We start from the raw sequence: 67,907 nt of genomic DNA on the forward strand, positions 1-67,907 counted from the left end.
AAATTTAAATATCATATTAAAATATTACTTCACTGTATTTTATGGTGTATTAGGGAATATATTTCATTTCTGTCAATTTTTTTATAAAAATAAATTTTAAACTCTACTTTGTGTCCTTGTTATTCCTGTGTGTCTGAAGTCATGTCAGAAAGTCACTATGCTAAGAAATTCACATCCATAGAATGTGACATTAAAGAGTCAAGCACTACATATTATGGTTGGGTAGAATGTTATTTAAAAACTTGGTCATGAGGGAAATTAGTGAGAAATGGTATATGAGGAAAAAGTCATCGTCCTTACTAGAGACAGTAAGATCAATCACATGGGTTCAGACCAAACTCAGAGACTAAGATTCAGAATTAGTGAGAATTAGGATAGATGAAGTGTTGGAAATTGTGGAAGTTCTTGAATATCAGGGATCAGGATTTACTTTTCTGTAAAGGGCCTGAGAGTAAATATTTTAGGTTTTGCATGCTATATAATCTCTGTCACAGCTACTCGACTCTGCCATCGTAGGGTCAAAGCAGACACAGACAATTCAGAAATTAATGGGTGTATTTGTGTTCCAGAAAAACTATTTACAAAAGCAAGCTGGATTCAGGCTGTGAGCCAGTCATTCTCCAGCCCCTGCTCTAGAGGCTCCAAAACCCCCAAGGTCCAACTGGTTCATCAAAGAGCTCAGTCCACTTCCAATGTCAGAAGAGACAAAATTGAAAAGCCTCATTTTTCCTGTGGCATTTTTGCTCTATTTGCTGCCGCATCCTGGTCCTCCACAGTCCAGCGCAGGTTACCTCGAGGATGCTGAGGCTCTCTCCCTCACTTGGAGCCTGACACAGACTCCAGTAGTGCCCCACTTTGGTTAGAGCTCTATTATTTCACAATCTCATGCTGATTCATGGTTCCTCAAAGCACAACACCATACAAGGTGCTACAGCTGAGGAAATGGGAGATGAGTTTCAAATCTATCTTCCTAATTGATCAAAAGAAGGGGTTTATATAGTGGAGCAGGAATGTGGCTAAAGTGCAGGTAAACAAGAATTAGGGAGGGGTAGGTAAGAGGAGTTGGTCAATAGGTAGCAGGTGGTTGGTAAGGCAATGAGGATGAAAAACGGATCTGGTGTCTCCTTGTCCAGATGCAAAAATCTAGTAAGTTTCAGTTCCTTAATACTACTTGGGAGTCCTGATAGTCGATTTCCTGAAAAAGGAATGCAGGAAATTATCATCTCTATTGCTATCATCTTTATCTATCATCTATCTATCTATCTATCTGTCCATCCATTCGGATAAGACAAATATGTTTCTCAAGCTTTCAGACTCAGTGGTTCACAATGAGATACCATCTCATATCAGTCAGAATGGCTATTTAATAATAAACAATAATTACATATTGTTGTTTGAGATCTTTGCAGGAACATGGATGGAGATGGTGACTATTATCCTCAGCAAACTAACACAGGAATAGAAAATCAAATACCTCATGTTGTCACTTATAAGAGGGAGCTAAACGATGAGAACTTATGAACACAAAGAAGAAACAACAGATACTGGAATCTACTTGGAGATGAAGGGTGGGAAGAGGGAGAGGAGCAGAAAAGATAACTCTTAGGCACCGGGCTTGATTCCCAGATGATGAAATAATCTGGACAACAAGCCCATGTGACATGAATTTACCTAGGTAACAAACTTTCACATGTAACTTTGAACTTAAAACAAAAGTTTAAAAAAATATTAAAAAATTAAGACTAGGAGGTTCAATTTCTATGTTCATTGAACTGTAAATATCAATTATATGAAACAATTTGGCTAGTTTCACTTTCTTACATGAGGATCCTAGCTTTTTAAATTAAATCAAACGGATTCATTTGTCAAAATACCAGAGCAAACAACTTTCATGGCTTCCTTGGCCTTAAAAGTCTTCCTTAGGGATATTGGGTCCTATTCTATTTACATTTGCGTAGATCAACTCTTTTTAAAGTAAAGATCTCTCCAAGATGACTTCTCTCTTTTCCTGTAGAATGAACTTGCAATTTGTCTTCATAAAAATAAAATTTAGCCTTGTTCAAAAGAAACTCTTATTCAGGTGTGAGCTCATTTTCCTGGGAGGCAAGAAGTCCTTTCTGGAAGGGCTAGACATTCTAAATTGAATAGAAGCTCAAGTTTTTAAAATGCAAATTAAACCAACGCTTTGTATATTGATTCTTTTTAACTTGCCAGTGCCCTACTTATCTTTACTCCGGCATCACCTCACACCTGCTGGCTTCTCACACAACTTGCACAATTCACCAGTCAAAACCTGCCAGCTTCAGTTAACCCCAGTGAGCTGCGCCCATGGTCAAAACATATGTGCCTGCAAGTAGAGCAACTCCAGAATCACTACATAAGAGGGGTTGATAGGCATCCTTGTCATCACCTCTCCCTGCAAGTTGTGGGTGGCAGCAAATTATGCAGTGGTGAGTAACTGGTGTTACGGCTTAATTTGTAGTCTATAGTGATGCATTTCAGGATGAAGGCATAGTAAGATTGATTATAGCTTGAAATCAGATACTGATTGATAACACTTCATACTTTACTCCCACAAAAAAAATCTTACAACATCATTAGTATCATTCTACATTTTTTGCATTTTATAAAGTGTAAATTGCACAGAGATTTTTGTTTATAAGTGAAACAAACTCACAAACAAGTAACCTAGGCAAAAATAGTCGGGGGAGAAGGTGATTACTAACACATATACTGAACCTCAAAGGTTGAACAGAAAGTTGTGTTGGAGTTCTTCTTCTAAGTAATTGAAATCAGGGACTAAAAACTCTTGAGAATTTCTATATCTCATATCTTCTCTATTAATGCCAGTTTTATTCTCTTTTACAAGAGTAAGACTTTCTTCATTTGCTTAAGGAAACATGACCACAGGAAGCTTTGGTACTTACATCTGTATATCTTTGCCACCAGAAAGGGAAAGACACTCTTCCCTCCTGACTCTAGTCAGAACACTCCCGGGTGGGTATTCAGATAGGCTCCTACTGGTTTCATGATCATCTCTGGACAAATCTCCATGACCAGAGGATATAGGGTAGTGTAAATGATAGGCTTCACTTCAGTTGTGTGCTCACCCCATCATTAGTGTGGTGCCATCTAACAGAAAATGTCCGGATGTCCCAGGACGACATATTAGCTTATATTTGGAAGAGAAGACCTCCTTCAAAAGAAGGGAGCAAACGAAATTGACAGATATTTCCTACACGTGGAATCAAAGATAAAGTTTTATGAAAGAACATTTTATTGAATGATAAATTAATAACATACAATTCCAAGTAAAGGACAAGTCAATGAATCTGAGAATTCTAAAGATTAAGTGAGCATAGTCTCCCTATCTGCAGAGACAGGACTAGAGATTCTCTGTTGTTTGTGACTCCACATATATATGAAATCAAATCTGCAGCCAAGAGTGGTGGCACGTGACTGTAATCTCAGTGCTTTGGGAGGGTGAGGTGGGAGGATCACTTGAAGCTAAGAGTTTAAAACCACCCCGGGCAACATACTAAGATTCCAACTCTACAAAAAAAGAAAAAAAAAAAAACAGGAATGGTGGCGTGCACCTGAAGTCCCGTCTGCTTGGGAGGCTAAGGTGGGAGGATCATTTGAAGCCAAGAGTTTGAAACTGCAGTGAGACATAACCGCATTACTGCACTCCAGCCTGGGTGACAAAGAAAGACCTCGCTGAAAAAAAAAAAAAGAAAGAAAGAAAGTAAAGAAGGAAATCAAGTTTGTATTACTTTTACATATCAAAATGGAGTCCAGCATAGAGTAACTTTTCAACTATCAATGAACACATCTACATCAAAGGAGTAAGTATAGGGTTAAAAAATATTTACAGGGTAAATTTTTATGTATTTTATTTTATTTTATTATTTTTAGATGGAGTCTTACTCTGTCACCCAGGCTGGGGTACAGTGGCACGATCTCAGCTCACTGCAACCCCCACCTCCCAGGTTCAAGTGATTCTCCTGCCTCAGCCTCCCAAGTGGCTGGGCCTACAGTTGCATGCCACCATGCCCGGTTAATTTTCATATTTTTAGTAGAGACGGGGTTTCACTATGTTGGCCAGACTGGTCTCAAACTCTTCACCTCAAATGATCTGCCTGCCTTGGTCTCCCAAAGTGTGTGATTACAGGTGTGAGCCATCACGCCTGGCCAATTTTTATGTATTTTATATATTGCTGTGAAATTGAAATAAACTTTAATTCTATATGTTTTATTTTAAAGTTATGAAGTGTCTTAATTTTAGGAATGATCTTGCTTCAGCTCTTTTGATAAGAGCTTTGATAACAGATAGTATACGTGAAAGTTGTATGAGTGTTAGCCAAAGTTGTTTTTCACATCCAGGAAGGTGTTTTCTTTTATTTATTTATTCTAAAATCATTGGGAATTTGCCCTAATGTTTCCTACAATTGGTTCTGAAATGTAACGGTTATCATCACAGCAGTCAAATTAAGAGAGCGTGTAAAGAAAAGTTGTATTTTAATGTGACAAGTAAAAGTCCCAGTCCATAGAAGAGTTCAACAGGTAAGAACAGGACAGGCGGGAAGATGTATGCAAGAGCCGCATCGATGCACAGGTAGAGAAAAAGAGGACAACTAACATACAAATTATAGAACCATTTGGAGCTGTCATAGCCTGGGAGCAAACTCGGAAAACTTCAAAGGGGAAGCGAATCTTCAGTAGAATTTAGGATGCAATATTTATCAGAAGACATGGGGCTAGACGCTGGGGAGAGAAGACGGGACAACAAAGATCCACTTTACCGAAGCACATTTCTCAGCAGCTCCAAAGAGATGCTCAATATTCCCATGTTGTACTAATTATAATACATAATCTGCCGGGCGCGGTGGCTCAAGCCTGTAATCCCAGCACTTTGGGAGGCCGAGACGGGCGGATCACGAGGTCAGGAGATCGAGACCATCCTGGGTAACACAGTGAAACCCCGTCTCTACTGAAAAATACAAAACACTAGCCGGGTGAGGTGGCGGGCGCCTGTAGTCCCAGCTACTCGGGAGGCTGAGGCAGGAGAATAGCGTGAACCCGGGAGGCGGAGCTTGCTTGCAGTGAGCTGAGATCCGGCCACTGCACTCCAGCCTGGGCGACAGAGCGAGACTCCGTCTCAAAAAAAAAAAAAAAAAAAAAAAACATAATCTAACTATGCAACCAATGGATAATCACTAAAGGATTGAGAGAATGCACTTCTTGTTGGGGCCAGTAGTGTTCTCATAGTGCTGGGAGAGAGAAAGAGAGAGCAACAGGGTGCTTATTAGTTTACATAAATTATAAAATCAATAATTGTACATTCAGAATACTTATGTTGTTCCAGTGTTATACTCATCACTTAGAAGGAAGGGTAAAAAGAATGAAATTTATTTATTCAATAAAGATTCGCTGAACTCTTGATATGTACAAAATACTATGTTAAGGGTTCAAAAGGGAAGAAAGGTGAATTAGATATAACGTACACTTTCAAGAAGCAAAATAGTTTTGGGGGGAAAATAAGACAATCAAGGCAAAAGTTTTATAACGTGATCTACATAGCTGTCCAAAGAAAGCTCTAACGGATCACATAGGAGGAAAGGTTTGAGGAAATCTCATAAGGAGGCTACTTTGGTTTGAAATTTGAAAACTCATTAAAGGAAGAGTACAAAAAAGACTTTGATACAAGAGAATATGGTTTATAAAATGCCATGTAGCCTAGGATATCTGGAGTTAGTGATTGTATAAGGAGAAGGCGAGGTGAGATGGAAAGATTGGTGGAGGCCAGACCACAGAGGACTTTACATGCCAGGCTAAAGACTGAATGCAATTTTATAGGTAATGAAGAATCATAGAACATTTTTGAGCAAGAGAGTGGCATAATCAAAATTGCGTTTTAAGAGAACTTTCATGGTGCAAAGTTATAGACTTGATCAGAAAATGGAAGATTCATGGTTAGGGAAATTAGCCAGTAGGCTATGACACTGTCACTGAAATAATGAAGTGAACACAATGGTAAGAGTAGACATGGAAAAGAGGAAATGGAGAAAAGAGAAATGACGTGTTGTTCCTCCAATTCACTCCTACAATTGGAAGTACAAGATGAGAATATATCAAATCAAATAAAATGATTTATAGCCACGTGCTAGATTGTTCAGTCAAAATAAGTTCTACTGGTATTCAGCGAGATGCCTTTGAGAGCTAGAGTAGCAAGGACAAAATTCAGAATGTGAGATATGAATTCATTCCAGGAGAGTAGAACAGCATGTGAGGAGGCACAGGAACTGAACAAAGATGGTGCAAGTGCAGCTCAAACAAGCTCATCAGAGGAGAGGACACATCTCTGCAGAGGGGGACACACGACAAGTGTCTAGTGGGGCAGGACTTACCCAGAGGGGTGTTGTATGATGGAAGAGCCTGGAGGCCATAGCAGACTTTTGTAGGAAACCAGGCATTAATTGATGCTAATGGAAATATGGAAGAGAAAAATACGAAAGGGCAAAAGTTCATTGGAAATTCAAAAGAATTTGGAGACTAAATATAAGGGACACAGGCATGCATAAATCAAGGATGATGACTAGATTGTTAGATTGAGTGGTTTGGATCATCTTATACTTTAATTAGCTACTCCTTGTTACTTTCCAGGAAGATAGTAGAGAACCAGTTGCAGTGTGACACTGAAAAAAAAAGGAATAGCCGATTCATATGTATGTATTTCTCAACCCTTTCAGACATAAACTAGTGTATTAATACAGCACAATAGGATAAATGTTTTAAAAGGGAATTGAGGGCTGCTATGCAGAACTTGGTGGGAAAAACCATCACATTTTTATAGTAAGTGAACATGAAGAAAAATCAAGTTTTGGAGAAATACATTAAATTTAAAACTTCCAAATACTATTCGATTTTTAAATGAGAAACTTGAGCTTACTTTTACAGAGAATGGCTACGTACATTTTCTCATCAGAATTTTTGCTTTTGATCTCTTTAAATCCCCGATAGTAACCATTGAAGAGAAATTTTGCACAAGCAGGTGATAAAAGTCTGATACCGTTGCTTTGCAATCATTAAAAATATAACAACCCTTAAAATTACATGTGAAGAATTCAACAGCTCTGCCTTCATTGACAAAAGCAATGTTTAAATTTCTTATGATAAATTTAGATGTTTCTAAATCAAATTAAATATTTTTATCACATGTTGCAAAAGAGAAATGATGCTTTATTTGCAGAATGTATATTCATTTTTAGAGCTATTGCTATGTAGGTAGAATGGAAACCATATACAAGACATATCAGTACCCATGGACAGAATTTACAGAGAGAAGAGAAATAGCAATCACTTCCCTCAGTTGTGTCCATAAGGAGAACTGCTGGATCTCTCCACTCTCCAAGCACCTTTAACAGACCACACCTGGGGGTGTGCCCAGTGCTCCTTGGGCAGTAACATATGCCACAGCTGGCTGTCCAGTGGGTTTCCAGGTAGTGGGGCTCCTTCTTGGCTATATTTAGTACACTGGGGTGGAGCAGCAAATTCTGAAGTCATTCCTCTTTTCTCCTGGTTTATAGCCTTCGGAGCTTGCTGTCACACACTGTTCCACCTTGAACCTGGATTATTGCAACCAGGAGCAATCTGCATTGAGACTTGGCACAGACCCTCCTAAGGCCCTGAGGGGATCAATATCTTGTGGGAAAGCTGAAACCCATTCACAACACACTAGTATCACAATGCACAACACAACTGTGCAATAAACTTTTTATTTTGTTCCCTGTGTCACTGCTATAGGTTTTCTTGGGATAGCCACTGATTTCCAGGGCAGATATGTTCCTGTGGGATGAAACTCCACAGATTCATGTAAATCAGCTTCTACCATATCCTGATAAGGAATCACAGAGGACCATAGTGGACCAAAGTCATTGATAGTAAAACAAACAAAACAAACATAAAATTATGTTTTAAACATCTCTTGCCTGGGCCAGGCATGGTGGCTCACACCTGTAATACCAGCACTTTGGGAGGCCAAGGCAGGCAGATCACTTGAGGTCAGGAGTTCAAGACCAGCCTGGCAACATGGTGAAACCCCATCTCTATTAAAAATACAAAAATTAGCCTGGCATGGTGGCATGCACCCATAGTCCCAGCTACTCGGGAGGCTGAGGCAGGAGAATCACTTGAACCCGGGAGGTGGAGGTTGCAGTGAACTGAGATCGTGCCACTGCACTCCAGTCTGGGGAACAGAGTAAGACTCCATCTCAAAAAAAAAAAAAAAACTCCTTGCCAGAAGAATTGCTGAACTGCTGTTAGGTAAATTTGGTGTTAAATTAAAAAACAAAAAAGCCATGTCTTCTTATCAAAGGTATGTGACTTTTTTTGTTGTGGGCACAGAAAATGTTTTGATTGGTTGTGGGCACAGAAAATGGGCTAAATTAACAGGAAAGAAGAGAGGAAAGGATATATTTGGAAAGACAATGGGGATATAAAAAGAAACAAAAGAAAAGAAAAAAGCCAGACTTCTTAAGGGAAAGTTAACAAGGACAGTTCAGAGAATCAAAAGGCCAGCCTTAATTATCATTCTCTTTTCTTCTACCATGCATCAACACCAACAATTTTCTATCTCTGTATCACTTTCCTCAATATTCAGATTCCTGGGGAACAGGGTCCAGTTGTTCACATTTTGGTCACTATCCCATCTGGCCTAGGGCAGACTGAATATCTTCATTTACAGTCCCAGTTTGGACTGTAGAAGTGGGACAGTTTATCATGAAAATTCAAGAAACCACCACAAAAAGAAGGAATGATGGCTCCTGAACAAACACAACAACATATGTCCATTTCACTCATCTAACTCATTCATTTTTAGATGTGGAAATAGAGTCCCTGAGTTAAAATGCTCTTATCTACAGCCATGGAATTAGTCAAAGATGAGGCTGGAACTAAAACATCACTTTCCTGTCCTTCAGAAACGTCTCATTTCAGTGCTTTTCCTGCTTCACACATCTACATATTCAGTTATGTTAAGTCTCTTCCGTTTAGAAAAATGCAATAAAATCTTACATTGTCCCCTCAAAATGTGGTGGAGTGGGCTGATATCTGAGAAATACGTAACTAATTTAAATATATTTTTATGACCTTAAAGATAAATGTCATGCAAATACCCAAAGGGCAAATAGTTGCCAGGAAACAGAAAAGCAGTTTGCATTTGGCTATGGGCACACAAAACCAGTATATAGAAAAACGACTTCTTTCCTCTCTGAGAAGTCTGACACTTCTAATAATAATGTCAAATGCATTTTCAGGCATATTTTTTCCATGTTATTTGCGCTATGAAATACTGTCTCGTGAAATGTCAGAGTGCTGCTTTTTCAGTGGCTGCCATTTTTCATTTGAATGCACTGAAACAGGATTTCCATTGAAAATGTTCAAGTTCTGTGAGGCACATTAAATTGTTTTTAATTTCACTATTGTAATGTAGAGCTGCAACTAGCATACAAGAAGCAACATTCAATATTAAAGTTTTACACTTGACTTCAATGTGAATTTACATGGTAAAGATGGGATGAAACATATTTTTTAGTTTTGGAATGTTCTCTACTAGCCTCTGTGCTGTGAGTGGCTTGAATGTCAACTCCTCTCATGGACTTCCTTGACTACTATTCTTTTTATAATTATTATTATTTTATTATACTCTAAGTTCTGGGATACATGTGCAGAACGTGCAGGTTTGTTACATAGGTATACAAGTGCCATGGTGGTTTGCTGCACCCATCAACCCGTCACCTACATTAGCTATTTCTCCTAATGTTATTCGTCCCCTAGCCCCTCACCCCCGAGTGTGATGTTCCCCTTCCTATGTCCGCGTGTTCTCATTGTTCAACTCCCACTTACGAGTGAGAACATGCAGTGTTTGGTTTTCTGTTCTTGTGATAGTTTGCTGAGAATGTTGGTTTCCAGCTTCATCCATGTCCCTGCAAAGGACTTGAACTCATCCTTTTTTATGACTGCATAGTACTTCATGGTGCTTATGTGCCACATTTTCTTTATCCGGTGTATTAACGATGGACATTTGGGTTGGTTCCAAGTCTTTGCTATTATGAATAGTGCCACAACTACCATTCTTAAGAAGTTTCTCATAGTGATTACAACTGCACTTTAACTGTTTCTTTAGTAGTCTATATCACAAGATATAATTATATGTTTGTAAAGAGAGGCAGTATATATAGCCCTTAAGATCACATAGGCTGGAGCAACCTACTAAGTTCAACAATCTCAGCCCCATTAATTATATCTGTGGTCCTTCCATACAATCATAGTTTACACCTCTGAGTCTCAGTTTTTTAACTATAAAATGTGAGAGTAATGATACTAATTTCATAAGGATCTTGTGAGAATTACATGAGGTAAGATGCAAAGTATTGTTAATGGTGCCTATTCCAGAGTGAGCTTCATGGAGGTGTTTTCTCTTACTGCTACTAATTAATTGTCTGTATCTGTCTTCTCTTCACCTACATTAGCCTGTGAATTCTATGAAGGCAATAAGCATATATATTCTTTTCTCCAGTGGGTGTCTTGTGAGAAATATGCCTCTCACATAGACGGGGATCAATAAATACTTGTAGGCTGAATGGATGGACTGATGAATGGATGAGGTAGTTTTACATTTCACCAAGTGCTTTCACATATATTGTCACAATTAAGCTACTAGGCATTGTTGTCGGATAGTACCAGTACTCTTCTCATTTTACATCATAGAAAACCAAAGCTTGGAGATACCAAGTGACTTGCTTATGACCAGAGTTCAAACATTACAAATCCTTAGCTCAAATTCATGTCTTCTGACTCCAAATTTCATTCTGTTTTGGTTCAAACTTTTCTATTTATTTATTCTATCTCTGAGTTCTGTCTACTGACTTTTTTATAAAATAGGGAAATCATTTGCCCTGTTCACTTCATTGCATTGTTTTGAGCATCAAAAGTGAAAGTAGTTAATATATATCAAACTGTTACCCCAGTGTAAGACATTATTATTGTGTTTAGTATTTAAGGGAATCTTTAGTTTGATTGTTTTAGGAAACACTATACATTAGAAAAATAAAATTCAAAAGAAGAGAGACCAAAGGAAGGAGAATCTGACCTAATGAAAGATAAAGGATTTACAATAAGAATTGGCTTTGAATTCTGAAACATTTCCCAATCCTTGACAATGTGAGCAGGTCAATCTGGGCAGACCAACTAGGGAGGAAAAAAAAGGGTCCCTTTCTGATGTTTAGACAATTTGTTGAATTGTTGAGGTATGGTCAACATACATCTCTGATATTTTATCACATACCTTCAGGTTTTTTGCTATTGAAATTAAGCAGGTATAGGTTTAGTCTTATATTTCACCTCTTCTTAAATAAAAACACTGAGTTTCCAGGATGATAAGATCTGTCTTAAGTTACATATGTTCTAGTTTATTTTTTACCTCACCAAAGATTGTAAATTTTCTTGAGGTACCAAGAAGGTTGAAAAAAGAAAGGCCTCCAGTACCCAACCCCCACAACACAAAGTAACATTGGTAGTAATGAAAAGTGTAATTACTGATTAATGTAATAGTTAAACAGAATCAACAAGCACTTAATGAACATATACTATGTGAAAAACTATGCCATCTAGTTACATATGCATCACTTAATTTTATCGTTCCATTTATTTCTTCACTGTATACTGATAACCTACTCTTTGCCAGGCACACTTCTCGTTAGCAGAAAATATAATAATGAAAACGTACTGGACCTTAAGGAGTTTACTAGTGGGTGAGGCAGGCAAGATAAAAAAGGACACAGAAATACTTGGTATACTATCAAATGGTGATAAATTCTATGAAGGAAAATAAAATAGTATAAAAGAATAAAGAGTAACAGAGGTCTGAGATTATGAATCTACTTGGTGCATCAAAGACAACTTCCCTGAGGAGTTCAAATTTGAGCAGAGATATGAATTAAGCGAGGGGTAAGCCATGCGATTTTGGTGGAACAGAGTTCTTGGACAAAGGAACAGTAAGTGCAAAGCTCTGGAGGCAGTGAAAGGCTAGGCTGGAATGGCCAGACCATTGAGGTGCGAAGTGATGTGAATGAGGTCCTAGAACCAGGCAGGGTGGCCAGGAAGGGCTTTAAGGAAGAGATGGCAAGTTTAGACTTTCCACTGAAGTGGAAGCGAGCTCTTGGAGGGTTTGGGTAGGGGAATAACACAATTGGGTTTACTTTTCAAAGGACCTTTCTGGTTGCTGCATAGGGAATGGTTTGTAGGTTGTGGGAATGGCAAGGGCAAAAGCTGGTAGAACAGTTAGAAGGCTGTTATGTTATGCCAGTCTAGGCAAGAGATGGCGGTCACTGTGTGTGGTGGGAGGTGGGGGCAAGTAGTGAGTTTGGGAAGATGTAGTTCTCTTCTGATTACTTCCATTTTCTAAGTGAAATAAGAGTTAATGTCAGGAACTGAGAATGAGGAGATTTGAGAAGTGAGAAGTTGTGAATGGGATAATGGCTGGACAGAAAAAAATTACAGAATTGTGGGGGCAACTCTAGGACCTACCTGGAGTTTGTGGTCACGAGTTGGATGTGAGACAGGATCATGCAGTTACATGTTTTCCTCCAGTAACTTTCAGTTGCTCTGGTAAGGGCAAATAAGTTGGCTCAACTAAGCTGGCATATTATCAGGTGAGTATGGCAAATTGGGAGGCGGAAACAAGCAATTACAATGTAAGGCTTTGGAACCCAAGCCCGGCAGAGGAAAATGGGAGCAAGAGGTGGTGTTGGCAGTGAAATGTGTACATTATCAGATAGGGTGGTCCCATATTGATAAAGACCTATTGGAGGAGCAACTAAAAGAGGGAAATGGATAAATTAGTTGGAAATTGTCCATCACATGCTTGAAATGGAGACTTGGAGATACTGGAAATGGCCTGGGACATGTGATCACAAAAGTAACTTATCTTTATTAGTATAATACCATGTCTCATGTTTGCTGGGTGTTTCTCTCTTCTGTATCAACTTGATACTTCTGGTTACCAAAGTAATCACAAAATTGAGACTAGCCATGTATACTACCAACAAGGTGAAGGACTTCAGATTATTAATATTTGAAGACACACTTCTTTTTACAGTTATGATTGTGATACTGACACTGTTATGGGAGTGTGACAGTGAGATTAGAACATACAGTAGCCTCTGGGCTCAGTGAGGATGCCTATTACCTGCGCATTCACACATCTGCCTCTCTGGATACAAGGAACCCATATAATTCCCACGCAACCGGTAGTGTTTGTTAGTGGGTGCTTCGGTGTGGAAGGGAGCCAAGGAGTCTCCTAGGTAGAGAATCCCCTGTAGGAGCTGTCATTCCTGGTTAGTAACCAGCTTTCAGTGAGTGCCTACCTCGGCCTACTTTTAGTATGGGATCCAAGATCTCATTTCGTGCAGATAGGGGTTGGTTTTCTTGCTATGGGTCAATGCGCTGGGGCAGGGCTTCTGATCCTTAGCATTCTTGAATAGCATTCCTAGAGTGACCTGGGAGGCTTCCCAGAAGGGGACTAGGTAGCTGGGCTCCTCTACCTCCCTACTGCAGAAACCAGGAGTGCGTCTCCCTTTTCGGATTCTTGACGTCAAGCTCCGGCAGCCTTGTAGCCTCCCAAGGGCGGTAGAGAGCTGAGGGAGGGTGACAGGGAGGGGAAGCCATTGCAGCAACAGCTTGGAGGAGGGAGCTGGACATCGTCTCTCGCCAGAAAAACGGGGAGCAGGAGCCAGACTAGGGGAGGAAGAGGACTGGCAAGCTCAGAGAATCGCTGGGTTGCTGCAAAAAGGGGCGGGGAGAAGGCGGGGGCGCTGCATGCAGCGCGCTGGCTCCAGCGGTGGCCGCGGGGAATGTGACATCAGCGGCGCCGGACGCTTGGGGCTGGAGGAGGCAGCTCGCCTCAGCTGCGCTGTGCACACCTCGCCCGGGGGAGGACGCAGACCCGGGCAGGCGGCAGGGATGTCGGCGAAGGAGAGGCCAAAGGGCAAAGTGATCAAGGACAGCGTCACCCTCCTGCCCTGCTTTTATTTCGTGGAGGTGAGTTGGCCCAGCGCCTTGGCATAATGCAGATCCTCTGGGCATCTCCTGAGCGAATTCAGGTCCTGGACAGCGTTGGAGGCGCAGAGATCGTGCCAGGGCGCGCGCCGCTGTCCCCAAATGCCCGACCCTCCCCTCTTCCCCTCGATTTCACAGCAGCTCCCCGAATGTGCCTGTGAATACCTGTCAGCCCGAGGTGATTACCATTAGAGGTGTCGCTGCTGGGTGGCCTACGGGGAAGGGATACCTGTGTGAGTGAGTGCGGTTTTAGTTCCTTGGCCCTCCTGTAGTGCCTGTGTGCACAACGTCCGCTAGTGCCCCAGAGGGGCCATGATGCCCATATTTCGGGATTTGTGTCTTCAACCTGCCGAGTACGTGTCGAGAACTCTGTGTGCACACAGCTATGCCTAGGGCATATGAGGGTTGAAGGTGTTTACATAGTACAAATATTGTTGATTGCTTTTATTACCCCTGCCCCCCACCCCCCGCCCACAAATCCTTCTCCTATTATATTATTATGGTGCTCACATACGCTTCTGAAATTGGATCTGCATCTCTAAACATCAATCATCGATGTACTGGCCTCTTTCCACAGTAAAAAAATACATATTATATATGTGTGCATACATAACTATATATAATATTTTAAATCTATGACATCATCTGATTTTACATGATTTGTATCTGTGTATTTACTGTGCTGAGCAGTATTATAGATAAGCAATTAAATGCAGATGTATCCATCATGACCCTCTAACTTGCCAAAATGCAGTATTTGAGGGAGAAGCAATTCATAGGAGTTATGAAGACTGGCAGATACAGTGGTTCTATGTACTGTGCTCCACTGCATTAGGAAGACATTTTTAAGCAAGACGTTTACTAAATTACAGATACAAATGGGATGTATTGCATATGTTTAGGGAAATCAGGTGGTTTTAGGCATAAAACTGTATTCTGTGTAGTTAGAGTCTGGGTTGCATAGAGAATTATAAGACTGTTGCTGAATCATAAATAACCTTCTCTGGCCATCTTTTCAGCCAAATATGGAGGTTTAGCCCTTCCAAGTACAAACAGTAGATTCTATATTCAATGATGGCAAGGCTTATTTATGATGAGGAATAGTCACTGCCTTGAAACTTGGGAGAAAAGACATTGTCAGTCTGTTCTTACAGGTAACAATATATTTGGAAGTTTTGTGGAGGTGTCATAAATTTTTTAAATAATTTCAGTTTTAAGAAAGATGTATGTGACTTGCATAAGTTTCAGAGAAATGATGGGTGACCCTTCATTAGTGACCCACAGAGAATTATCCTTTCTCTTTTCACAAGAGATTTTTGAGACCACGATTTAGGTAATTTTTGTTGAAAGATAATGAAGAGCTTTCTCAAGAAAAATGTAGGTAGGAGACGATTCCATAATGAAAAGGGTGAAGGAATAGAAAGATGAGATACCTGCCTTCAAGTTCAATCCATCAGACCACTTGTCGCACTGCTAATCCATGTAGTTTTGTATTGTAGTGATTTCATTTGTGTCTGAATCAATGACATTTGTCTAGGAGAAATCAGTTTGTCTGAGTTCCATCTCCAGGAAGGAACACACCTGAGGTCAGCAAGAAGCTGACTACATGGGGGTTGTAGCTATATGGCTTCAAGGAAAATGCCCTCATGAAAGAGGATGCAAACCAGACAATTAAGGATGTGCCTTTACAGACTGTCCATGTGCACTTTTGAGGCATCTTTAACCGGAGTACATGTCCCTTAAGCAAGAATTTTAAAAGTACAAGTGCCTCATAATGCATTTGAATTGTGTGTTTACGAACAGACATCTGACAATTGTTACTTCTTTTCCATGAGTGGAAATAGCCCAGATTCGTTACTCTTACTTTTTGGCCCATTCAGATATCCTCTATGAATTCCTTAGCAGGGCAAGCTATAGAACAATTACTTGAAGACAATTCATGGAGTTTAAATGAGCATTGATGACACTGTGTCTTGGGGTTAACAGATTTCAAAAACAGATTCACACAATTGGATTGCAAATTATCTTCCTAAAAATGAAATGTATGATGAACCACTAAAGAGTCTCCAGAAAATGGGAGACTGCATTAGTATAACAATTATTTAAGGGTTTGACCAGATGCACTACCACGCTCTTTTGAAATGACTCATTTTGAAGGTGGTGACAATGCACTAAATTTACATCTCCTTTGTAGGATGAATAAACATAGCTTGAATCTGCATGTTAGTAAAATGCTCTAGAGTAATGACACTTTGCTTTCCAGCACAGTTTCCCAAGACCTTAGAAATTAAGACGGAAAAGCGAAACATGAGTGAATCTCTTTCCATCACATATCAGTCTAAAGCACATATTTTTAGCCTTCTCTGTTACTCAAACCATAATTTAAGTAACAAGAAGAGTCTAACAAAACAGATCTCAGGAGAAAACAGTTCCTGGTTCTCAAGTCAGTGACACCATAAGGAACTTACACTTTGCCTTTTTTCAAGGAGTTTAGGAGTTTGACATCACTAATTCATGATAGGCATGAGATGTGAAGAAACTTTAATTGGGAAAATGAGGGAAGGGAAACTTTCACTTGAGCCAGAAGGGGCTGAAATCAAGATGGACTGAGTTATGTCAGGAAAATGGCAGCATGCTCTAGGAAAAACCTGGGCCTTGCACACAGATTGACTTGGTTCAAACACCACCTTTGCCAGATACTACATGAATAATTCTGGCCAAGTTACTTCTCTCATCCTTAGTTTCTTCACATATAATAGAAATTACATAATATAAATATAAATACACCTGTATTCATACATAATAGAAATTATTATACCTAAGTCTTAGAATATCAAATATATCATGCGGTTAAAGGATCATGGCTGAGATATGGTAGGCAATCAAGATATGTTAGTTCTTTTCCTTTCTTATAACTGTTCTTGACCTGAAATAAATTATTTTACTTATAGTTTGGACTTAAAGGATCAAGTCCTGACAAGTCCAGCTTGAGAGTTCCCATTGTTGAGAAGAAGTCATCTTCTCTGCAGTTTCTAAAAATAGTTTGGGCTCCACAGCCTTCTTGAAATGGATCTGTATTAATTGATACAAATGGAGAGAGTGAAGTACTATTTAAATTTTGTACAATAATAATGACAACCATTTATAAAGTACTTTATAAAGTACTTAATATGTACTAACAATAAAGCTAAATGCTTTACATGAGAGTGTCAATTCAATCTTCAAAGTTTCTCTTTAAGAAAGAGGCCATTATTATCTGTGTTTTGAAGAGAAACTGAAACTCATAAAAGTTAAACAACTTGCCCATTTTTATAAAGCAAAGTTAGAGGCAGGGCTGGGTATTAACTCAAAGCTCATGCTCTTCACCACTGCAATAACAATCTCTCTCAACGTGTTGAAAGAACATCCATATAGGCAAAGTTACTTTCTGTGGTTTCTCACCGGTAAAAAAGGAAGATGTAGTAAGGCAAGGGCACACTGACAAAGGTGATACAGTTTTCTCTGACAACAAATCGGTTTCCTTAGCTCAATTCCTCCTCCACTGGGAGCCTTCAAGCACAAAGAGTTGGTGGACAGTGCATACTCCCCACATTGGCTCATCAGTTAGTGGCTAGTGCCCCTCAACAAGGACTCTGGATAGATGCAAGGAAGGAGTAAAGATGTTGGCAGCCCCATTTGCAGAGTGTCAAGGTATCTCTAATTATACCCCTCTGGGCATTAGGCTGAGGTGTTCATGTTCAGCCACTAAAAGCAAGTAATCTTGTCTTTGTTCACCTCCATACCTGATGTTAAAGCACACATTGGTTTAAGGGATAGAATTCTTTTTTCTTACATTTTTGGTTTATGCTGCTGTTTGCTAATGAAATGGCTTATGGTTGACAGTAATATTGGATGGCGATTTGAAAAACACGGTGATTTTTAGTTTTGCACATCATTTTATGAGCAAGTTTCATAACTCAGTTTTACACTGTACAGCCTGGGAAAACAAAGGTCAAGTTGTGGAAAGAACTCTCAGATAAGCATAGCCACACCTTATTAGGATAAAGAGAAAAGCAGGTTAAAAAGGAATGTTCCACTAAAGAAAAGGTTTATTATGCCCTTAAAGTTCCCAAGTACCCTGCAAGTGATGGCTGTATCACTTACAGTAGCAATTGCAGCCAGCAGTATACTTAGAGTTAGCAAAAGAGTTTTCAAACTTTTTTTTTATTATTGTACTTTAAGTCCTGGGGTACATGTGCAGAACGTTCAGTTTTGTCACATAGGTATACACGTGCCATGGTGGTTTGCTGCACCCAACAGCCTGTCACCTATAGTAGGTATTTCTCCTAATGCTATCCCTCCCCTAGCCCCCCAACCCCCACAGGACCTGGTGTGTGATGATCCCTTCCCTGTGTCCATGTGTTCTCACTGTTCAACTCCCACTTATAAGTGAGAACATGTGGTGTTTGGTTTTCTGTTCTTGTGTTAGTTTGCTGAGAATGATGGTTTCCAGCTTCATCCATGTCCCTGCAAGGGACATGAACTCATCCTTTTTTATGGCTGCATAGTATTCCATGGTGAATGTATGCCACATTTTCTTTATCCAGAATATCACTGATGGGCACTTGGATTGGTTCCAAGTCTTTGCTATTGTGAAAAGTGCCACAATAAACATATGTGTGCATGTGTCTTTATAGTAGAATGATTTATAATCCTTTGGGCATAGCCCAATATTGTATGTGATAAGGCTGGTTGTCTGGGACTAGTGCATTTCCTTTATGCAAAGGATTACAGTGGTCCATCTGGGGCTCAGGCTCACAATTTTGTTCTCATTAGTCATCCTGCTCAAAGATCAATTCATTATGTAATGTAAACAAATGACAAATTACCTTTTTAAACCTAAAAAGATATAAATTCTTAACATGACATAAATGGGAAAGAGATTCTTTTTCTTTAAACATTCTGCTATATGACGTAACATTTTTATAGCAAACCTGATGCTAACTTTATGAAGGCAGAAGACTTATGCTTCACCTATATGCAAATATATTTTGACAGGGCTACCGATACAGAAAAGAGTTTGAAATTGCCTGTTATTCATATGAGAAAACACACAAAGACACATATGTATGCACACACTTCTGTGCATAGGTATGTACAAATACACATGGAATAAGAATATCATCTCTCTCTCCACTCAGTATAAAATTACAGTATCTGAAGCATTCCAATTCAGAATATTTTAGTCTCAAAAAATTCAGATTACTCAGAAAGTTTTCATTCCTTTTGTTTTTTTCTTTTTGTGGCAGGGTCTTCCTCTGTCACCCAGACTGGAGTGCAGTGGCATAATCTCAGCTCACTGCAACCTCTGCCTCCCGGGTACAAACGATTCTCCCACTTCAGCCTCCTGAGTACCTGGGACTACAGGCATGCACCACCACATCCAGCCAGTATTTATAATTTTTGGTAGAGACAGGATTTCATCATGTTGCCCAAGCTGGTCTCGAAGTCCTGGGCTCCAGCAATCCTCCTGCCTCAGCCTCCCAAAGTGCTGGGATCACAGGCATGAGCCACCACACCGGGCCTACTCAGAAAGTTTTCATTACTTTGAATGTGTAGTTAGCAGTAGATATTGTTGCAAGATTTTGTTAATGGAGCTTAATTACTATAAGGTCAGTAACTAAACAGTTTGTTCAGGAGTAGAAGCCATTGCTGCTACTCTGCTGCCATCCTACCTGGGGAAGTTCAACAAGCCTTTGAGCAAAGACACACATTTTGAAACACATTTTGAAATTGTGGTGTCTTGACAAAATCTTAATACAATTTTTATTTTCTTCCCATTGGAAATTGTCCACAGGTTTTTAATTGTAGCAAACATTAATTCACAAGATTTCTGTTCTATCTCAAGTTCTATGTTAAAATTATATAACTCACTTGATTTTCTTGCTAAGAAATATTGCTAGCTTATTCCCTTTTACATAAACTTCAGCATCAGTAGGAAATATAAAATAACTTTTCTGCATTGCATATACCAAAATAGTAGCTGTAAATTTTTTTTTCTTTTCTTTAGATTGTATAGAAGTAGAGTCTGCTCAAAGAAATACTTCAAACCCTGCCAAATGAGATGAGTTGGCAAGTCTCTTCTCTTTCAAAGTCACAATGCATAAACTCTGATGCAAAATAAAATAAATAGAGACTACAGCCCTAAGTTTTAGAGATAGAGTTAAATGAGGACATTTCTACAAATCTAAATATTGAACATAGCACTTGCTATTAGGGAATTATTTTCTATTTCTAAACACCACGACTATCTTACTGTTTCTTCATGGCCAAGTTACTCAAAATGTGATTTGTTCTACTTTATTAGGAAAGAAAAAATACTTGGCTTCTGCCAATTTCAAGGAGATTTTAATAATAATGATAATAATCATAGTAATAAAAAAGAATAGTCCATTTCAAGTCTTCTTTATATGACAGACTCTCTAGATACATTATTTTTAGTCTGGAGAACTATCCTATTGAAAAGGCATTGCTATCTTTATTTTTTGAACCAGAAATTGTAGCTAAGAGAGCTACTGTTTTTACCAGGGTCGCATAGCAATGAAATGAGGGAGTCAGGATTTCAGAGCTTGTCCATCTTGCTCTTGCATTAGGACTACACCATATTATCTCACACATACTTCCAACAACAATGCTAAACCTAGTGAAGAAGTGCAATGGAGAGCCCTGCCTCTGCTGTGACTTGGCTAGCTTCATGGTATCTGGATGCATGTATTTGAAACATGTCTGGTTGTGGCTCTGTCAGAATTGTGGATCAGAGTTTTTCTCTACATTCAGCTACAAAACTTGGCTGTGTTAGTGCTTTTTCCTACTTAATAGTAACTGGTTTAATTTTTGACATGTCTGAAAGGCACAGTGTCCCCTAAAAAGAAGCTCCCTTTGGGCAAGCACAAATGGCACCCGTGAGTCTCTGATGAAGATTAATGAGGATCAATGGGTGGGGGTGAGAGGGAAGACTTGGAAATTAAATAGAGTTTAGAAGAGTAGAATATGTAGGTCTATTAAAATGATAGAAAGAAAAAAATTCAAAAAGATAATAGAAACAGAGAGAGGTCAAGCCAAGCAGGATTAGAAGAAAAAGCATTAGAAAATTGAAGGTAGGAGTGAAGTATGTGTGTGTGTGTGTGTGTGTGCGCGTGTGTGTGTGAGTGATTGAGATCCAATCTATGAGCAAACCATGGAGACCCATTTAAATATTTTGGTTGTCCAAGCTGGTTGTTAAGGATTATTTGAGACACAATTATTGCTGTTTATGTTGGAAATGTATTACAAATGTTACTCATAGCAAACACATTTTCTCTCAGCATATGTATACAGCATAGGCTATTTCTCAAGCAACCTTTGTATTTAAAAGGTGAGGAAATGTCTTATAGAGTTTAAAAGTCTTATTATAGAGATAAGTCTAATAAAATTATATAATCCAATGACATATGGCCTCACTGTTTCTTCAATCACGTAAGAAAATTTTGCCTTGAAAAGGTTAACTGAGTTAACCTTTGGACATGCCAAGTATGCCTGAGTTACCTAAGGACACACTGCTTAATATCAGATCAGGAATAGAACCGAGGTCTCCTGACTCCTGTTCTAGTGCTCTTTCCTAATTATTACTATTTCTAGAATTCCTTATATTAGAAAGTTTCCCTCTGGATTATAACATTTAAAATACAGGTCATTCTAATTCTACATGTGAACAAATTGGGCTAGCTGTTTGTGCTAACTTCCAAACACATTTCATGACCACCTTACATTAAACAAGCAATTATGAATGGATCTTCCACTGTTCCAAGTTGTTAGGCTCTTTGAAAAGCATGGTAATAGCTAAAGATTAGAAAATCAGAAAGGATTTTTCTCATTGCCTATGTGCCCACCTGTAATTTCACAATTAACTCCCTCGATATGAGGTCTCTAACAGATAGTAAAGGAAAGCATAAACAAGGGAAAGAGTAAGAATATAATTTATGTCATCAGCTATAGAATAGCTTTGAATTTTCCCTTATACTTCAATGTAAATTTTTCATACATTATCTCATCTGATCCTTTAAATGCAACTGAGAAATAAATACAAACTCTATTTTAAAAATTAAGTAACGAAGACTCAGAGAAGTCCAAAAACTTGTCTAAAACTCAAGTAGTGCTATTTTCCATCTTGGTCAAAAGGAAAAAAAAGGTGATATTTAAACTGTGAAATGTCTAATTATGAGCATCATGGTAGCCTTTTATGGTATGAATTAGCTGAGAAATTTATTTACAGATAACTATCAAATGGAGTAATCTTTTCACGGTCAAGTGGATTTTGAAATATGGATGCCAAGGATAGAAATGCTAATTTTGGCATAAGTAACATTGAGGTGTTTTTCTTATCAATAATTAGACTGAACCAATTGCACTATCTGGACTAAACCAACCATTACTATCTGGTTGTTTGTCAAGCAATATAGAGGAGGATAATTGCTTTCTTATTTGCTGTAACAAGATGGTTTCTGCCTGTGTAAAACTGGTATTTAGATCACTTAGGAATAAATTAAAGAAAAGGGGAAAGACAAGTAATTAAAATCAATGTATTTGTGGAAAAGGTAAACATGGAATCAGTACATTTAACAGAAGAATGATGTTTGGGAGTTAGAGCAATGGAGGTAGATGTGACTATATTGTTAACAACTTAATGCTCTTACCAAAAGTCTGTGCTATGGGTTTGCTTAGAGGTAAACTGCCATTTAATGAAATCCTAGGCATGCTTCAGAAATTGAGTCCTCATGGATAGAGTCCAAAAGAGACTGATCTTATATCAAATGTTCTTCAATAAGGAATGCTAAAATGAAATTCCACGGTATAACTTGTTTCATACTCTTACAACAATTTATTTATGTACTGAGTAAATATTTATTAATTGCTTATGATATGATTTTTGGTAAAAGTAATAGAAACAATATGGAATCATCACTGGCATACTTTCTAGTCTATAGTAGAATTTCCATAAATTTTAACTGGATGTAATAAAACAAGACTAATCATATGAACATAAATTTTTCTTTAACTGTCTTTTATCAGCTGGTGGAGACATTTTTATTTGCAAAGTGATCATAAATTCCCTATCAGAGACATTGCTCAGCCTCATGGATTATTGAACAGTTGAAGATTAAATCAATATCCAAGGTCTATATGGGTCCTCATCTCTTAATTATGCTTATGTTCATTTTATGATCTAGGACCTACCTATGGATTGTTTGAGATTTGAGATTTCAAAGGCATCACTGAAGCAAAGAACTTGCAATTTTAGTTTTCATAGAAAGTTGTTTCAGTTAGATAAGGCACATACACCACAGACAATGTTTTGTGCCTATAGTAAAACAAACTATTAGATATAGATATATATATATTTTTTTACTTTTGTAAAAGAATATAGCTTTTTTTTTACTTGATCTGCCAATTAGCTTTGTGATCTTTGGCAATTAACTTATTTCCTCTAAACCTCATTTTCCTCATTTGAAAATAATTGAACTATTGTGGTCAGAATAGAGTAATTATGACCCCTTGATCATATACAAATTATAAAATATGGCCAAGAATTCTAAAGCAAAGTCAGGCGTAGTAAATGAATTTTCTCTTTCCCATTTACCAGCACCCCCTCTCCCATCTTGTCTGAAGTAAACTTTGTGGTGGCTTTAGATGCTACCAGATTACCTGGAAAGGGGCTGGTTCTCCTGATTGTTTTCTGTTGGTATCACACATTTATGTGTGTTTTATACAGTGTGCATACAACGGTAGAGCAGTTTATTATAATGTTTAAATACAATAACAATAAATATTTACTGGAATTCCTGCTCATTTTTAAAGATAGAGCGACATATGCACACACTTACAAAATAGAGACCACTTTTTTTCAGTACCCTTACCTTGACCTAGTCAGTGGAGGGGAATTCTCATTTACTGAGCATCTTCTACACACAGTGCCCAGGTAACACTCTACTGAAAGTCCCTATGCCAGGGTTGTTGGGAGGCCCATAATCTGTAAGCCACTGCCGTTCTCAGCTTTCCAGAGTTCTAAAGTGTCATACATAAACTCATCAGCAGCAGTGTCTGTTCAATGCAAATTAAATATCCTCCCATGCCTCAACTGAACCATCTGTGAAATAAAGAATATTATGCTTTCTAAAAAATGATGAATAAATTAGATTTAGTCTTTGGGAAAGAGTCATCTCATTTAGGCTATTGTATGATTCATTGAAATCTTTTTTTTTTTTAAGGCAGTTGCATATACCCTGAAGAATTAACAGGTTACTTATCCCTTGGGTGATGATCTGAAAATGCTTGTATTGTAGCAACTGAGATTTGACTGACTAAAACATGGAGAACATCCAACTGTGAAGATTTGGACATAAATAATGTCTTCTTCATGGCAAAAACTCATAAAAAGGATAGTCAGCAATCTGTTATAAACAATGTACTATAGAGAGATGAACTTTTGAAAACTCTTCTGCATTAAGACCTCATTTGGTTTCTAGCTTCCAGTTGAATTTGATGCACATGAAGGAAAATTATTTGATGGTGTTATGTTTTTCAATATTTAAGTCTCAGACTAGTGGATATTCCATAGATAATATTGGTTCTAGTAATTTTTAGATGGTTGGCCCAGGACCTAATTAAGGAAAAATTCCTTTTATTATTTATTTTTAAACTCCAGCCTATAGAACAATGCAAATAGCAGAGAGCAGACACTCTCTCAATAGATCTGTGATACATTAGTTGTGGTGTTGGTCAATAAATCTAGCAGCTTAATTAATGAATATAGGGAGGCAGAGCCTGGACTGAACCTCAGCTTTGGCCTTGGCCTTGGCCACGGCCACATTATTCTTTGGCTGACCTTGAAGGCTAGTGGTCCTTTCAGTCCTGTTCAGAAATAGAGGAAGAGATTGCTAAGACTTCACTGCTCAAATGTATGTTCCAACATGACTAAGAATGGCCAAGAGTAGCACATCCTAGAAAATGCCTACTCTATGGGACTACAAAAAACTTTAAGAACTGCTCATTCCTCATTCCAAATCCCCCAGCCAACCAAACTCAACAGGCTCTGTTTCTTCCTCCACCACTACCCTCCACCTTCCCAAGATTCCAGAGGTCAATGCAGCACAGTAGGGAGAGGGAGCGGGGTATAAGGTATCTCATATGAGATGACCCTAAGAATCACAATGTCCTTAGTCATCTGTCCTCAGTTCCACATTCTTTCCAGGCCATGTTAAAAAAAAAAAATCACAGAGAGGACAGCAATTTACAATCTAGGCAGAAGCTCTTTAGCGTGGAGACTGAGCTTGGGCAGTGAGGCAGGGCAATTTAGCTCTCTCTCACACTCTCTCTATCTACTGTTGGTTCAAACCACTTACCTTCCCAGGTGATTGTGTTGGTCAGGCAATCCAAAAGCAGTTATATTTTTTCATTTAAGTATTTAGTAATAAAGTGGCTTTCTTTGGCAGTTACATAGCATTTTATTTATATATATTGTTCATCTGTCTTTTTGATGCATTTTCCACTAAAACACATAATACAATCCTACCTACTTTAATTAATGTAATCACAGCATTAATATGTTAGAAAATAAAATAGAAATTATTAATGTCCCACATTAACAGCTCAACTTTAACATCTCTTTTACATGCACCAAGACTTTTCAAAAGTGAAACTTAAATAACTAAGGCCTTCAGCAGCATTGGAAAGTTTTAACTTTGAAGAAGGGCTCATAATGTGCATCTAAGTGTGCATCTAAGTGTGTATAAAGATGTGTACATGGGAGACAAGCTCAGAGGGAAGAGAAACTTGTGATATGCTATAGTGTTCTAATCTCTGAAATTAGATAAGAAATTCCTTTTCTGGACAATTAATAGGTCAAATAAAATGTATCAGGCACAAGGCAAATACTAAAAATATTTGTTAAATAAATTGAATAAATATAATAGAAAATATGAACTTTCATAATGTTTAAGTAAAATGGTTTAATGACAAAATTGATACCTTATTTTAATAAACATTGTGAAACCATAATTAATTTAGAAATACTGTTGGTCTTTAATTCAGTCATTTCTGTGTGTATAATGTTAAGATTATAGGTCAATTTAGATCTCAAAATCAAAAATTTGCTTTTCTTATGCTATAACTCAAATACAAGGGGACTTCTAAAAGTTCATGGAAAAAATTGGATTAAAAGATAAACATAAAAAACATAAACTTTATTTCTCAACATAAGCTCTATCAAGTTCAAGATAGTTTTGTAAGCAATGATAAAAGCTGTTTAGTCCATTCCTAAAGAACTGATGCTCCTGGGAATTTAACCATGTCATTGCAAAATTTTTTACATTATCAACTGAAGAAAAATGGGTGCCTTTGAAAGATTTCCTAAGATTAGAAAACAAAAATAAGTCAGAACGAGCCAAATTAGGACTGTGAAATGCATGTCTAATGATTTCTCATTGACACTCTCACAAAATTGCCCTTGTTTGGGTGAGAGAGATGAGCATTGTTATGGTGGAGAAGGATTCTCTAGCAAAGCTTTCCTGGGCATTTTTCTGCTAACGCTTTGGCTAGCTTTCTCAAAACACTCTAATAATAAGCAGGCATTACTGTTCTTTGGCCCTCCAGAAAGTGAACAAGCAAAATGCTTTGAGCATCCCAAAGTGATGTTGTCATGACCGTTGCTCTTAACCAGTCCACCTTTGCTTTACCAGGACCACTTTCCCATCTTGGTAGCCATTGTTTTGATTGTGCTTTGTTTTCAGATCATGCTGATAAAACCATGCTTCATCACTTGTTACAGTTCTTTGAAGAAATGCTTCAGGACTTTGATGGCCTACTTGTTTAAAAAGTTCCATTGAAAGCTCTACTCTTGTCTGCAGTCAATCTGGCCACAGTCACTTTGGCACCCATTGAATGGAAAGTTTGCAAAACTTCAATGTTTCAGTCAGAATTGTGTAAGCGAAACCAAAGGAGAGGTCTATGTTGTTGGCTATTGTTTGTGTTGTTAGTAGTCAGTCCTCTTCAATGAGGGTATGAACAAAACAAATGTTTTCCTTGCAAATTGATGTGGATGGTCTGATGTTGTGGGCTTCATCTTCAACATCATCTTTTCCCTTCTTAAAATGAATCATCCATGTGTAAACTGCTGATTTCTTGTCTTTATAAACGTTCTGTAAAGTATCAATGATTTTGCCATTCTTCTACCAAAGTTTCATCATAAATTTGATGGATGTTCTTGCTTCAATTTTAGCAAAATTCACGTTGCTCTGATAGGGGTTCTTTTCAAACTGATATGTTATCCTTCTTGGCGTTTCAAACTGGATCTTTTTCAGACATGTTATGAGTGAGTATGAGCTTATTTTGGTGCAAAAGATTGAAATCCATTCACAGTTCTTTTCATTATATACATGTTCCATGACTTTTGAAGATCCCTCATATAGAAGTTTTAGTTATGTCACTTTTGCCTGACATTATTGCAATAGACTTTTTCCCCTTAACGCTTGTTTTGTTTGCACTATGTCTTTCCTTTGCCAGATTATGTGAACATCTATATGCTGTCTTTGTATGAATATAACAATCCCACTAATAAGGAAAACACTCTTTAATCTAAGTATATTGAGGTCTTACTTTTGTTAGAGGACATCAAGAATATATACAATATCACACATTATAGAAATTGTAGGGTAGCATTAACAATCTATAAAGAGAAATATTCTAATTTTTTTATTTTGTTATTTCTCAATATCTTTGGAAACCCATTGGTCCATAGTATAAGCTTCTAGGAAGAGGTAGTATGTACAATAATCACAAACATGAATTGGGAAGCCAGATTTCTTGAGTTTGTAATCCAGCTAACAAGCTGTATAACCTTATACAAATCATGGAATCTTATTGTATAACCTTGTACAAATCATGTAATCTTATGTAATCTCAGTTTCCTCATCTGTAAGATGGCAGTAATAATAGTACCCTCATCAAAAAGGTGTTGTGAAGATTGCATGAATATAAACATATAAAGTACTTTAAATGGTACCTGTCAAATATTAGTAGCATTAAATCACAATTATTACCCAAATTTTAAAATATCAGCTGTATGTTGTAAGGGAAGAGAAATTACAGCTGGAAGAAAGGATTTAAAAGCAATTACTTTTAACAATTGAAATACAGATCCTCAGCCTCAGGTCTTAGTCTCTAATTTGTTTTAAAGAATAAAATGCTTTCCAAGACAATGCACATACTTCAGTGTCTAATTATGTAAGAAGAACAAATTTTCACTACCTGAGGTTAAGACTGGTGATTACAAAACCTACTACCCCAAGCCTAGTGCTAGATCAATATTCATGTAATAAAACAACCATTTATCATTATTTTTGACTTTACTGTTAGATCATTGAGTGATTGTATTGGTCCTTTTAGAGCTGTAAAGATGCACTTTCATATTCAGGTATAAAACATAAAACAGATTTTTTCCCATTCAACCTAAAACATCTATTAGGTGAAGTATTATTAATTATCTTCTCTATTAATTATCATTGCTATGGAGGATCCAATGTAAGTTTCTTGATTTTTTTAATGCTAATGAAATCATTAGAATTCTAGAAATTTAAAATAGAAAGCATTTTCTTGTGGTAGACTAAACGAAGATCTTTTTAAATGGGAGATATTTTCTTAACAATACTGCAAGAACGTCTCAACATTTGGCATCTCTCTTCAAATTATCCATATATGTATTAGTTTATTGCATATTATTGTATATATTAGTTTATTGTATATTGAGGACACCTAGTATGTCAGGGATAAAGAGATGGATAAGACAATTTCTCTGCTTTCAAGGATCTTGTCACCGAATACGAGAGAACGTAAAGGAACAACTTCCATCCCATATGACAATTGCTATGATCCAGGCATTCATCAGGATATCTCTGTATGGTCAGAGAAAGTGCTCCAAAGGAAGCACTAAAAGCAGGAAAACATCTGGAACCTTATGTTTGCCTAATTTCTGATACTTTATGTTAGAAATAATTTACTAGGGAAGACAAAACTGAAAATAAAAGCACACCATATCCAAAATACAATTAAATGCTCTTAAGATATTCCCAAAACCAAAATAATACAAATGACTTCAAAGAAACTGCACAGGGAAGAACCTTCAGGACCTGAGGGCAGCACATCAGTGAGAGTGTGATTGGAAAGTGCCTGCCAGCCCTTTGCTGTTGTTGCCGTTGAAACCCCTTGACACATGGCCATCTCTCTCCTGTGTCCTTTAAACTGGCAATCTCATTGAAGCCTGGGGCTATCCTTTCCTGAAAAGCACTAGACTAGTGCCAGATGGTGACATGTGGCAGAATGGCAGCAGGATACACGGCGGTGCATGCTTCCAGGAATTTAACAGACCAGGTTTCTATTACTGGCCTTTGAAGCCAGGCGCTCTATTTTACTTATCTGGGCCATGGTCCTTATCTCAAATTTATCTTAAGAATCCCCAGGAGGTTATAAGAATTAAATTAGATAATTAGGAGGAAATGTCTAAATGAAGACTCAGTAAATGTCCTTTGCTTTTTAGGTCTGAGTACATACGTAATAAATTCTACTGAAACTGAGAGGAGCTCTAGAAAAGACAGATCTCAGATTGGAACAAACAAAGCCATTTTCATGTTTGGGTGATAAGGAATAAGTGAGTAGAGAACATGTTTAAGAGTAATAAGAAGAGAAACAGAATGGCCTTCTTCAAACTGCACCTTTCTCGTAGGACCCCCTCTCCCCATATGGGCGCCCCACATGCAGTTATCTTAGCGGTGTGGAGGAGGAAAGCCAGTTGAGTTCCATGAGCAAAGAATTTTGAGCACATTTCCCAAGTTAGACACCTGGGTAGGAGTCTGGGTATTCCCACTTGGGGGCTTTGTGGCTATTGCACAATTTAGGTAAACTATTTCTGCCTCAGTTTTCTCATTTGTAATTTGGGGATACTGATACTTTATACAGTGTAGATTGAATATAGCAATCTTTTAAACTTAACTAGTATCTGGCACCTAAGTCCTCAACACCTGCTATATAGTTTTCAGAAATTGTCTATGTTTTTTGTTCCTTTAATCAAAATGTCTTGATTTCTTTCAACTAAATTCAGTGAACATTTATTGGACACCTAAAACATTCAAAGCACTGGGTAAATTGCAAAGGTTTCACTTTTGAGTACTTGATCTTGGGGCAAGGGCTGGTAATATATAAATAACTATAATCAGAGGCAGACTAACAGATCCTTCGATAAAGTTAGATATGAAGTATGTGAGATGGAGTCTTCAATTCTGAGTGGAGAGCCTGGAGAAGGTTTCAGGGAGAAAAAAATTCTATGACCTCAACCTGAAAGGATAAGTCCAATTTTTATGAGAAATAAATGTGGAACTGTAACGTGAAGCAGAGACTAGAACACGTCTTTTTGAAATATAAATATAATGGGAACATGGGCTGTCTTTCTGGTTTAGGAGAGTGGAGAGTAGGTGGAAAGCAAAATTAACCAAGAAAGGCAGATCAAGGCCATATTTTAAAAAGTCATAAATATCATTCTAAAAAATTTGCACGTTATTTTGTTATTAATGGGGCACCATTAAATGCACGATGAGGTGTGAATTCTAGGAAAATTAGTTTGGAAGCATTGTGGAGGATGAAACAAATTATGAAGAGAATAGAGATTTTTTTAAAGGCCCTAATGCTTTATATAAGGCAGTGACCGTGTGAAAGAAATGAGAGAAATGATTCTTCATTCATGACAGTATATGAAGCATTTCGGTATTAGATTGCAATGTAAAAAAAAAAAAAAAAAAAAAAACATCATTTCATTGATAAGAAATGATGCCCAGAAAGGTTAAGTGACTTTTCCAAATCCCAGAAGAAGCTGGCAGAATAAATGAGGGGAAAAACTGGATTCTCCGGTTTTGAGGCCAGACCGGTTTCCCTCAATCACACTGCCCTGTTTCAATTTGCATATATTCATGTCATACAAGCCATATCTGTTTTATGTATAAAAACTAGTTTAGACTTCTAGACCTTAAGTAATGTTGCAGACTCATTCTGACCAACTATTTCCCTTAATGACACTTTAAGTGTTAGTGTGTGTTTATAGTCTGTATATTTGAAGTTCTTTGCAGCCAATCTGAATATGCTATACTTAGAGCGAAGATAGTTTTATATATCATTAAGCCTAATATTATTTTATTATTATCAATATTTGAAGAAAATATTAATCTGTATTAGCTAGAAGGCAAAAAATACTACAGAATCTACTAAAGATCATACTGCAGGAAGTAGAACTTTCCCTCACCACGTGTGTGTTGACCTGTGGCAACCTTCTTCATGGCTATAGGCTTTAATACAATTGCTTTGATCTGCTAGCATTTTTTTCCCAGTTTGAATTGAATTTCAATGTATTGTATTACTGTTTCAAATTTCACATTTTATATGATTTCAGGGTATTTATCAAGTTGGTTCCAAGCATCTCATTTTTTTAAATGTGTTATTAATATTAAAATCTTCTTTTATCTCTTATAATAGATCTTGCATATGATTGGCACAAATATACACAATTATTTTCTTTGCCTTCTTGTGACATTACTTACATCAAAGCTAAAATAATTTAACTTTGAAATGTCTTATGTTAGCATTGTTCTCCAAAAGTGAGGATTTTGCTGCTTAAATCATCTAGTACCAATAATTTGCAGCTTTATGCCTCCAGCCTTGGTCTCTCCTGTTAGCTCCAAGTCAACATTTTACTTTAATAACTAAGAGATGTAACAGTTTTAATACTTTCAAAACAGAATCTTCTATTCTTTCCATCCAAACTTCTCCCTATCCCAAGGAATGACATCACTGACCTAATTCCTCAAACCCCATCTTTGAAATCAACCTGTAGTGTTTTATCTTCTTCATTGATCAAGCCATAAACAAGGTTTGTTATATCCGTCTCCAAAACCATATCAACAATCTACCAGTTTCTTTGTATCTCCAGTACTAAACTCTAGTACATGCTGCCTCATCTCTCCTGGATTTCCGCCATTGCCATACATCCACTAGAATGTAAGCTCCGTCAGTGCATGGAGCTCTCTGTTTGGTTTACCGCTACATTCCTTACACTTAGAGAAGTGCCGGGTGCCTACTAGGCATTCAATAAATATTTGTTGAGTTTTGAACAGCCTTCTAAATTTTTACCCTATTCCTACTTTTGACCTGCCATGATCATCCTCAATCTGACAGCCAGAGATTTTTGTAAAACACATTGCAAATCCTATTATGCAAATCCTATTTTACCTCTGCTTGAACTCTCTGGAATGTTTCTGATCCTACTTTAAATAAAATTCTAACTTCTTCCTTGGACTTCAGGACTCTACAACGTCTGGTCCCAAATCTACCTCTCTGACTTCATTTGTATCACTTCCTCCATTTGATTATGCTTTTCACCTGGTTTTTATCTGGTTAGTTCTTTCTTGCCCATTCAAGTCTCTGCTTAAATGGCAACTACTCAAATAGGTCTTCCTTGATCTAAAATAGGAATTCAGGCACTTAATTACACAGCCCTCTTCTTTATAGTATGTGTTCTTTCTGATATATATATTTCTGACATACATTTAATATATATAATATATATTTTTTACCTGGCTTCCTCAACTAGAATGAAATATTCATAGGGACAAAGATTTTGTTTTATCATAACTGTATTCCCAGGACCTAGAACAAGGCCTGGGGCTAGCAGGCTCCCAAAGATATTTGTTGAATGACTAAATGGATGAGCCACCATTACCATATATATTAATTGGCCCTTTGTGACTATGGTTTCCACCAGTTCAAAAGGCTCTTATAGGACTCTGAATTCATGATGGCTATGAAGAAGGCAAAGAATGGAGCTGACCTGTTTTGCCCTAGGCTCAGAGCAAAGTGAACTCTCCCCAATGAAAAGTAGTTTGTCCTTATTATAATCATGCTAAAAACAAGTAAGCTATCTGATCTAGACAAAGTGTCATGATAGATTTGATAAAATGTTTCACTAAAATGGATATATAATCTAAATTTGTCTTTTTAAAACTGGCATCAGAAAAATCAATATTGTCTAGCAAATGTGGTATTTTGAAACACCTTTCTTTTGTTTGCCCTGTTCTCTAAAACAGTTATAATTTTTCTTCTTAAAAATTGCTCTATTATTTTCAGTCACAGGTTCCTTAGTGGATGGTAATTATAAGAATCAATCTTTTCTTTTTGAAAATAAACCGTTTTCCTAATCCTCAGGTAATTTCCCTCCTCTCTATTGCTGCATATAAATAGCTTGGTTCAGACAGGCACGGTGGCTCATGTCTGTAACCCCAGCACTTTGGGAGGCCAAGGCAGGTGGATAACCGAGGTCAGGAGATCAGGATCATCCTGGCTAACACGATGAAACCGCATCTGTACTAAAAATACAAAAAATTAGTCAGGCGTGGTGGCACACGCCTGTAGTCCCAGCTATTCGGGAGGCTGAGGCAGGAGAATCACTTGAACCCGGGAGGTGGAAATTGCAGTGGCCCAAGATGGCGCACCTGCCAAAAAAAAAAAAAAAAAAGCTTGGTTCACACTTTTTTGGGGGCTATATCATGATTAGAAAATAAAATTTGTAGTGTTTGGCTACATACTTTTAAAAAAGCTCTTTAAATCTCATTTTCAAAATCTCATTTTAAATGCAATCAAAACAAGTCTGTGTAATTTTATTATGTGCATATCAATTCTATATGTATGCCAAAATTGGCACATACCATCTGTTAAATTCTTTACACTCAAAAAAAAAATCTTATTGAGCATTTCAAAGATAAAAAGGTAACTCTGAAGACAATTACGTTAGAAATAAACATTGTCATTTAATTCATTACATTGGGTAGTAAACTACAGTGTGGGAACACCATGTATAAAATTATTTATTTCTAAAATATAATGAATATAATGAAGATTTTATACAAATAACTCTTTATTACAAACAAAATGATGTAAGAAACAGAGTAAATATGCTTCTGAAAAAATAAGAGAAATAGATATCAAAAAGAAAAAAAGATTATTTTTAATAGAGATGGGATTTCACCACGTTGGTCAGGCTGGTCTCAAACTCCTGACCTCATGATCCGCCCACCTTCCAAAGTGCTGGGATTACAGGCATGAGCCACTGCGCCCGGAGAAAAAAAGATTCTTATTATGGAAACAAATGAAGGTTTTAAAACATGCTTCTATAGAAATGTCGAAGATATTAATATGGAAAATTATATAATTGGAAAAATGATATAATTGGAAAAATTGTCAGTTTCAGGAAGGTTACTGGCTGAAAAGACTAATGCATAATATTAGTGACAAATTACTTTAATTCATACGTTAATGTAGAATATATGTATTATATAGAGATACATGCATATATATTTGGAAGTCACTATAATGTATATTAGTGGCAACACAGAAATCAGTGCGATTAGGCCCCTGCCTTAAGGCGATTTTAGTTTGGGAAGCAAAGCAAAAGACTAAACCTAATTTATAGCAGATAAAAAAGAGCAGTGGGTAAAAATTTCCTAAAAAGAAGTACTAGGGGAATAAGACTGAAGAAATTACTCTCAAAAGGTATTGTCAAGCAAAGCTTCATGAGAAAGGTGATGTTTAATGAATATATTATTGTTACTAGTTATAACAATAACAATACTTAATAACTTTTATAAGCTATTTATTCCAGATATTGTTGACTTTGGAACTAGAATTCATGTATTCAAAATCCACCTCTGTCACTTATGACAGGTAACTGCTTATCCACCTGCAAAATAAGGATACTGATAGCAGTTATCTTATATCACAACAGAAAGTTTTATGTTAAATGAGTTTAAAATGTGTCAAATTAATTAAAATTTCTAAAACAGGAAAATTGACGCATAGTAAGCACTTTATGAAGTACTTGTTAAATTAATACTTAAATATATTTATATGGATTTAAGTGGAAATTTAAATAATGTGCATGCACTATGAAGTGCTGATGTATTGGTCAAGACTGAAAGCTACTATTCGTGCACTATCGAAGAGGGAAGTAGTGAGATGGAATGATCAGATATTTGAAGTGATCGAATAATAGTCAAGAAAAAATAAATGTTTTTGATATACTTTTTGTTCTCTACAAAGCATCCATCTGAAAAACAAAAAGATAATGCAAGATTACTTACTATGTATTTCTTTTTTTCTGCCAGTAAACCTAATTATTTCTTAATTACAAAAAAAGACCTCTTGGGACTAGAAGGCATAATGCTGTCTTCTACAAATAAAAATTTAAAAATTGTTTTTTCAAACCAATCAGAAATCATGAGTAGTTAATATTGTCTTTATAAAAAACATTTCCTGTTTGCTTAAATAAATATTATATCCTCTAAAGGAACAAAGCCTTAAACTAAGCAATTCTTTGAGTGTTATATAAGTCTGCATTTTCAGGTTCTGGAAAGTCTGGCACTAGGTTAAGCATTTGCGATATTTTCTCTTTAGCTGAGAGCAGGTCTCTCACTAAGCTACTGCTCCTTGATGACCAAGTCTATCTGTTGTTCCACGTATTATATCTACCTACACAGTGCCTGGCACATTCACACATGAGTGAATAAATAATTGAACCCAAAAAGGGTACACAAAACCTAGAAAGTACACTGTGCCTAGTTTAGGGAGACCAGATAGATGAGACCCAGTGAAGTCAGGATTTTCAGATAAACAATGAACAATTTTCAGTGTAAGTGTCTCTCAAATATTGCATGGGGTATACTTACACTAAAAATTATTCATTGCTATCTGAAATTCTGGTTTCACTGGGTGACCTGTATTTTTATTAGCTAAATCTGGTAACTCCAGTCTAGTTATTGTAATTAAATTAAGGTTTACACATTTATTCAATTAGCTAGTTATCAGCAAGTATTGATTGCTTCCTTAAATTACTAAATGATGTATTCCCTGCCTACCAAGTGCCAGGACTTATAAATAACACTGGCAGACTCTCACTTCATAGAGCACTTATTTCAGTGGGAGACTGGGAGAGATGAAAAACAAATAAGTGAAGTATTAAACTGGCAAGGTAATTTCAGTTAATGATAAGTGTCATGAAAAAAATCAAGCAAAATGATAAGGTAGAGAGTGAAGGATGGATCAAGAGCTGCCTTGGGTAGAGCGTGCAGAAAGGCATCATTAAATGATGAAAATAAGCCAGTAGTATAGAGAGCCAGAAAAAGAGCACAAAAGGAAGAAGAAATAGCAAGTGCAAAGGATCCTGGGCAGAAATGAATTTGACTATTACAGGAAAAGAATGAAAAACAATTAGATTTCAGTGAGCAGGGGGCTGAGGAGCGGTGAAAATGTGGTACAAGAAGAATCAAGAGCCAAAGCATGAAGCAACTTGCATTGCATGGGATGGCATTTGGATTTTATTCAAGTTGAGTGGGAAACACTAGAGTGATTCAGATAGGGGAGTGATGCGATCTGAAATACTTTGCTGTTGTTGTTTGTTTGTTTTCTTTATTTCTTCTAAAGAAAAGGGGGATACATGTGCAGAATGTGCAGGTTTGTTACATAAGTATACGTGTGCCATGGTGGTTTGCTACACCTATCGACCTGTCTTCTAAGTTCCCTCCCCTCAACCTCCACCCTCCAACAGGCCCTGGTGTGTGTTGTTCCCCTCTCTGTGGCCATGTGTTCTCAATGTTAAACTCCCACTTATGAATGAGAATATGTGTGTTTGGTTATCTGTTCTAGTTTGCTGAGAATGATGGCTTCCAGCTTCATCCATGCCCCTGTAAAGGACATGATCTCATTCCTCTTTATGGGTGCATAGTATTCCATGGTGTATATATACTAAATTTTCTTTATCCAGTCTATCACTGATGGGTATTTGTGGTTCCATGTCTTCGCTATTGTAAACAGCACTGCAATAAACATACATGTACATATGTCTTTATACTAGAATGATTTCTATTCCTTTGGGTATATACCCAGTAATGGGATTGCTGGGTCAAATGGTATTTCTGGTTCTAGACCCTTGAAGAATCTCCATACTGTCTTCCACAATGGTTAAACTAATTTACATTCCCACCAACAGTGTAAAAGCATTTCTATTTCTCCACAGCCTCACCAGCATCTATTGTTTCCTGACTTTTTAATAATTGCCATTCTGACTCGCATGAGGTGGTGTCTCATTGTGGTTTTGATTTGCATTTCTCTGATTATCAGTGATGTTGACACATCTGATCTGAAATACTTTTACAAGACCCCTTGGAATGCTGTGTGGAAAATGAATGGGTATAGTGGGAGGGTGGGAGTGAAAGTGTAGCACCAGTTAGAAGGTTGGGGTGGACTCGTAACAGGCTATGACTAAGGTGGGTGAATTGGAATCCACCTTGAAGGTAGAAGCAATAGAACTTACAAATGATTTTTAACTCTGGAATTGGAGGGGAATAGTGAGAGAAGGAGAGAAAGCCACTTGTTTTCTATGTATGGCCTGTATGTCAGGTAGAATAAATTGATCTTCTTTGTCCTTCATTCTTAGTTGCCTATATTGGCATCATCGGTGGTTAGCCTCTATTTCCTCGAACTCACAGATGTCTTCAAACCTGTACACTCTGGATTTAGCTGCTATGATCGGAGTCTTAGCATGCCGTACATTGAACCAACCCAGGAGGCAATTCCATTCCTCATGTTGCTTAGCTTGGCTTTTGCTGGACCTGCAATTACGGTAAGAATTACCCCCAAAATTGTGTTTATCAGTCCTGAAAAACTAAAAATCACCACATTTGTATAATAAATGGGTTCAAAGCAAACAAAAGATGAACTCTAAATCTTAAATCAAAATCGTGTCTTTGAGATATATTGACAGTATCATGTGGAAGTTAATAGCATAACATTATTGGCATTAAAATTTAAACATTCTATGATTTGAAAAATGATTGATTCCTAGTGTTTATTTTTAGAAATCATTATGAAAAGTTTTGTAACTTTATAATTCTCTTTGAATGGCTAATAGGACATTTCTGGTACACTTCCTAATTAACTTACTTTACATATGTTTATTTGGTATCTGAAGCCTGAAAAAATGGGGGGGAAATTACATATTCAACAGACTGTCATCCAAAAGTGCATTTGGTACCACTTACAGTTTCAGCTTTTTACTAGATTATCACTGTTTATTGATTATGAGTACTGAGCATAAATAATTATACAGATATAAAAACTCATTCAAGGCATGCATGCATGAACACATACACATACATACAGACATGCTCAAAGAATAAACTGTTTTATATTCAGAAAAGGTATTTGCATTTTTAAATGTTCATAAATTCAAAATAGCTAGAAGAAAACAATTTAAATGTTCCTAGCATAAAGAAAAGATAAACATATAAGATGATGAATACCCTAATCACCCTGATTTGATCTTTACATGTTATATGAATGTATCAAATTATCAGCTATATTCTGAAAAGATGTACATCTATCATGTATCAATAAAAAATTGAAAATAAATAATTAAATAAATAAAATATGTACATAAAGAAATGTTCTAATGTACTGGAACTGAATTCAAAACATAGTTGTTTTTAATGTGTTAATATACATTGTAACACACTTTTAGATAAATCTATTAACAAATAAGACTGGCCAACCGTTTTCACCACCTCTTTTGCCCCAAAAATACTACCTAAGAGGACAAGAAACACTTTTCAAGGGAAATGATATTGACTTCTAGGGTGAAAAACTCGTGTTTTGCTTTTAGCATGTTCGTGAATGTCAAAGGAAATGGCTATGAAATTAAAAGCTTCATTTGAAAGCTTCACATTCTAGTTAATTGACCTGTTCAGGCTCAGTACAGCGGCATTTTAAGAAGAGTCTCTGCATAGATGTTCTAAACTCTACACTTTTAGGTAGCTATGGATTTTTTAAATTCCCCAATACTAAATAATGCTGGGAATTATTTAATATAATGCTGTTTACACTTTAAATACATAGTGTATAAAATATTCTCAGAAGATAAAATGGAAACTTAATTTTCATAGAACTTTATCATATTTAAAAGGTCTCTAAATACTTTATAAATTAATGAGTTATTCTATAGTGACTGTCAGATTATTAGAACTATTAATGATGTACTTGGAAGAAGCTGAGACTCTGAGACTAATAAAATACTCTTGGAGTGCAATATTGCTCAGAATAACAGTATTTTCCTGTCATTTACTAAAGTTTTAATAAAAAATTCATATTATGCAGTCATTTTACCAGGGCAGAAAAGCAGAACTAAAGACAAAAGCCACATGATTATCTCAATAGATGCAGAAAAGTCTTTCAATAAAATTTGACATTGCTTCATGTTAAAAACTCTCAATAAACTAGGTATTGAGGGAACATACATCAAAATAATAACAGCCATGTATGACAAACCCAAACATCATACTGAATGGGCAAAAGCTTGAAGCATTCCCCACTGAAAAACAGCACAAGACAAGGATGCCCTCTCTCACCACTCCTATTCAACCTAGTATTAAATTCTGGCCAGAGCAATCAGGTAAGAAAAAGAAATAAAGGACATTCAAAGAGGAAGAGAAGAAGTACAACTATTGCTGACTAGTCACCAGAGGACATGATTCAATGTCTAGAAAACCCCTTTGTCTCAGTCTAAAAGCTTCTTAAGCTGATAAGCAACTTCAACAAAGTCTCAGGACACAAGACTATTGTGCAAAAATCACTAGCAATCCTATACCCCAACAACAGTTAAGCTGAGAGCCAAATCACAAAATAACTCCCATTCACAACTGCCACAGAAATAATGAAATATCTAGGAATACAGCTAACAAGGGAAGTGTAAGAGCTCTACAAGGAGAACTACAAACCACTGCTCAAATAAATCAGAGATGACACAAACAAATGGAAAAATATTCCATACTCATGGGAAAGCATCAATATCATGAAAATGGCCATACTGTGCAAAGTAATTTATAGATTCGATGCTATTCCCATTGAACTACCAATGACATTCTTCAGAGAACTAGAAATAATCTATTTCAAAATTCATATGGAACCAAAAAAGAGCCCAAAGAGCCAAAGTAATCCTAAGCAAAAAGAACAAAGCTGGAGGCATCACGTTACCCAAGTTCAAACAATACTACAAGGTTACAGGAACCAAAACAGCATGGTACTGGTACAAGAACAGACACATAGATCAATGGAACAGAATGGGGCACCCAGAAATAAGACTGCACACCTACAACTATCTGATCTTTGGCAATCCTGACAAAAACAAGCAATAGGGAAAGGATTCCTTATTCAATAAATGATGCTGGGATAACTGGCTAGCCATATGCAGAAAATTGAAACTGGATCCCTTCCTTATACCATATACAAAAATCAACTCAAGATTAATTAAAGACTTACATGTAAAACCCAACACTATAAAAACCTTGGAAGACAGCTTAGGCACTACCATTCAGGACATAGGCACAGGCAAAGATTTCATGATGAAGACACCAAAAGCAATTGCAACAAAACCAAAAATTGAAAAATGGGATCTAATTAAACTAAAGAGCTTCTGCACATCAAAATAAACTTTCAACAGAGTAAATAGACAACCTACAGAATGGGAGAAAAATTTTGCAAGTTATGCACCTAACAAAGGTCTCATATCTAAAATTTATAAGAAACTCAAACAAATTTACAAAAAAATCCAATCCTATTAAAAAGTGGGCAAAGGACATGAACAGACACTCCTCAAAAGAAGGCATACATGCAGCCAACTAGCATATGAAAAAAAGCTCAACATCACTGATCATTAGAGAAATGCAAATCAAAATGACATGACATACTATCTCATACCAGTCAAAATGGCAATTATTAAAAAGTCAAAAAAATTAAGACAGTGGTGAGGTTGTGGAGAAAAAGGAACATTTATACACTGTTGTGGGTTCAACCATTGTGGAAGACAATGTGGTGATTCCTCAAAGACCTAAATTCAGAACTACCATTCAACCCACCAATTCCATTACTGGGTATATACCCAAAGGAATATAAATCATTCTATTATAAAGATACATGTACACATATATTCATTGCAGCACTATTCAGAATAGCAAAGACATAGAATCAACCTAAATGCCCATCAATTATAGACTGGATAAAGAAAATGTGGTACATATACACCATGGAATACTATGCAGCTATAAAAAGAATGAAATCATGTCTTTTGCAGGGACATGGGTGGAGCTAGAGGCCATTATCCTTAGCAAACTAACACAGGAACAGAAAACCAAACACCGCATGTTCTCTTTCATAGCTGGGAGTTGAACATTGAGAACACATAGACACATAGAGGGGAAGGACACATACTAGGGCCTACCTGAGGGCAGAGACTAGGAGGAGGAAGATGATCAGTAAAAGTAACTAATGGATACTAGGTGTAATACCTGGGTGATGAAATAATCAGTACAACAAATCCCCATGACATACATGCGTTGCCTATGTAACAAACCTGCACATCCTGCACATGTACCCCTGAACTTAAAATAAAAGTTTAGATAAAGTTTATAATATATATAAAGTTTATATATGTGTGTGTGTGTGTATATATATATATAGATAGATGCTTTAAATGTATCATACTGCCACACCAGAAAGCGCTTATCCTAATTGGGTAAAGTGCTCAAAATTATTATAATTGATATATTTGAATTTGAAATAAATTACATAAAATACTATACAGATGATCATGCCTCTGTTATAAAAGCTGTATTGATATTTAATCATTTAAACAATTTGATTGTACATATCCAGAAGTCTTTCTCCCCTAGTGTATTTTATCAAGTTGCGAGGAAAGCAAATTTAGTTGTGGCACTCCCCGCCAGCACTATTTATCTCATGTTGTTTCTTTTGCTGACACTGTTACATGTCCAGGGGACAATAACCTTAGTGTCATCACTGTGTGCCTGCTTGTGTTGATTCCTTCACATCCTATAATAAATTCTCAATATACAAGTTTGGGATGCTTTCTGAGGGATCTGGCATTAAAGCTTTCTTTCTTGAGGTCTGAGAAATAAAAGAGAAAATCCACCATGGCTCCCTTTCACCTGGCTGACCTGGGAATTCCAGTGCCAACTCCTTCCAGAAAGGCATCATTCAATTCCTGGGTCTCCATGGAGCCTCCATAGCTGCTGCATGCCTCTTCATGGAAGGAAAGGCAAACTAGGGAACTATTTATGCTTCAGGATTTCTGATTTCCCTGTATCACTTCAGGATACTCCAAGATGACAGCAATTCATTCCCACCACACTGGTTTGATAGGTTTTAGGTAACCAACTGGATGGTGAGACAGACTAGACTTTGCTGACATCAAACACTTTGTCACAGCTTTCTCTCCAAACATATACTACACTTCTAGATTTCACTCTAATTTCATTTTTTTTCCTTGGTTTTGAAGGCCTTCTCCCAAAACATACATTTTCTCGCAGTGATCCTCTAGAGTCTGCTGTCATCTTGTTCTAAAACCATAATTCTATCTCGAATCTTCTTACATATATAGCTATGCTAACTCCTTTCCCCCTCTCTTCCTGAAAGTAAAAATAACAGACTCTAATTTCTGACTTTCAAGGATGTCATTTTCTTTTCTATCTTTAGGGCAGCATAAGCCTGTTCCAAAAACGGGGTAGTGAGAAGGGATAGGGAGGTAAGCAGAACTCTCCATTTGGGGATGAGTGTCCAAAAGGACTTGTGTGAGGAGAGCTGCCACCCGCCACGTGGAGTGGAGGGAAGGCAAAGCAAAACAAAAGGCCTTGCTTCAGCCAGATTCTCCAAAAGGACCTTCATATGAATACAAAGATCAGCTAATTTGTATGCAGGAATTTAAATATGAATCATTCAGTATTTGCTTCTCAGATTTTTTAATGCTTTGAAAGATGTTTAAAAATAACTTGTCTTCGTGATGTTATACATGAAAGTGGAAAAATGTATTTCATTTATGTGAAATGTATATGTTTATTTTTCTGAAATTGCCCTTAAATTGAAAAATTTCTTCTTTAACATTCAATTTTCATTTACTTTAGAGTGATAAAGCAAGCATTCTGTTTTAGGTTCTTTGGAGATTATTCCTCAGAGAAAATGAGAAAGACTATTTGGGTTTCTCATAAATCCTCATGAAGTCTATGTGAACAAAAAAAAAGGTGTACTTTTTCTTCCTGGAAATACAATTTTACTACATATTGGTAAACAATTAATACCTCTAATTTTATAGAAGAATTCTATCAGAATTTACTTCTAGCTCCTGGGATAGACTTAGCTTTAAGAGACTACACAATCAATATGCTGAATATTAGACATGTTGGGGCTTCCAAAAAACATTCATTGAAAATTTAAACATTGAGGATACTGTGATGAATACTATAATAATTTTTGTGGTTTTCTTTTACAAGAAAGACTTTTTGGATTGTGAGTTCTCCCTATGATGACTGTTCCATGGCCAGTTTCCTTATAGTACTAAGAAATATATTTCCTCTCAAAACCTCCCCTGAAGTAGTCATTATAATATCTCCTCCCAACACCTGTCCATAACAACAACAACAAATTGTGTTCTTTTCAGGGTTGGGTATGGGACAAAACAGAGATTGTGAAAAGATACTTGTTGTAAACTGCTTTCTGTTTACAAATGCAACAGCAACAAATAATTTTCTTATCAGAACCTAAATTCTGACACCATACTGCAGTACAACAGTGTGCCATTCAAAAGGGGGAAACAAGCTGGGCATTTGGAAATGCACTGGGAAACATATCCCCACACCCTGAGGAGACCTAGCTTTATGCCAAATTGAATTATTTTGAAAACTCATGAATGACATTAGTTGAGGTTAAGTGACAGAAGTGAGTGTGAGAAAATTAATGTCCTGTTTAATGACAGGGATGGTTGGGTGATGTCAGAATACTGACAAGAAACCTCTATACACATTACATGGTCTAGCCAAATAAGCGCTGTACTTCTTTTACATATGAGTTTTGAACATATTCAAACAACTAAAATAAAACTCTTGGCCTGGAGCGATGGCTCACGCCTGTAATCCCAGCAATTTGGGAGGCAGAGGCAGGTGGATCACTTGAGGTCAGGAGTTCACGACCAACCTGGACAACAAGGTGAAACCCTGTCTCTACTAAAAATACAAAAATTAGCCAGCCTTGGTGGTGCATGCCTATATTCCCAGCTACTTGGGAGGCTGAGGCAGGAGAATGGTTTGAACCCGGGAGGCAGAGGTTGCAGTGAGCCAAGATCATGCCATTGCACTCCAGCCTGGCCTACAGAGCAAGACTCAGGTTCAAAAAACAACAACAACAACAACAAAAAAAAAACTCCTGAAATCTCAAGGTCTCAAGGTCATTTGAGATAATGACTGTTGTATTGTATGACAACATACACTTTTCTATACAGATAAATGCTTATGTAATTCAACACTCATGGACAAGATGTGAATCATTACAAATATAATTATAAAGAGAAAACAAAATTATTCACAGAATTTTTATTGAGGAAGTGAAGGTGAAATTAATCTCTTTTAGCTGAATACAATACATTTCAGGAATAAGTGGTTAATTTTCTGGAGATGATGCATTTGAGGTAGCAGTTATACTATTCTGTGTATGTGTTGTATTATGTTTTATCTGTCTACACAGAGTATAGAACCTTTTAAATTTCCATGTCTAACTTGAAGTGCTAATGTAGGACTGTATTTTTCAAAAAGTATAAATGGTTAACTCAGCATCCAATGGTTTGAAATGAATTCCTTTTGATTGTTTCTATAATGATGAATCTTAAAAAAGTTCATTATGCCACATGATTTTCACACATATGGTTATAAGTAGAGTTCTACTGTGATAATTATTCTTTAAATTTTTTATACAAAGTAAGATTATTTATAATTAAACATGTACCATATTCCCTACAAAAGTAAATATAGTCATTTAAGTATTCAAAGCGGAAGGCCATAGGCTTACCGTCATTAGTTTTTTTTTTTTTTAACTATAATTTTGAACACTTCATAAAATAAATGTTAAGCTAGTAATGACAACTGAGAGGTTTTCCCTGGAAAACTTGTTTCAGTCTTAATCAGGGTTATAATATTTACACTGACATGATTATTTGTATTTAAGAGACTGTTAGTATCTCATTTAAGAGACTGTTAGTATCTCACCAATCGTACTTTCCTCAGCTCCACACATTTATAGCAAACCAATATCTAATTTCACAACAATCTTTTAGGCAAAATTATCTCAAATATTTGAAAAACTTTTTCATGAATACAATGGATCATTTTAAATCTTGCTTCTGTTGTACAGGATAATTGACAACCCAAATGCCTAAGGTAGTTAGCAAATGTGAGTCCCACAGTAAAAGCCAAACATGCAAATCTCACCGTGCCAGGCACTGTGCTAGACAGTGAAGGTGAAAGGTAAATAAGAAATGGTTCTTCCTTCAGAAGGCCCTAATCTAGTGAGAGACAGCCAAATGAACAATTTCATAAAGCTATGCTAGAGGGAAGGACAAGATGCTAAGGGAGCCACATAGATGGAGATGTAATTCAATTTAGGGTACAGTAAGAGGTTTCAAAGAAAACTTACTGAAGAAAATCATGCCTAAATCACATTGAGTTCCTTCACTGATCTCACAGGTCCTAAAATCCTACAGCAAAGTGCCCTGTTCCTTATCTTAAGAGTCCTCTTGATACTACTGTATGATTCTCCGTCCATTGTGAACACATTGTCTAAATGTCTATACCTAGGAAATATTATCCTGCTGACCTAGATTCTCTTGTAATCTGCATTCTCTGATAAGACAGCCACTAGCCACCTGTGGCCACTTCATTTTATATTTACGTTTATTTAATGTTTAAATAATTAATACAATGGAATAAGATTAAAAATTCAGCTACTCATTTGCGGTAGCTATATTTCAAGTGATCAATACCCACATATGGGTAGTGGTTACTGCATTGGACAGTGCAAAGGACAGTTCCATCATTGCAGAAATATTTATGGGACAGCTATGCTGTAGACAGCACCTTTCTACATTCACACACTTTTCATGGATTGATCCTTCTGCTCAATCCCAAATTGATTTATGGACCCAATCTGCTGGTAAAATGTTCCAATACATAAGAGTCCAGAAGACCCTACCAAATCTCATTAGAGTGGCCTGATTACTTAATTCTCACTGCTTGATCAAATTCTCAGAAGAAATCACTGTGCCTCTAAAACTTTTAAGAAAATTTACATCTTTACTTTATTGAATTGATATGTTAAAAAGTGATGTGTAATTCCTTTATACCTGTTGGCTTAATAGGTATTCCAATATGCCTTTTCCTGAATACCCTTCTATCTTTGCAGATTATGGTAGGAGAAGGAATTCTCTACTGTTGCCTCTCCAAAAGAAGAAATGGGGTTGGACTGGAGCCCAATATTAATGCCGGAGGCTGCAACTTCAACTCCTTCCTCAGACGAGCCGTCAGATTCGTTGGTGGGTGTGGGGAACCACAAAGAAAAGAAATGTTTTCTTTTTCAAATAGAAATGTTATATTTAATTATAGATATTAAGTGTCTTACACTAAAATTTAGATGTATAATTTCAGTACATGATGAGTTTTACATTGTACAAGAAACTGTTAAAACACCAAAATTTGGGCTTTGTATCTGAAATGTGTTATTTACATTTGTTGCCCATGTTTTGAGAGCTAATATGCCATGCATTTCAACTTATTTGTGCCTTAGCTCTGGTTGAAGCATGAATTTATTTTAAAATGGATTCACTGGATCTGTGTTCAGTTTTTTAAAATGGAGAACAAACGTCAGCAGGCCAGAATGAACAGACAACTCTTCAGAAATTACTTCAGTCACATGAATGATTCCATTTCAATTTTCCTGAAGTGTTTTCATCCAGAAGTTACTACACTTTGAAATGTCACCATTGAGTACTGCATCATGGCCATTTTTCCTTGGTTGTAGCCCCTAATGTTACCTTTCATCTTTCATGAGACCTATTAGAAAATCTATAGACCTGGCTATCATCATCTGAATCAAACCAGTTTTTAAACCTTGGTCTCTTCTGCATAGCATGGGGCCATCTTAATGTTGTTCCAGTCATAGGTCTTTTATTTTTTTTAATATAGTTGAATAGTCACCCACAATACATCACACCCACCTGAACGTTTTCTATTCATTCCCAGTAAGTCAGCATAAAGTTATTTTTACCTGTAACATGTAAGCTCAAAATAATTGATGGCTTTGCTTAATCCCTAGTAGATAATTATACACAGATTTCTTTCCCACGAGAGGAAAAATCAGGTCTAACTCATGCCCCGGACTCTGCTCCACTAAGCATTTTCTTGCCATCACATTGAGATGATAAGGAAACAATAGACAGCTTAACAGCATCACAAACTCAGGCAAGGAAATAAAACTCCAGGACATGTAGCTGAACACAGAGAAAATATTCCCTAATGTAACAAAATACTGTGGACAAAGGACCACATACCCTCTCCTGACTGGAAGGATGATCCATTCCATCCTAGAGGACAATGTTCCAGAGCCTGCGTCAGCAATAGGTCTAGAAAGTCCATTATCCAAAGGAAAAAGTAAGTCTTTGCATGCTTCTAGGAATTAGAATGTAGAAACAAAGTTTCTGTGTCATGAATCCCAGGTGTGTGGGTGGAGAAGCAATTGGAGGAGTGGTGGTTAGGTGACAGTAAGCAGTGAAGAAAAATGCAAAACAGGGTAATGTGCAAGCCAGCACTCTTGGTCTGGAGGCGGTGACTGAAGAATTACCCTGGTCCTCTCATAATGATTTCTATGAGCAACTCATGAATCAGAATGCAAGCTGTCAAGTCAGAATGAATCTAGGGCGACAAGAAAACCTAGAGTGAGCAGGTTCCAGATCATGTGCCTGTGAGCAGAGAGTTGGACTCCCAAAGATAAGGCCAAGCAAGCAATTTCAAACAGATACGGAGTTTGCATGTACAAGTGCAAGGATTTTTTATTTTATGGTTTAAGACTGGTCCTAGGAGAGAGAGAAAAAAGAATTTGGACCAAGAGATGTAAGAACAGCATGTCCAAATTCCAAACACACAGGTAGGCTCCCCACATTAGTGTACCTAGGATGCGACTGTCATTTCCATGTCAGGGCCTGCCTGATGTCGTCCCTGCTTTAATTAGCGTTCCTAGTATGATCACAGCTTGAAGAGAATTAGAATGGATTCTGTAGAGTGTGACGACTGTGGCTAGTGTTAGAGACCATCAGGAAGAAATAACCCTGGTAACTTAAAAATGCTAAGCAAATTAAAACTACTTTAAATTTTGCTTCATTCAACACATGTCATCCCTCTCAAATCATACCTTAGCATGCTCCAAGTGTCTGACAAGTGACTTACAGTTAATGTTAAGAATTGGTCCTTTATAACCAAATTAACAAAAGTGCCTAAAGTTACTACTTTGGAGATACTCATTGCCTTTACTTTGACCATAAGTATCTGTTTAGAAGTTTAGGAATTTTCTATAGTGTCTTCTTGACATTAACTTAGAGAAAATGAGCACAATAGATTTTAAGATCTTAATTCATTAATGTTTAATGAATATGTTTGATGCTGACACAACCACCAAACTGGTAACAATTTCTTTCATTTTGCTTATAGGTGTTCATGTATTTGGACTATGCTCTACAGCTCTTATTACAGATATCATACAGCTGTCCACAGGATATCAAGCACCTTACTTTCTGACTGTGTGCAAACCAAACTATACCTCTCTGAATGTATCTTGCAAAGAAAATTCCTACATTGTGGAAGATATTTGCTCAGGATCTGACCTCACAGTTATCAACAGTGGCAGGTTAGAAATAGGTCTAAAAACACTCTGCATCATTGTTTTCATTATTCAATTGCTGCTTGGAGTATCACTTTAAGCATGGCTTTTTCAGTCATAATGATTTTTTTTTTTTTTTTTTTCAATTCAATGATCTCTTCAATGACTAAACCATAGAAACCTATCAGGGGCTTATTCCAAATTCTTCCCTATGTCTCCAAATTTCAGCCCACCTTCTTGCTACTAGTCCCTATATCACCAAACTCCACCACGTTTTGTGACCGATCCTATACTCACTATGGTTTTAGGTTACTATAAATGGTTTATTTCAGAATATTTATAGTCAGTCACGGCTGACAGTCAATATAACTCTAGGACTGGTTTAAATGGAAGACTAAACCATATGAAAGTTGTATCTCCATTATATGTTCTATTAAAAAAATGTGAATTTTCTTTTTTGTAAAGTTTGAGAAGGGGTAACATCTAGGATTGCATATATTTTCTTTGAATCAGGTCTAACTCATGCCCCAGACTCTGTGCCACTAAGTTCATTCATTCTTTGAATGAACCTAGGTGTGCATAGCTTCTGGCCTTACATGTCAGAATATACAGGAAACTCAAGAAATTACCAATGCATAAATTTTTAACAAATAAAGCAAAAATAAACTTATATGACAAGAGATAGTAGTTTAGAGGCTCAAAAGAAATAAATTGCAGAGGGATAAGGGCCAATCAATTATTGTAAGAATTGAATTTTCTATTCAATAAGCTCCCAAATATTGACTAAGGAGTCAAAAATAAGTTAATAGGTACAACTGAATAATTAAAGCGTGATGTTATGTGATTATACACATTAAGGTTCTCATGTATCATTCAATAATTTTGGACCTACAGCCAAGACCTATGTCCTCTATTTTTTTCTCAGTCCTATTATATTAACTTATCTCTGTTGAATAGGGATCTTCTTTATCATGGTACCAAATAATTTGGAAGGCACTAATTTAAGTGAATTTTATTTTTTCTAATTTTTTAATTCATTGAAACAAGTCTCTATTCTTCTTTTGCCTGCCCTTTTCAATGTCTCTTCACCATCCTTGCCTGCTCTTTAAACTGTTTAAACAAGATGATTTATGATTCTTGAGATGAAATTACTGTAAAGTGTACTACATTTTGTTAATTTTGTAGAGAAACATTTTGTTAAAATTAGATTTTTATTATGCTTTCTAGAGTATTAATAATATACATTTAGATCCAATGCCATGAGAAAATAACTTCATTTTAAAAAAATTCTATGTAAATAAAACAATGTATTTAGGAGCATAGAAAAAGTTTAAAGCTTTTTTTTATTTTATTTTTATTATACTTTAAGTTCTAGGGTACATGTGCATAACGTGCAGGTTTGTTACATATGTATACTTGTGCCATGTTGGTGTGCTGCACCCATCAACTCATCAGCACCCATCAATTCATCATTTATATCATGTATAACTCCCCAATGCAATCTCTCCCCGCTCCCCCCTCCCCAAGTTTAAAGCTTTAAACCCCTAGGTTTTATGAGCTGTTACTTTGAACAGGTATAACTGTTACGCCAAAGAACAATGATGTTTTCCAATCCATTTCTACTTTCAGCCATCCTTCTAGTGATGTAATGAAGCAGCCCCTTGCCAAGTTAGCAGTTCTTTATACTGGAAAGTACATCACTATTATTTGTTAACATTAATGGTGACTAGCAGTATTTATTTTATCACTAAGGTCTTTCACCAGAAAGCTGAACAGAAAGTAAAATTATTGCTTATTGCCTTGTGATTTTAAGTTGAACATTTTAACCACTCAGTGTCTTTGAGATTATTGCTAGCAGTGTATCTGAACTACAAGGCATAATTTGACTATCTTCTTTTGGCAGAAAGTCCTTCCCTTCTCAACATGCAACCCTTGCTGCCTTTGCAGCTGTGTATGTTTCGGTAAGTAACTGGTTCTTTTTGTTGAGTTGTGTTCTGCAGAAAATCTGAGCAATGAATGTTGTCTCCAGGTGACTAATTAGATGATATACCCGTGTAATAACAGAATGGTAAATTTAGTACTGCAACCTTAAAATACAATGGCATCCAAAGCAGAAATCAAATGCTACTGTAAAAAATAGTACAGTAAAAGAATTTTTCTACAAAGTTATAATAATATTTATTTATTCTGGTATCCCTTTAATATTATACTTCATGGAAAGATATTATGAATTATAGAAATGTTACAAAACTTGAAAAAATCACAATAAGTACCCACAAAGACATGCGACGTGCACACACACACACACAAACACACACACACAAACACACACACACACAAACACACACACACATATGCTACTTTAGTATTTCTGTAACAATTAAGTTTTAGGTCAGTGTAAATTTGGAAATGTTGTACAATGAATAGTCATTTTATCTAATTTATACAATAGTCCATGAAGTCTTTCCTGAGAAAAACGAACGAAATTATATGACAAGTAACATGGAGACTAAACAGTTAAACGGCTAACTCTACTGGTTTGGTATTTTTCCAACTTTCATGTAATTAAATTAGAGACCTGTTATTTATCTGGTGAATTTCATCATGCATATCTCTTCTCGGCAGGTACAGAACATAGCCATAGGAAGGGGGAATGAAACAGTAAAACTGAAGTCAGTTGTATCAGACTTTTAACTTTTTATTTAATTATAATTTACTAATAAAATGGCCTTTCTAACATACTTAACCCACTTCTTCCATTTTTAAGATGTACTTCAATTCCACATTAACGGATTCTTCTAAGCTTCTGAAACCTCTCTTGGTCTTCACATTTATCATCTGTGGAATAATCTGCGGGCTAACACGGATAACTCAGTATAAGAACCATCCAGTTGATGTCTATTGTGGCTTTTTAATAGGAGGAGGAATTGCACTGTACTTGGTAAATAATTTCCTATTATCTTATACACCAAAGTTTAAAATGGAAAACATGCAGAGAATATTTTGCACTATAATAACTTCCTTGCAATATATTTTAAATTTACAAGGAAATGGCCGCATCTCCATTCTATGCCAAAACACATATCCCACTTTCAACAAAATCATTTATTGAACTCTTACTATGAGCCAGAAATTGTAATTTTGAAAAGATTTTTGAATTTTGTCTTTATGCCAACCAAACAGGAGGTGGGCAGGGACTACTATTGATAGTATAATTATAATGTTATAGATGAGGAAAGTGATTATTGCCGAAAGTAAGGTTAGTGAAAACAAAAATTTAGTTAAAGGTTATATAACTTGCCCAACACCACAAATTTAGCACCTGAATGTTACTGTGATACAACTAGTGTTGACTTCTTTAACACTACTCTTTTTTCAAGAGTGGTCTTCCTCTAAGGGAAATATCCTCAGCATAAGGAAACTGAGATTGTCCATTTCATTTTGTCATGCATGCATGCATGCATTCATGCATTTTACATTTATTCAATATCTAATCTGTGCCAGGGATTGTATTGAACATGAAAACACTGAGAAATAAGATGTATTCTTTAGAAGTTTACAATGTAAAGATTAACATAAATATAAATGGTTACAACATGTTCAATGATATAACAGGGTATGAACAAAGTATTTTGGGAATAGCAAACTGCCTGAGGAAGTTAGAAAACATGTCACAAAACTGATGTGTGTGTGTGTTGCTGTTGTTGTTGTTGTTGTTTTTAATGAGAGTTCCATGGGCTAAAGAAAGGAGGGAGGGCATTCAAGAAGAAGAAACTACATATGCAAAGAGACAGGCATCTGAAAAAGCAAGTGGAAGTGGAAGGTGGGGGAACAGGAGGAAGGAGACATAATGGCCAGGTTTCCAGCATTGAACACTGGATCGATGATGACTTCATTAGCAGACCAGGTAAATGACAGATGAAGCAGATTTGTGGGGGTAAAGGGAGTTGAGGGCATCAATTGAATCAATAACCAGTTGAGTAGTTGCTTCTGGAGTTCAAAAAAACAATTAGTACTGGAGAAGGATATTATTTAATGGAAGTACCATTGTAGTTACTATGGGTATATAAAATTGCCAGGTCATAAAAATAAAAGGGAGCCAGGGAATACCAATAAACAAGTGACAAGCAGAAGAAAAGGCAATAATGAAAGAAACTGAGAAGAGCTGACAGAAATAAAAATAAATTATCTGTAACTACAGTTCTCAATCACGTGGTCTTAGTGCCCTTGGAAAGGTATTACAAGAAAATGATTACCGAAATACAGGTAAAGGACTGAAGTGTGCTATAATTTTGTAAGTTTTTTTTTTATTTTCATAAACTAGCATAGTCAAGATTGTCATTTTAAAAGTTATTCTTACTCACATGCATTCTTCAGTGCAGGAGAAAGGGATCAAATTAAAGTTAGTGGGCCAGGAATTGTGCATAAGCCTGGGTTGCCTATAGGAGTGTTGGCAATGTACATTGCAGAAGAAATAAAGAAGACTGGAAATGCCACTCTCTAGTTTATGTATTGCTTTTTGCATGTGTGTCATTTCATGATGTCCTGGAATTAGTGTGGGATTTATAGCCCAAAGGACTTGATTATGAATCCAGATTTTCCTCCACTTAGCCAAGTCACACAGCTTCTCAGAAGCCTGTTTCTTCACCTATAAAATAAAGATACTAACTCTCTGTCCCATGTCATAACAAGAATTAAACAACTACAGTCATGTGTCACATAATGATATTTTGGTCAACCATGGACCACATATATAATACCATGATGATCCCATAAGATTATAGTACTAAATTTTTTCTATATGTTTTCTATATTTAGACATGCAAGTGCTTACCATTGTGTTACAACTCCCTAGAGTATTCAGTGTAGTAACATGCTGTAGGATTTTGCAGCCTAGGAGCAATAGGCTCTACCATAGACCCTAGGTGTGTGGTAAGCTATACCGTCTAGATTTGTGTAGGTGAACTTTATGATGTTCACACAATGACAAAATCACCTGTCAACGCATTTCTTATAATGTATCCCTGTCATTAAGCGACACATGGCTGTACTTGTATGGAGAGCTTATAGTTTAGTGGAGGATTTTCCCCAACTTACAAATTTAAGTACAATTATTAATAGAACTCATGTAGGGATTGCTCATTCTGGTGAGAGCATAGACAGATACTTAGAAGAAGGTTTCAACCAGGAATTAAACTACTCGAAGAGGCAGGAGCTTGACTTTATTTCATTTCTGTCTGCACTCTTGCCCTAAACTTGGAAAATTTTCAGGTCTAAGCCAATGTTTTGTTCATTGTTAAGCATTCTATAAAATGTTAAATCAATTTTTGTTTGTTTGTTTGTTTTGACTTGAAAAGTAGATAGTGGTTACCTCCTTTTGAAATTAGCACACAAATAGGTGTCTGCTGCTTGATTTTATCTCTAAACCAAGTATCTCAAAAACTGAGAGTCCAGCAGGGATTAGATCTTCTATGTGCCAAAAGGGTAATGATTTTGAGGCTGAACTTTAGGCTTTTTCCAAATTTTGCTTCCCAAATCTAAAACAAAAATATGTATATATACACTGTGTATAAAGACAAAATTAAATAAAATCTGGCTCAAATTTAGTGCAATGGTACTAAATTGATCAAATAGTATTTCCCAATTTATGGCCAAGTTTAAATCAGGAAAGAATCGAGGTGCCCCAGTCTGGTGATGGTTTTTGCCCTCTCTTCCAAGAGCACCCTGTACCATGCCGAACACACAAGGCTGTACTCCAGTGTGGGTAGCAATAATATATGTCTCTGACCTTATTTCACAGCCAGATATCAGGTTTTATGAATGATATATTGTTCTATATTTTGTACACCTCTTCTACTTTCCATCATATGATTGAAAATGGAAGGTAAAATAAATCATTTAAGCCATTTGAGATGTCACTCAACAAGAAGTTCCTAAAACCGGAGAAATGAATTGCTTTGAAAAGCAGGAAAAAACAGTCCTTATTTCTCTCTTGTCTGCTTTTTCTTCTGAACAAATACACAAGATAAGATTGACAAAAACATCCAATAGGATGGAGAAAAGAATGGGGTTCACATTGCTGAGCAATTCATGCAGTGATTTATGACATAACTAACAAACTATTTCCCTGCAAAAATATAGTTTTCGTGTTTCATTATTTGTATTAGTCAATGGTGTGTAAGAAGCATATACCTAAGTATGTACTTCCGTGGGTATTCTAAGGAAACCCTCGTGACTGTCTTCTAGTGCATTATTTATTGCTTTTTCTCAAACACTAGGGCTTGTATGCTGTGGGAAATTTCCTGCCCAGTGATGAGAGTATGTTTCAGCACAGAGACGCCCTCAGGTCTCTGACAGACCTCAATCAAGATCCCAACCGAGTTTTATCTGCTAAAAATGGTAGCAGCAGTGATGGAATTGCTCATACGGAAGGCATCCTCAACCGAAACCACAGAGATGCCAGCTCGTTGACAAACCTCAAAAGAGCAAATGCTGATGTGGAAATCATTACTCCACGGAGCCCCATGGGGAAAGAGAACATGGTTACCTTCAGCAATACCTTGCCGCGAGCCAATACCCCATCTGTAGAAGACCCTGTCAGAAGAAATGCGAGCATTCACGCCTCTATGGATTCCGCTCGATCAAAGCAGCTCCTCACCCAGTGGAAGAATAAGAATGAAAGTCGAAAGTTGTCCTTGCAAGTTATAGAGCCTGAGCCTGGACAGTCACCACCCAGATCCATAGAAATGAGGTCAAGCTCAGAGCCATCGAGGGTAGGGGTGAATGGAGACCACCATGGTCCTGGCAATCAGTACCTCAAGATCCAGCCTGGCGCTGTCCCCGGGTGTAACAACAGCATGCCTGGAGGGCCAAGAGTGTCCATTCAGTCCCGTCCTGGGTCCTCACAATTGGTGCACATCCCTGAGGAGACTCAGGAAAACATAAGCACCTCCCCCAAAAGCAGCTCTGCTCGGGCCAAGTGGTTAAAAGCTGCTGAGAAGACTGTGGCCTGTAACAGAAGCAACAGCCAGCCCCGAATCATGCAAGTCATAGCCATGTCCAAGCAGCAGGGTGTCCTCCAAAGCAGCCCCAAGAACACTGAAGGCAGCACGGTCTCCTGCACTGGCTCCATCCGCTATAAAACCTTGACAGACCATGAGCCCAGTGGGATAGTGAGGGTTGAGGCTCACCCAGAGAACAACAGGCCCATCATACAGATCCCGTCCACTGAAGGTGAAGGCAGTGGCTCTTGGAAGTGGAAAGCCCCTGAAAAAGGCAGCCTTCGCCAAACTTATGAGCTCAACGATCTCAACAGGGACTCAGAAAGCTGTGAGTCTCTGAAAGACAGCTTTGGTTCTGGAGATCGCAAGAGAAGCAACATTGATAGCAATGAGCATCACCACCACGGAATTACCACCATCCGCGTCACCCCCGTAGAGGGCAGCGAAATTGGCTCAGAGACGCTGTCCATTTCTTCTTCCCGCGACTCCACCCTGCGGAGAAAGGGCAACATCATTCTAATCCCTGAAAGAAGCAACAGCCCTGAAAACACTAGAAATATCTTCTACAAAGGAACCTCCCCCACACGGGCTTATAAGGATTGAGTGATGTCCATCCCATCATTTGGGCTACTCCCAAAAGACCATTTGTCGATTCTACCTGTGCTCTGTTCCAGCGAATTGGGAAGTCTCACCAAGCTAGATTGTCTACCATCAGCCCAGAACTCTGTAACTTTTCAGAACTGCTATACTCAAACTTGTAGATCTCACATCAAGGAGAGGGAAAAGCACAATGCAAGAACCTAACTAACGTGATGGTGTGAAGAGTTTTCTTAAGACCTGTCATCAAACTTAAAAGGTTTTGCAGAAAGCAGTATCAAAAGAAAGTGGTTTTCTTCAAATGTATACTATTTTACTTCCTGAATGTGCCAACTTTGGGGATTTTTCTTTATAGTGAGCTGTGGGAACCCAGAACACACACGTTTTCCCTACAGCAGAGGCCATGCAGTATTATATATTCATTTTGCAGAATCTGCACCTACAGCTCAATACGGTTGGTGCTGATTATTATAGTACATATACCATGTAAACTCTCAAACTCTATTTAGCTGTGAAATAGTGGTGTGCAATTCCTTGTTAAAGAAATGCTACTTTATTAAGAAGATGCTGGCTGCTTTGTGTTAGAATAGGACACCCCGCAGCTTCTCTGTAGTGGCTCTGTCACAGTCAAAAAATGAAAAGGTTTTTGTGCGTTTCTTCAAAATTCTGCTTTCTTCAACATCAAAAATTGTGTAGGAATATTTTCAGTGAAAGGGAATAACTAGTACTTTTCTGCATAGTTTTTCTGCTGCTTACTTTTTATTTAAGTATAGGTACTGCTAATGAATCTGTTTTCTTAGTGAGTAAATTTGCATAATTTTATAAAAATATTATTTTAGAGAATTTTTTGAAATTGTTGTGATCATATTTTGCTTTCTATGGCTTCTCCTTAACTTATTAATTTTTTGATGTTATAGATACGTTCTCCTATTTTAAAAGCAAAAATAACAATTGACATTCCTTGAGCAAAATATACTGCTGTGAATTTGCAAACAAGAAATCTGAGCCAAAACTTGACATTGTGGGTTACATTGCCAGAAATGTTGGTCAAGTTTGTCTTTAGATGTCTACAAGTAGCTGGCATAGGTTGCCATCTTAACAAGTAATCTAAAAGTCCCATTTGGTTCTACATTATTAACTTTTTTTTTCTATATCCTGCTGACCAGTAAATTAGAGCCACACTGGTTAAGTTCGACCCTTGTCTCTAAAACATTTTTGTTAATTGGACACCAAGAGGAAGAATCTGAAAAAAAAAAATGCATATTGCTAAGTCAAAGTAGCTCACGGTATAAATTAAGAGTGACTTCAAAATATCTGAATAGGTGCAGTTTTAGTTTAATATGCAAACAACCATTTTTGCTACTATCCTGAATCAAGCCTTGAGCCTAAATCAAAGGAAACCAATACCATTGATAATAAGAAGATAAAAACAAAATATTTTGGAGTGTTTTCCAACTTAAAGTATGAAGACATATTCAGTTCTTGGAACTTAGTATTAAACCTTTTTTACGCCATTTCATAAGAATTCCGATATATACTTGATGATTGCCAAGGGGATGAAAGGAAGCCACAGAGATGGTTGATCTAATCTTAGCTCACTTTCCAATAATAGAAGGAGTTGTTTACAGATGAATAGTATCACATCATTATCAATTTCTACATGAAAAGGGCAGAGCTTTCTAGAAAAAACAACCTTGTAAGGCATTAGGAATTTAGCTGAAACCAGCAGAATTGAAAACTCTGGCAATAAAACATGGACTCGACTACATCCCTTCTGGCAATTTCCTTCTCAGAGAGGGGAGTGGGAATAAAATGTTGCCTTCCCCACTTCTCACCACCACCACCATCATGACGCTTCTACTGGCTTTTGCCAGTTTGTAGAGGGAAAGGTGGGTTGGTTTTAGTACTCCGAAGAACAAAAACAAACAAAAACCCCTGCTACAGCATTTCAGGTGCAGTATGATATTTCCTAATCTTTCCTATTTCTTAACAAAAGATTTTAAAGTACTTCTCTAGTCATTGAAGTTTTTTTTTTCTTTACATAAATATTGATATATTCTTTTTCTACTCAAAGTGCCAAAGGCTACAGTTTTTAATGACTTAACAAATTGTACCACATTGTTAAGGACATGTGATGACAGACACTAGAACTCAGACCTCTGCATGTATATTTGATAACATGTTTTTTGTAAAAAAAAATTACAAAAAAATTTGTTTACATTCCACTGGTACCTTAATTTAAAATAAATCAGACTAACAGGTGGTATCTCTTCTTAGTGTTCTATTTATCTTATTTGCTAATGGGAGCACTTCTTCCTTTGTTAGGCTGTGCTTTACTGATAAAACCAAGTATTGAATAAAGAGAGTTAATTATCTTTTTAAAGTAAATAAAATTATGAAAATATATATAGTATATATAAAGTATTGTGTTTAATAAAATGTTATGCAATGTTTTCCAAACTGATAAAGTTTGTAAAGTGCTATAAATGTATTTTGTTAAGTACAGATAAAGCTATTGTGTGAGTATATTGTGCTAAAATCATAGAAATAAAGATTAGATTTCTTCATCAAAATTGGAATACTTTGGTTTTTACTTCAGAGACTGAATAGATGATAGCTTGGCTTATAAGAAAATAACTGAGGAAATAAGAATAAATCAGAATTGATTAAATTCATAATCAATGAATTTAATACATAAACATAATACATAATCAATGTTTAGGAATGGGTTACAATTAAGAAAGAAAAGTTTCTCAATCTATGACATGTTTTCTTATTGTTTAGAATTTTATTTGATGTTTATTGAAGGAGGCTTTTTATACTTTAAACATATTTTTGCATATCAATGTTACAGTGTATAAAAAAGAAAATATGAAGGACTTGACTAAGAATAGTTGATGTACTTATTTTCCCAAACAGTAGCGCCCTTTATGCCATCATGGCCATTGGTGTTGCAACTTTTCTTAAAAGAATGCTTCACCATTAACTCCACGATATTCTTCTGAGCCATTAAGACTCATTATATGAATTCTACTGCTGATGATTTGTACATCTAACTAGAAGGTATTAACACAAGTTTTTAGACCATAACCAGAACTTAGGATTTACTCAAATGGTCCTAAGGAGTTTGTTGAGTGATATGTGAAGTTACAAATGTCCAGTAATGCCACCAAGTTCATGTAGCTGTCCAATTGCAACCAAGCTCATACATACCAGGCAACAACACCACAATCGCTACCTGGCCAACAGCCAATGTCAGATACTGTTGACTGGAGGAAACATCCTGGTTTTAGAGAAATTAACATGTGAAAAAACAAGGTGTATCTTATATAATGGGTGAAATACAGTTTCTCCAGGTCTTTAAATTAAACTTCTCTAGGTCTTGATTTTTTCATTTCTAAAACGGTGACATTCAGCCATATTTCCCTTTCTAAAGGATGTCGTAAAGTTCTCAACTTCTATGGATTATCATTATGTATTTTATCCAATGAGCAAAGACTGGTAAGAAAATAGGAAATAACTTAATGATCTAAAATAAGTAACTAATTAGTATTGCCATCTTTGACTACAAGGTTAATAGAAGCAAGCCAACTGGGGTTGCTGAAAGCCTACATCAACCATTTCACCACATAGCATATCAAAACAGGTGGCCTGTATACATATATCCCTGGTCCTAGTACCTTTCTCATGAGGCAACAGGTGAGTAGATTCTTAGTTATTATATACTTAGGAAGCTATCATTAAGGGCCCTGTTATTTCTGTCTTTTATAGGTCAAGTCTTTACTTGATGTCTATGGGTAATTTCATATTACAGGTCAAAGGGAATATGAACATGTATACATGATTCAGAGAGTAATTTACTTAAAATAATATGAATGAAAAAATAAAAATGAATTAAGATGATTTAATCTAAATTTAATCTAAAAAAAAATCAACAACCATGACTTGGAAAATTGGCAAAGGCCTTTTTGTGACTGGATATTTCATTTCCTCTGCTTAAATATGTTTCTGCCTTTATTCTGTAAAAAGTTTCTAAAATGCTCTAGGATCAGATGTTCGCATTTGAAGAAAGCATATATTTCAGTAACAGTATATAGATTGCAAGTAAGATCTATTTGTAGAAGATCCCCATTGACGATACTTTCAAGTTGAAAGAATATTTAGATGAGCCATTTGATATAGAAGTGACTTTTATTTCACTGTCCAAACAATTGCTAGCCAAAGAAAGTTCCTAATTTTGTGTGTTTGTGCACCACAGTTAATGACAAGTGAAACTGTAACTCTACCACCAGTTCTACTTAACAAACTTGAATGCCCTTTCCATCTCCTTTACTCCCCTACCTTAAGATTCTGTCATTGCCTATGAGAAAAATGTATCTAAATTCTAAAGTTACATTTTTAAAATGGAACAACTGACCATTAGATGAATGAGTTTAAAGAAGAGAAAATATGAAAATTGCATTTGTATAATATCTCATTTTCTATTTATCACCTTTTATGCCTGGCTACTTCCTTTTAAAAGTGAAAGAAAGGAAGTCAAGGATAAGTCTCTTTGTCATTAAAAAGATGATATAAGGCCAGGCATGGTGGCTCACACCTGTAATCCCAGCACTTTGGGAGGCCAAGGCAGGCGGATCACCAGAGGTCAGGAGTTCAAGACCAGCCTGGCCAATGTGGTGAAACCCCATCTCTACTAAAAATGCAAAAATTAGCTGGGCATAGTGCCAGGCACATCCCAGCTACTCAGGAGGCTGAGGTAGGAGAATCCCTTGAACCTGGGAGGCAGAGGTTGTAGTGAGCAGAAATCATGCCACTGCACTCCAGTTTGGGCGACAGAATGTGACTCTGTCTCAAAACAAACAAACAAACAAACAAAAAGAAAAAAAAAAGAAGAAAAAGAAAAGAACAAAAGATGATATAGAAGCGACATCCATCATTTATAATCCACCTGATTGACCGCAACTAGATCCAGTTTAACTTTTCCTTTCATGAATCATGCTTTTAAGGTCAAATCTAGAATATAAAAATAATTCTCAAAACTCAACAGTAGAAAAAAAAGAGTAAATAAAAAACAGTAAAAAAGTAAAATAAAAATGGACAAAAATATGTACAGAAGTTTCACCAAAAAAGCATGTACAAATGGCAAATAAACACATGAACAGATATTCTGCATCATTAGCCATTTGGAAAATGCTAATCACAAGCACAATGAAATATCACTAGTCATCTATGAGAATGATTAACATTAAAAATAGTAATAATATCAAATACTGGTAATAATGTGGAGAAACTGAATCACTCATATACTGCTGGTGGGGATGTAAAAGGTACAACCACTCTGAAAAACAGATTTATAATTTATTTTAAAAAGTAAGCATACACTTAACCATACAACCCAGCAATTGTACTCTTGGGCATTTATCCAACAGAAATGAAAACTTATCTGCCCACAACAAAAATGGTACATATATATTCATAGTTTCTTTATTACTAATAGCCAAAAACTAGGAATAACTCAGGTGTCTTTCAATGGGTGAATGATTAAACAAATTATGTAATCATATCATGGAATATTATTCAGCAACAAAAAGAAATGAACTATTGATAAACCCACCAACTTGATTGAATCTCCAGGGAATTATATGGAATGAAAAAGTAACACCAAATAGTTATGCAATGTGTGAATTATCTCATGCAATAAACAGTATAGATACAAGCAATCTGTATTTGCAGAGGTGAATTTTCATCTTTAATACATTGCTTTCAAGGTTGTTCTAATTGCCACAATTTCCAAGCATAAGTAGGATAGGAGTAGGAGGCAGGAAGTCAAGGATAAGTAGCTTTACCTTTAAGAAGATGCCATAACTGGTATCCATTATTTATGATCTACCCAATTGGCCCAAACTATTAGGTTGGTGCAAAAGTAATTATTAGGTTGGTCCCATTGAAAGTAATGGCAAAAACCGCGATTGCTTTTTCACCAACCTATTAGATCACCTTTCTGCAAGAGAGGCTGAAGAAGGTACTCTCTAGCTGAGGGGCCCTGGGCCCAGCTAAAATTGTGCATGTGTCTTTTCTAAGTAGGTAGAAGAGGATGAGAATAATTCCTGGGGACTAATGATCAGTCTCTGTCATACCAGCTTCAAAACACTTCACAATCTAACCTACAAATTCATATAGTCTACTACTTCTCCAGGAAAACCTGTTTGATAGATAGATATGTAGATAGATGGTAGATAGATAGATATACACAGAGTTTATTTTTAGCTCCCTTTCTGAAAAGTCTTCACTACTCCTTTTAAAAATCCCCTTTGGTCTTCAATCTTAAATCTTAATCTTCATCTATACAATTTTAGAGCTGGAAGGAAACTGAAGGGATTTACTCAGTCATGCAACTGGTAGGTGTCAGGGAGGCACTGAGAGCAGGGAACAGCTGTGTTCTGTTAACTTTTTCATTCCTCAAGATTAGCACATCATCCCACCACACAGGTTAGACATTCATTAAACATTTTTAAATGAATGAATCAAATAATCTTCTGACATCACTAGAGTCAGTACATTTTTTAAAAGGGCTAACTTCATCTCTCCTTTTGGAAACTACTTAAAGATCCTTGATCTGTATGGTGAATGCATTTACTTAATCATATAGTTTGTATGATTAATCAATCTGATAAATGAGACATTGAATATTTACTACACACTAAACTATAAGTTCTTTATAAGCAGTTCTAGCACAACAGGTATTTAATAGATATAGAATAATTGAATGAGTATAGTGTGCTCTATCTACTGTGAATAAAAAATAAATAAAATAAGTAAATTGAGACTTATTTGGAAGAGAAAGGAACGGTTGTCCATTCGAGTGTGCCCTGAAGTTCCAATTTCTCAAAAGTCCACACTGAGACCCTGAAGCCAAGCTTATGCTATTTATGTTTTTATCTTTTTTCTTATTTGAAGCATGTTTAAAACGTGTTGACATAGTATAAGCCAGATTTCTTGGAACAAGCTGTTTTCTCACAATACATATGACTTAGCAACAGTTGTTTGTTCAGATGTTCCCACCTCCACAGTAATCTTTGTGGAGACAAGTACTAATAAATTATACCTACTTATTCCAACATTTAAAAAACAAAAACAAAAAAACAGAAAACCCTCTTTATAGTCAAGCATGCAAGGTTTTTTTCTTAATTCAAAATCAAATAATAGACCAGGACCTACAGTGATATCTTTGTACCTGGAATATCCACTGCTCTCTTGTTGCTACTCAGTGTGCCACTCGAATATCACAATATTTTTCAGAATTCTAGAGTAGTGAGAGTCTTTGAGGTCAGACTGACAAGTATTCAAATTTCAGCACCACCTACTGTGTGCCTCAATTTTCTTACCAGTACAATAAGTATAATAATTTAGGGTTGTTATGGGAATTAAATGAATAAATATAGGTACAATATTTAAAATATTGTGTGACATTTAGTAAGCAGCACATAAATGTTCTTTTTTATTTTTATTATTTGGAAGTGTTCTGTGGCTTCTCTATCTCCAGTCCTCACTTCTCCCTAGAATTCTAGATTCAAATATGTAACTCCCTACTTCATTGATATCTTTACTTAAATATCTATAACTACCTCATATTTAACATTTTCAAAATACACTTCCTGATGTCTACTCCCAAACTTGTTTCTTTCTGTTAGTAATGTCTAACTTTCCACCCTCCCACCACAGCTGCTAAAGAAAAATTCTAAACTCTATCCTTAATCCATTCTTTTCTCTCACCATTCACTCTCAAACTAAGTCTTATCAGCTCTTCCTCCAAAATACAACCCAATTGTGATCGCTTTTTCCTATCATCACTGCCTTTACCCTTAGCTATCTCACCATCAACTCTTGATACTCTTATGCAGATTTGGGGCTCCCCTTATAGTCTTCAGGTGGCAGTGAAGGTGAACTTCTTAAAAATAATCAGATCAGATCTCCTCCAAATATTATTCAAATGGCTTATGGAAACTCAGATTCTAAAAAGATTGAAACTTCAGATATAACTATCCAGTTTCCTTCATTGGCAGATAGGTTTCCTCATGAACAAATCTCAATATTCAGTGATGTTATCTATGAGATAGAGAAAGTAGAATGAATTCAATCTGAGCAGAGGACTGAGTAAGAAAAGACTAAAGACTGCCACTGACACTTTTACTTCAATGACATTACTCATGGGATCTAAGACTATCTAGTGACCTCAATTAATCAAGTTACCTCTATTATTAATATCCCAAAACAATTATTTTAGTTATACAATTGGTAAATAATTAAGATTCACATTCAACATGTCTATGTTTCAGGCACTCTGTTAGATTTAAATCTTTCAACATTTCATCAGAGTGATAGAAAATGGGTTTTCAAAGGTCCCAAAAGTTCTTCAGTTTATTTGGTAAGAATAAGAAGTGTATGTGTGTGTGTGTGTGTGTGTGTGTGAGAGAGAGAGAGAGAGAGAGAGAGAGACGTAAAATCACAGCCTTCCGGAGCATAATTCTATTAACTGCCATCTACTTAAAAAAATTAAACATCATTTAACATATGTCCAGGTTACCAGATTGTTAATATTAAACTCTTCAACATACATATAGCAAGGTCAAAATTTGTGCCTTGCATACAAATATACAAAAAAAGACAGAATGGCTTTTTTACCATTACTATTCTCAGGCTGCTTTGAAACACCCACCTTGGTGGTAGTCTGGAGATTATGTACCAAAAGTGTCAGTTAAAGGTGTATCAGCCACTTTTCCTACAAGTCTCTCTTGGATAAAGGCTTCAGGGAACAAGACAAAGAGGCTAATGTGTCCAGATGACAGTAGGATTAGTCATAACTAGCCGATATACCAAACCTTGAATTTTATTATGAGCCCTCGCTAGCTTAACTTTCACGTCTTTTGATGCTGCTTGTACCTGCTGCTACAGTGGGCAGCCAGAAAAAGTGAGGTCTGTTCTCTCAGTGAATTGGGTCCTGTGATTATCCTTCACTGACTTAACACTATCCCTTCGCTTGTTGGAATTTCAGATTCTCTGAGTCTCAGCCATATTTTCTTTCTTACTCCAGATGAGGACATGCTGCTATGGAGGCACCTCACTCACCTCTTTCCACAGAATTCCATGGCAGACCCGTGGCCTTCAACTCAGTTGTCTCCTGTGTTTCTAATGAGCATATGTGGGAAATTCTGTTGCCTACACACCACAGGGGAGGCAAGACTCATGGGGCATTTCTTCTGATCCTCTCTGTTTTATTCCTTTACTAGCAATTTCCAACTAAGCATTGCACCTCAAGTTTATAAACATGAATAAAACACCGTTTCTTTTTTGAGGAGTTCATAAGCTGGTGAGGAAGAAAAGGATAAAACGGGTCATTTGGTGAGGTAAGTCTCAAGGTACAACTGGAACATGAAGATGGGAATGGTTTCCCTCTCTTAGATCCATGCTGGCCATTAGAATCCCTAAGAAAGGAATTCTGGTCTGCAATGATAGCACTTATAAGGTAGTAAATCTAAAATCAGGGCAATGTCATTCAAATGTGATTCTCTCTGCAACTTCGATGGTTTCCTTGTCTTAGAAAAAAGATATCAAAAACTCCCCCTTATCCCAAAGACTGAAGTCAACTAATCAAGACAGGCTCTCTACTGCTGCTGGACATACACAGACTTAAAGAAGATACTAAAGAATGGAAAAACAAAGGTTTCTAACCAACTGCTAAAAAACTGCTTACTGCAATGAAAAGCCAGGTTAAAGAAAAAGAACTCAGAAAGTTAAACTCTTCACAAGGGCCCATAGTGGATCACTGATGCGCCCTTGTGAAGAGTTTAACTTTCTGCATTCTTTTACTTAGATCACAGTTTCTCATTTTGCTTCTATTTATTTAAGTCTCTTAAAAACACTTTTTCCTTTTTCTTCTCTCTGTTGAGCAAAGCTCTAACTTATCTCCTACTGACAGGAGCTAGTCTCACCCCATGCCACCTACCATTTTTTTTTGTTTGTTTTTGTTTGTTTGTTTGTTTTGAGACAGAGTCTCGCTCTGTCACCCAGGCTGGAGTTCAGTGGCCGGATCTCAGCTCACTGCAAGCTCCGCCTCCCGGGTTCATGCCATTCTCCTGCCTCAGCCTCCCGAGTGGCTGGGACTACAGGCGCCCACCACCTCGCCCGGCTAGTTTTTTTTGTATTTTTTAGTAGAGACGGGTTTCACCGTGTTCGCCAGGATGGTCTCGATCTCCTGACCTCGTGATCCGCCCGTCTCGGCCTCCCAAAGTGCTGGGATCACAGGCTTGAGCCACCGCACCCGGCCGCCACCTACCATTTTTAAGGCTCTACTTAAGTGTTAGAATAATGCTCTGGGAGTAGAGGCTCTGGGAAGAGTCTTTGGAGCCCTTTGGCTATCCAAGTCCACCAAGAAATTTAAATTTGGGCCATTTGAGATTTCCCCATCAGAATGAGCTGCAGATAAGTTCCATTACTCTTCCAATGGGGTAACTATTGAACATCCTCCCACCCCCTCTCTCTAATGTGAATGTATTTCTGCTGAGATATTACTTTTATCCTTCATAAGCATCGCTATCTCAGTTTTCATCCTCTTCTCTTATGTCCCTTTCTTGAGATTTTGTATCTCTTCTTCTCAGACAGACTTCTTTTTAATTTCTTGGTTTTCAAGGACAAGTGTTTATTAGCTTTCATTTTATTCTTGACACAGTGGTCCTTGGTTTAGTCTTCATTTTTCTTTGGTTTACCATGTTTCTTTCCTTCTGGGTTTTTCTCCTCCTCTCCCAACCCCAAAAACATTTACATAGGTTCCAAGCTGGTCCCTTTCTGATAATACTCACATTTAAATCTGAGCTGTTCTTCTACAGACAATTTTTTGTCTAGAGATTGTGTGGAAACATCTTCACTGCCCTCTTGTCTTAAAAAAAAAAATCCAGGATTGTTTTTAAACACATATATTTTTCTAGATTATATTTAGCATGGTACAGATCTATTTTTTAATTTTTTCCAATTTTCTAATAATGTGTTGATTAATTCCTTTAAAAATATGGAAATTTCAGCTAAAATTAAAACTCACCCTTAAATACAACATCAGCATCATATTTAAACCGTACAGGCAACAATTTAGGAATGCATGAAATGCACACACCCACATAAACATAAAACATACATACACAATATAACAAAAACATGGATACAGAATATAACAAAAACATGGATACACAATATAACAAAAACATGGATACACAATATAACAAAAACATG

General features: G+C 36.7%; 1 protein-coding gene across 2 annotated transcripts; it reads left to right on the forward strand.

Annotated features, from left to right (window-relative positions):
* Positions 1 to 13,723: 13,723 nt before the first annotated feature.
* On the forward strand, positions 13,724 to 59,206 carry LOC105524225 (lipid phosphate phosphatase-related protein type 4). Of its 2 annotated transcripts, XM_011959412.1 has the most exons (7): positions 13,724 to 14,097; positions 37,709 to 37,894; positions 46,564 to 46,693; positions 48,861 to 49,056; positions 50,933 to 50,990; positions 51,797 to 51,970; positions 55,308 to 59,200. In XM_011959412.1, the coding sequence occupies exons 1-7, from the start codon at positions 13,876 to 13,878 to the stop codon at positions 56,631 to 56,633; spliced, it is 2,292 nt and encodes a 763-aa protein (XP_011814802.1). In that variant the 5' UTR covers positions 13,724 to 13,875; the 3' UTR covers positions 56,634 to 59,200. The 2 variants fall into 2 exon arrangements, with proteins under 2 accessions (XP_011814802.1, XP_011814803.1); XM_011959413.1 differs by lacking the exon at positions 51,797 to 51,970 and having other exon boundaries at positions 55,308 to 59,206.
* The last annotated feature ends 8,701 nt before the right edge of the window (positions 59,207 to 67,907 follow it).

The sequence above is a fragment of the Colobus angolensis genome, unplaced genomic scaffold (assembly GCF_000951035.1).
Source record: "Colobus angolensis palliatus isolate OR3802 unplaced genomic scaffold, Cang.pa_1.0 Scaffold491, whole genome shotgun sequence".
In the NCBI taxonomy this organism is placed as follows: Eukaryota; Metazoa; Chordata; class Mammalia; order Primates; family Cercopithecidae; genus Colobus; species Colobus angolensis.

Bases quoted from the DNA above. Each gene is read 5' to 3' on its own strand.
- LOC105524225 (XM_011959412.1), top strand. From the start codon at position 13,876: ATGCAGCGCGCTGGCTCCAGCGGTGGCCGCGGGGAATGTGACATCAGC. The intron at 37,895-46,563 runs GTAAGAATTACC...CTATCTTTGCAG, and splicing joins TTGCTGGACCTGCAATTACG to ATTATGGTAGGAGAAGGAAT. The intron at 46,694-48,860 runs GTGGGTGTGGGG...TTTTGCTTATAG, and splicing joins ACGAGCCGTCAGATTCGTTG to GTGTTCATGTATTTGGACTA.